This window comes from Ictidomys tridecemlineatus, chromosome 8 (genome assembly GCF_052094955.1).
Source record: "Ictidomys tridecemlineatus isolate mIctTri1 chromosome 8, mIctTri1.hap1, whole genome shotgun sequence".
Lineage (NCBI taxonomy): Eukaryota > Metazoa > Chordata > Mammalia > Rodentia > Sciuridae > Ictidomys > Ictidomys tridecemlineatus.
In genome coordinates, this window is record NC_135484.1 from 136,703,355 (window position 1) to 136,775,443 (window position 72,089).

At 44.8% G+C, this 72,089-nt stretch overlaps 1 protein-coding gene across 2 annotated transcripts; it reads right to left on the reverse strand.

Moving 5' to 3' along the window:
* Positions 1-24,696: 24,696 nt before the first annotated feature.
* On the reverse strand, positions 24,697-54,091 carry Pxdc1 (PX domain containing 1). Of its 2 annotated transcripts, XM_005327501.5 has the most exons (5): positions 53,121-54,082; positions 39,413-39,504; positions 37,808-37,925; positions 29,808-29,919; positions 24,697-25,889 (listed from the first exon to the last, which is right to left on the reverse strand). In XM_005327501.5, the coding sequence occupies exons 1-5, from the start codon at positions 53,374-53,376 to the stop codon at positions 25,772-25,774; spliced, it is 696 nt and encodes a 231-aa protein (XP_005327558.1). In that variant the 5' UTR covers positions 53,377-54,082; the 3' UTR covers positions 24,697-25,771. The 2 variants fall into 2 exon arrangements, with proteins under 2 accessions (XP_005327558.1, XP_077876616.1); XM_078020490.1 differs by lacking the exon at positions 29,808-29,919 and having other exon boundaries at positions 53,121-54,091.
* Positions 54,092-72,089: the final 17,998 nt, after the last annotated feature.

Consider the following 72,089-nt stretch of genomic DNA (forward strand, 5'->3'; position numbering starts at 1 on the left):
CTTAGTAACAGAAGAGATCAGAGAAAGAAACATTTAATTGGTAGGTTATTTTTCTCATCTGCTTCATCATTGTGTTATAAAATACATTTTTAGGGCAAGATATGCACCAAAGAGGTTGTAAGAAAAACACTTTGATACTCTATTTACATTTTATGCTTTCTAAAATGTGTCTTATACAAGCATGATAAACTTGAATTCTGTAATATTGCAACTCCAAGATCTTAAAAGAAAAAGTGCAGTGATCTGGCAGTGATAAAGGACATGACGAGGTGCATATTTAGTCAATACAACACCAAGCTAAACTGCTTAACAGGAAGGACAGACAACATGGATCTCTAATAGTAATAACAGTTTTAATAAAGGTTACGAATAAGGCAAGGAGAAAGGCTAGAATGAACCCCATTATGTTGAATTTACAGTATGAATTCATGGGGTTTTTAATAGATGACAGATACATAGATAGAAACGTGTGTATACATGGGTTAGTGTGTATATACATTTACTTTCTTTGTCTTTCAAAAGAACCTAGAAGCAATGGCACTTCCATAGCAATGAACACACCTAGTGACAGATATCGGTTTCTTAAAAAAAGACACCAGAGGAGTGGTTGGTTCTAGGGCAAGAAACATACAATAAAAAGTGCTGGAGTATCTTGAAGTGCAATAAAGTTAGGAAGTACTTGAAATAAGATGAGATTTAATTAAAAGAATACCGGAGCTCCTTCAGGGAGTAACCAATACCCAAACTGAAACAATTTGAGTAATGAAATAACTAATAATAGTACTGGATTATAACCCACAGAATAAAGTTGATATCTATGAATCTAATCAGGTAAATACATAATTGAATGACTAAATATTAGCAAAAGAAGAGGCAGGTCTTCCCTACAGAAGGATTCCAATTCAGTAGATGTAGAAAGAATGAGGGAAATGGGAAAATCACCATTTGAACATCACAATAATTGTTGCTGCCCAGATCCATTACTGGATGCTAATGTTATAAGAGGGATATTTGCATTACCTCAAAGTATCTCCCCCCAAATATTATTAATTACAAATGGAAAGAAAGAAACTTTAAAATTGAGAAATCCAGCAAACATCACCTTGACCCCGTGACCGAAATTAATACCAATAATAAGACACGGTGACATAAAGTCCCCTTGATATGAACCACAAGGGGACCATAGTACATCTGTGATATTTTTTTCCCCAAATATATCACATCAGACGAACCCAAACTGGGTAGGCAAAATACAAAAAATGGCTAACTAGTATTCTTCAAAACTGCCAAGGTCAGGAAAGACAAGCCAAGACTGAGGAATCCAGACCTTGGAGGAGACCCCAGAGACAAGAAGAGAGCAAGGTGGGATCTTGGATTGGATCCCAGGCATTCCTTGGAAAACCGGGGAAGTCGTAATATGGGGAATATAGTTTTATATTGTATTACCAATGCTCACTCCTCCATCAGAGTTCTCATTACTGAATTCTGGTTATGGAGATGTTAACAGGAAAGAATTTGGGTGAAGGAATGTACAGAGATGGTCTGAGCTATCTTTGAAACTTTTCTGAGTCTTAAATTACTTCAAACCAAAACGTGGCTTTAAGGGGAAGTAGTTTCTTGGTATAAAGAAATTTCTAGTAGACAAAAGCTACTCATTGGGGTTTAGACTGCTGCTGAGAGTGTGAAGTTTGGATTTTTTTCCCCTTCTTGCAGCTAGCCTGATAAGCTAAAAGACTGCTCCTTCTTGGAACTGGGGGACAGCAGTGAGAAGTTATTACCAAGAATACTCACAATATGGAATGAATGAGAAAGCTATGGAAAAAGGAAAAAGTCTCCTGTTGTGGGTGTTAAAAGTGAACATGAAAATCTCACTGTGTGATGAAGTTTCTGGAAATCTCACAACCCCAAACAGGTGTGGCAGTGAGTGGGAGAGAAGAATAAAGAAAATGGGGGGGGAGAGATAAAAGAGGAAAGGAAAGGAAAAGAGAGAGGAGTTCATTCAGGGGAAAGGAAGGCTAAACCATTTTGGAAAAAAAAACCCTCTTCAAGCTTGGAAATACAATAGATGGGTAAAAGGATATGTTGAGAAAATATAATTCAGTGAATCTGTAATTACTAAATTATGGGTGACAATGTAGGATACTTTTAGGTTGCTGTTTATGTTTCAATGTTTCAATCTTTTAAAGTCTGACTCTAAATTGAAAATCACATTTTTACTCAACAGCATAAAATATTTGTTTATTGTATTAATTTTTTTCAGTTGGTTTAAAAAAAAAGCATAATTGGGTCAAAAGTATTCTAAGCTTAGTTAACTACACTTTGCTTTTGTGATGAGGTACCCTAGCAAGTTCTTCTCATCATCCATCTAGTGATGACTTACCCTCAAAGCAAGTAAAATCGCAGAAGTTGGGCAATTTCATACACGTTGGTTTTGCAAACCTTCAGCTAGGACAAAAAGACAACAAACAATGTAGACCAGATGACTGAATGGAAAGAAGGAGTTTCTGCTTCACCAACTTATGTAATTTTGTTGGCTACTATTGAAGGTCACAGAATCATGAGAAATGGAAGCAATAGGAAGGGCAGTCTCCTTTCAAGAGCATCAGCAGCCTGGGAGGACAGAGCCTTTCACAGAATTTTCCTCTTTCATTGAGGACTTTTTGAACCAGGCTCTTTAACACCCTAAAATCCTACAGAGAGATGTTCCCTTCAATAAGACAGGTAAATTTATAGATCTCTGGCCCTTCTCTTAACTTCAGAAAAAGATGGACCCTCCTCGTCTAGTGGAAAGGGCATTCCAAGAGAGAATCATCAAAGAACTCTAACCAAGACCCCTGATTTGCAGAAATGGCTTGTCTTTGTCCTCTGGAATAAAATAAGTTATTCCATGAGTCCATGAGATACAGACAGGCTGCTGATGGCCTTGGAAGAAAGGAATTTGTATGAGTTAGCTTTTTGTCACTGTGATCAAAATACCTGTTATGGTTTAGATGTGATATCCCCCAAAAGCTCACACGTAAGACAAAGTAAGAAGGTTTGGAGGAGAAATGATTGGGTTGTAGCCTTAACCTAATCAGTGGATTGATCTCTGATGAGATTAACTGAGTGATAACTGGAGGCAGGTGGGGTATGGATGGAGGAAGTGATTAACTGGGGGCATTGCTATGGGGTAAATATTTGTACCTGGCAAGTGGAGTCTCTTTCGCTCTGCTTTCTGGTCACCATGATGTGAGCTGCTTCTCTCCTCCACACTCTCCCGCCATGATGCTCAGCCTCACCTCAAGCCCTGAGAAATGGGGCCGGCCTTCTATGCACTCAGACCTTCTATGAAACCATCAGCCCTCAAGTAAACCTTTCCTCCTAAAATTGTTCTGGTCAGATCTTTTAGTCACAGCAGTGAAAAAGCTGACTAAAACAATACCCAACAATTACAACTCTTAGAGGAAGAAAAGTTTATTTTGGTTTCAGAGGTTCAGTCCATGGTCAGCTGACTCCATGGTTTGGGGCCTGAGGCAAAACAACACGGTAAAAGAATATGGCAGAGGAAAGATGTTCAGCCTACAGCACTGGGAAGCAGAGGGTGAGTGAGTGAGAAGCGAGGGACAAAATGTAATCCCTAAGAGCATGCCCCTAGTGACTTTCTTCCTCCAGCAATGCCCTACATGCCTATAGTTATTACCCAGTAATAAACTCAGATGATTAACCCTTCAAATGGATTAAACCACTGATTAGGTTACTACTCTCCTAATCTAATCATTTCACTCTGAACATTCCTACCTTAACTAACATATGAGATTTGGGGTGGGGCGGGATGGGGGGGATGCTTCATAGCCAAACCATAATGGAACCTTACCCACAAAACCTTCTGTTGCCTGTATATAAGCAATCTCTACGGTATGTTCAGCACTAACACAGTAGCTGTCCAAGGGGATAACTAGATGGTCAGTTTTCCACCAGAAATATTGAGTAAGAATTTCTTGGAGGAAAGTTTTCATTGCCAAGGAAGGTCTACTCAGCTCAGGGAGCTTCCATGACACAGCCAGCAGCCAAATCCTAATGGTCCCCTCTCATAGGAGTGGGTCAGAAAGTGAGGTGGAAGGAAGTGGGGAGCAAATAAGAAGAAAAGCATGACAATGGAAAATCATGGGGTGTGGGAAGAGAGAGAGAGAGAGAGGAAGAGTGGCTGCCTCACTGTGGAACTTTGGAGGGGACTAACTTTCAAAGAATATTCTGAGAAACTTTCTCTACATACAGTGTGCAATATTTTGGGGGGAAGGAGTATGAAAGAAGGATCAAGGCTTGCCATCCGAGAAAACGCCCATTTATTGAGGCAGCTTTGCATATTTATGGAGCGGGTGATGGTCTGACAGCTGAAACAGTTTAACAGTTTTGGCAGCTGGCATGGGGTGCTTTCTGATTGGTGGGTAAGGATCATGTGAGATTAGCAGGACTCACCATTGGACAGTGATGGGGAAGTTCTGATTGGTGGGTAAGCATCATGTGAGTCAGCAGGACTCACCATTGGACGCCTCTTCTCTGGGGGATGGGGAGGTTAGTCTTTGGAGGTGGGGCAACTCCCAACAGAGTATGCATTAAAACAAAAACCTACAGCATAGTTCTCTATTCCTCTGGGCTAATGTTCCTTTGACTTCTACTTCATGCAGAGACTGGATCTGAGGGACCCTGGCATTTTACTAGGGTTACAATTGAAAGGTTGTGTAAGGTTTTTATAGTTTGGATCTGTAATGTCCCCCAAGGTTCCATGTGTTAAAGACTTGGTTCCCAGGCACATGGTGCTTTCAAAAGATGGTAGAACCCCTAAGAGGTGGGGCCAAGCTGTTGGAAGTTTTATGATTGACAGGGGTGACTTTGAAGGAGATATCGGGATATTGGCCCTTTTTTCTGTCTTTACTTCTTGGCAGCCTTGAGACAAACAGGCCTTTTCCACCATGTGCCCACACCATGTTGTACTATGTCACCACAGTCCCCTAAACCATGGGACCAATTGACTATGAACTGCAACCATGGGCTAAAATAAAATTTCCTCCTTTTAAGTTGATTATGTCAGATATTGTGTCAAAGTAATGGAAAGCTGACTAACACTGCAGACCTAATATTCTATGATATAGAATATTATTTCTCAACAGCAAAGCTAAGACCACATAATTAGATAAAATAAAAAAATGAAGACTTTTATCTGAATATTTATTTCCCACATTCTGTTCTGAAAAGGAGCATCAAAAGGCAAGTTGAGGCACATTGAATGTAAGAACCAAGAATTTATTTGGGCCAAGGTGAGGACGGTTACCTGAGAAAACATGTATCTTAGTTGTCAGAATAAGTTCTCCAAAATGGTATCCAAAGGTTCTGGTTTTACAGATCAAAAAAAAAAAAAAGCATGGTGACACAGCAAACTGGGTGTCACATTGCATTTATTGACATCCTCACAGAGCTAATCATTCCAGGTAAAAATTGTGATCAGCAGGAGCTGAGCATTCTCCAAGTTATTATTCTAATGACATCAGTATGTAGATAAAGAACTAAGAGTGGTTAAAGAATAGCATTAGCTATGTCATGAGATTCTGGAATCCAGCAAGATATTACTAGTGTTTTACAACCTATGTCCACAGGCATGATAGAAATTTGCAGACCCCTTTCTCTTATTTATGTCTTCAGGGGGGTGTATGGATGGTCTGAATTAGACCAGTTGCCCATCGCTGGACCATAACATCATCCATCTCCCACTTTATTGTTGTCTATTTTCATGAATGAACGTTAATTTTTCCTTTAACTTGGTCATTAGCGGGGGATGATGGAAATCTAAGAACTGAATCTTTAAGGGCTCCATCAATTTCTCCTAGAGAACCTAGATTTCTCCCCCTCAGACTTTCCTGACTACAACCGTATTCTGGGTCATCCAATCCTCTAGAACCTTACTTCCCAGCCTTCATAAGACTCATGTGGCAAAGGGGCTTCCATGAGGCCAGAGCAGACCTTGACTACTTTACAAACCTCCTCAGTAATGTTATCCTAGCAGTTCCTGAGATGAAATGAGAGAAATCCTGAAAACATTTAAGGCCATAGAGCAGTTAAGGTCTTCTACAGTCTAGCCTCACTATATGTTTCTTAGGCTTTGATTTCCCTCACTACTTGTTCTCTCTGTGAAGACATATTAAGCAAGTCGTATGTGTTAGGCATTGAGCTACATACTAAGGTTACAGTGGAATAAACCCCATGCCTTCAAAAAGCTTACAGTCTATTGGAGAAATAAAAATTAAATGTTAATTATCCAATCAATTTCAGTTGTGCAAAGTGCTATAAGAACTGTGAGATAATAAAAATACATACTGTCTTTGTCCCTAGTTCCTGGCATAGGGCTTCAAAATCTCTTGAAATTTCCTAAGTGATATGAGGGTCTTGGTTATGTTATTGAAGTGACTACTGAGACTCCCAGGTATCCGAGAGATGGAGGCTGGTTACCAGAAAGACCAAACCATGATTATGGGATTGGAACTTTTAGCTGTCCAAATCCCATGCATTGGAGGGGTCCTGGACATTGTGTTTAACCACATGGTCAATGTGTTATCATTGAGGTATCCATCGAGGATCCAGGTCCTTAGTGTCCCCAAGACACTAGAACTGAACAAGACATGCACAAGTAACAGGCAAAATACAGACCTATTGAAGGTGAAGCTGGCACTGCATAAGGTAGACCAGAGTGAGCCCCGCAAGAGAGGATCAAGGACCCCATGTCTGGAAATTAGTGTCTCATATGCTGAGCTGGGAAGTGTTCTCTTCCTTGTATGAACCTGATTAAAGACCTCACCCCATTGATTACCTTATGATACCTGATTAGAATGTTGTCCAATTTCCCCCCTATTGGTTACTTTAGAAAACCTAATTAGAATACCATCCAATTTACCAACATTGGACATTTTAGATACAAAACCTATGGCAAGAGTTGTCATAGTAATGAGTCCTCAGTGGTGGGAATTGTCATGGTAGTGAAACTTCTCATAAACCCAGAGACATGCCTCCTCTCCTGTCTTGTCCTCCAGCAGCCTCCTTATTTACCCAGCCTCCGCCATCTTGGGTCCTGAACTCCTACCTAACAGATGATTCAATCAATCATGCCTATGTGTGAAATCCCAGTGCAAACTCTGGATCCCAGTGGAACTTTCTAGTTGTGATCATATTTACATTCTGGGAGGGCAGAACACCCCAGTGTTTCAGAAAACCTTGTTCCCATGGTGTGGGAACTGGCTGCCAGCTTCCAAGTAACTAGAGAGAGAGAGAGAGGCAGACAGATCTAGGAATACAGAGTACAGTTTATTTGGAATTTACATGTAGAAGCATGTCTCAGATAAGAACAGTGAATTCCTGCATTTGAATTAGAGGAAGGGGGTTTACATATCAGTCAGGAAAAAGCGACTTCGTTCAAGTTGGAATGTACTTGGTTTATCTCAAACTAATATAAAAAAAAAAATGTCACGCACATGCCTGGCACCAACAGCACAAGAGTCCAGTGGTAGAGCTCCACATAGCTTTCTAACGGCTCTGTTTATTTACTGTACGCTGGGAAACTTTGTAGGGAGAGCTGGCCGGGGTTACTCAGGAGCAGTCATGATGGTTAGCCCTCAAGACGGCTGTGGTCAGATGGAGCTGAACCCCTACACCAGCAGGAGAGGGCCCGCAGGCTCTGTTCACTCACCCCACCCATGGCCTGTGCAGCTCTTCATTTGGATGTTCCTCAACTGTTCCTTTTATGATAAAACTGTCGTTCTAATTAAAGTACTTTTCTGAACTCTGTGAGTCATTCTAGAAAATCGTCAAGCTGGAAGGGTGGCAGGAACCCCTGAATGTGTAGCCAAGTCAGACAGAAATGCAGGTGGCCTGGGACCCCCAAAGTGCAGCTTGTATCTGTACTGGGAGCAGTTTTGTTGAGACTGTGCCCTTTAATTTGTGGGGTCAGCACTTACATCAAGTAGATAAAGTCAGAATTGAATTGTAGGACACCCACTTGCTGCCAGAGAATCAGTGTCAGCAAAAGAGCACATCATAAGGGAACTGGCTGGTTAAGGGGTCACGGGAGGATTGAGAAGTGTCGTTTAAGCTGAGACTCATAGTTGAGTTGGTGGGGTCGGGGGGACACACACACCTTGTATTCTCTCCATATCTCTTCATTATTGTCCTTGAAATTGCTCTTGCCCCCAAACTACTAACTCCTAGCTATCCCTCCAGACCTGGCTTAAACTCACACACACCTCTCCTGGCCTCCTTGAGCCCCAGACTCCCAACTTTACCTCTGCCACCGTGATGCCCCCCCATTTGCTCCCTGTGGGTTATTCTGCTGCTTCTATTTTTGTTTTCTTTAAAGGGTAATCAACTTGGATTCAAAGGCCATTCCCTCCACGTGGTAATAATAATTATACTTACGGTTAAACACATGGCTGGTGTGTACAGAGTGCTTGATTTGTACTAGGTCCTATCCTGACACTTTTCCATGGGCCACTTACCTTAATCCATACAACAATCGTGAGGTAGACATGATTATTCCCACCTCAGAGGCAAGGAAACTGAGGCCAGGAGATGCTAAATAACATGACCACATCTCCAAGACTAGTGAAGAGGATTGCTTCCCTAATAGGGCTCTGTTCGTATTTGCTAAGACATCTATCTGTTCCAGAGCTCTGTATCTGGAAGTAGCAATAACTTCTTTCCATCATCCTTATGGTACTTTTCTGGACCGTGAAGGTTGCATGAAAGCCATCTACAAAACTCTAACAACTTTTCCAAAGTTCCTGGCCCAGTACTGGAATCCTAATGGGCACACCCCTAGATGTGAGTCAGTGTTCATGAGCCCCAGAGTCAGGCTGAGGCACTTACAACCAGGTGCTAAAGCCTCCTCCCTCGACCACTCCTCATTCCACACAAAGGCAGAAGTGCCTTCTGGATGCTAGGGACTAGAAACCCAAGCTGAACAGAGGAGCAGGATCTCTGCCCTTCAGAGACCAATAGTCCATGGGAAGAAAGTGACATGTAAATAAAAGATTGAAACTTCAGTGACAATGTGGTAAAGACAGGGTGCCGATCCTGGAGACCTTTAGGCCATAGCAGCTCTTTGTGCCAAGCAAGAAAAGATGTTCCCTTTGAGAAGGCCCAGAACTTGACAAGCAGGACTCAAAGCATAAACAGACAGTGACTCAAGGCTACAGAGGCAGGGCTGACTCTGAGCCCTGTTGGGCTCTCCTCGGCTGCATGCCTTGGAGCATGGCATGGTCCAGCAGGAGATGACCAATCAAAATAGGGCCCCGGGAATCAGAGCTGTGCTTCAGCTCCAACACTGCAACTTGGTGACCTTGAGTGTGCTGATTCACGGCTGAGTTCATTTTCCTCATCTAAATAAAAAAAAAAAAAAAAAAGAAAGAAAAAGAAGAAGATGATGATGATGTTGAAGTTGTTGTTCAATTCATAGGGTTATTTTGAGAATTAGCTGAGAAAATGTTTGAAAAGCCCTTGGCCCAGATTCCTTTTTGGTTTTAATAAGCTGAGACCTGGAGGACTGACTACCCCGAAGGCTATCCAGGAAGTGCAGAGCCAGAGTGAAAGGGGAGTCTGATAGCTCAGCCAGGGGTCCTGCCCGTCCTGAGGAGTCAGCTGTGCACCACTGAGGGCAAGCCCACTGCCTCCAACCTTGGTCCTTGCTCTCCAACAGGCTCTTCCAGAAAGGGAGGGCCCCAGCCTGCCATCTTGTCTCTCAAGGGCTGCTGTGAGCTGGGTTCATCTCCCTCCCAAGTCTCAGCATTGGACATTCCATACATTCTTTTTATTTATTTATTTATTTATTTATTTTTTAATTTTAATTTGTTATATATGACAGCAGAATGCATTCAAATTCATACTACGCATATAGAGCACAATTTTTCATATCTCTGGTTGTACACAAAGTAGAGTCACACCATTTGTATCTTTATATATGTTCTTAGGGTAGTGATGTCTGTCTCATTCCACCATCATTTCTAACCCCATGCTCCCTCCTCTTTTCCCCTCTGCCCTATCTAGAGTTCATCTAATCCTCCCATTCCCCTGCCCCAACCCCATTATGAATCAGCCTCCTTATATCAGGGAAAACATTTGACATTTGTTTTTCTGGGATTGGCTGACTTCACTTAGCATTCATTATATTTTCCAGTTCCATCCATTTACCTGCAAGTGCCATGATTTTATTCTCTTGTAATGTTGAATAATATTCCATTGTGATTCTATATCATATTTTCTTTATCCATTTATCTCCTGAAGGGCATCTAGGTTGGTTCCACAGTTTAGCTACTGTGAATTATACTGCAATAAACATTGATGTGGCTGTGTCCCTGTAGTATGCTGTTTTTAAGTCCTTTGGGTATAGACTAAGGAGAAGGATAGCTGGGTCAAATGGTGGTTCCGTTCCCAGTTTTCCAAGGAATCTCCATACTGCTTTCCATATTGGCTGCACCAATTTGCAGTCCCACCAACAATATATGAGTGTACCTTTTTCCTCACATCCTCGCCAACACTTATTGTTGTTTGTATTCTTAATAGCGTCCATTCTGAATGGAGTGAGATGAAATATTAGAGTAGTTTTGATTTGCATTTCTCTAATTGCTAGAGATGTTGAACATTTTTTCATATATTTGTTTATTGATTGTATGTCATCTTCTGAGAAGTGTCTGTTGAGTTCCTTGGCCCATTTATTGATTGGGTTATTTGTTTTTTTGGTGTTAAGATATATGAATACACCACAGTGAACCTCACCACATGTATATCCACAAGACTGGGGTCCTAATCAGAATATGACATATTGTGTGCTTGTATAATTATTTCAAAATTGATTCTACTGTTATGTATAACTAAAAACAGCCAATAAAATAAAACTATATTTTAATATGCATGTATAATATATACATATTTATATATGTATCTCTACATTTTATATTTTTGTAAAAATATATATATATTTTTAAAATTTTTTTTAGTTGTAGATGGACACAATACCTTTATTTTGTTTATTTGTGTTTATGTGGTGCTGAGGATCCAACCCAGTGGCTCACATACGCAAGGCAAGTGCTCCACCACTGAGCCACAACCCCAGCCCCCATTGATATATTGTATATATTTTATAGGTATATATACATTTTATGCATATTTCATATTTAACATTATTTACATTTATGTGGATATATAATATGTATATGTGCATATATATCTATGTGTGTATATTTATATACATGTATATACGTATATATGGATCACATTTTTTATTGCAGTTAAAATCAGTTAGAAAGTCAGCTAGAAAGAACAGGAGGTTGCTATTCGAGGGTGGCATGTTTGCTTGAATTATTTTGGAGTTTGCTGAGTTTCCTATGGGAGTCCAAGTTGTGGCTTAGGAGTGGGTGTCAAGTGGGTGTCTGAGGGCAGAAGACAACATTAACAGGACAAGGAGCTAAGATGACACCATCCGCATGCCTGTGAATGAAGAGGGTCATGGGGGTGATGGGGATACGGAGGGCCCTGGTGGACCACCAGGATGCTCTGTGAAGGAGAGCAAGCCTCAGAAATACTGGCATTTACACAAGGCTCATGGTCTGCCACAGGAAACAAGCAACCTTCCTTGAAAGGGGTGCAAGGAAAGTGGGATCCTGGGCATGAACGAGGGCTCTCCTAAGGTGAGAAGGCAGCATTGAGCAAGGGAAGGGCACAGAGGTGCCAGAGAAGCTGCTCTGGCAGTCCTGGGGGGTTGATGCTGCTGAGTTCACATTTGTCTTGAGACTGGGCTCCCTCTCCCTGCCTCTGCCAATTTTCAGTTTCACGCACTCCACGGCGAGATGAGAATTTGTGCCAGTTGTTCTTCGTGACTACTAACAAGCACCTTTCACCACAATGATCAAGATGCAAACACAGAAGAGATCTTGGCAGAGCTATCCTCACTTTGAGGTCAACACAGTCTGGCCCCAGAAGCCATATCCTGGGAACAGGACCTGGCAAGTTTCCTCCTTCTGGTCCAGAAAATCTTATCAAAATCACTCTTGATACCTGCAAAGAGTGCAGCCCCGGAGGTCAAGTGCAAGCCGGGACTGCATGCACCCCTCTGCCCATGCACACAGTAGGTCACTGAGAAGACAACAGGTCCTGCCTCATGTGCCGCAGACTGTTCACATGGGCTCTTGTTTCACGGGGTAAACCTACCAGCTCCACATGGTAATCCATCTGCTTGAATAATTAATCCAGCCCATGTGAGTAATTAAGGCTCAGTTGGGACCTACAGTTTAGAAATCCTGCAGTTGTTTGGCTTTTTCCTGCTGTGTAAAGGAAGGCACCAATAATTCTTTGACAAGGATAGGAGAGGTGACAGAGGATAGAACATGCTCATCCAACCTCCTAGGTTTACCAGAAGCTCCCTGAGGTAATAGCTGCCTGCTACTACTGTGTGCTAATAGCAGGATTCCACCTGCTTGTCATTTCCCAGGCCAGTGCTGGATTCTTCCTGCTGTGAGGGGCTTCTGGCTGCAGAATCAACTAAATTCCAGAACATTCACAAACCTTGTGAAGGGAGCAAAAATGTGCTAAGGCTTTGGTGATAAGAAGGGATGTGTTTATAGTTCCTGGGAAGAGAAGGCCTACTATGCACCCACACTGGACAGGGAAATCCAGGCTGTTTGTTTCCTTGAACTCATTCTTCTTGAACCAGTTTAGGAAGGTGGTAGTAAACCAATGTGCGCCCACCTTTAGGGTCAAGTTTTGTCTTGCCTTTTCTGATGCTATTCTTGCTCGAGGGCTTCTCTTCCCTGCCACCTGCCCCCTACCTTATCCTCTCTCCATATTTCAGTTTAACACTCACTCAGGGGAGCCCAGCCAGGCCCCCCAACTGCATGGGCTTCCTCTGTGTCACATGCTCCTACATGGACACATATCTCCACGGCCATTAGACACTGCATGACATGTCACTCCAGCTAGAACATAAGAGATGGTTCTTTATACTAAAAGTAGGTTTGAGCACCTTATGTTAAAGAAAATAAAACCAGTGTGATTGCAGATTTCACAGAGGCAAACAGAAGCTGGGAGGCCTTGATGGAAGAGTGGTTCTGTGTGCAAGGACAAAGGTGTGGGAGGACATGGGGACCAGACCACTGCTCAGGACTAAAGTCCTGAGAAAACCCAAGTGGGGGATAGAGGGATGGTGCTACCAACATAAGCCAATTGGGGCTGCAATTGGCCAAAGAGCTTTCTTGCAGCAGTCTGAACAGAAATTAACAAAAATTGGTTAAACCCAAACCAACTATCCTTCACCCACTGTCTTCACCTATTCTCTCTGTCCTGATCCTTGAGCATATCCCTCTGATACCTGCTGTTTTGTGTTCTTATCTGAATCATCCATGCAAATGTAAGAATAGCCTCACTCAGTCTGACCAGCCATCCACCCGGCTCATGGTCACCAATATCAGGCACAGGGTACCCAGGGGAGGAAAAGGTTTGTTCCGATCTCTGAAATAATTGGCCCTAAATCTACTCAGCTTCTCTCTGAAGTCAGTTGTAGATACGCACACTGTGAGTTGTTCTCGCCCTCCTCATGCTCATTTAGAAATATAAGTTTATATTTTAAGTATGAACCACTTTTCTTTATCCATTCATCTGTTGAAGGGTATCTGGGTTGGCTCCATAGCTTGGCTATTTTGAATTGCTCTGCTATAAACCTTGATGTGGCTGTGTCCCTGTAGTCTGCTGATTTTAAGTCCTTTCGGTATAAACCAAGGAGTGGGATAGCTGGGTCAAATGGTCGTTCCATTCCAAGTTTTCTGAGGAATCTCCATACTGCTTTCCATATCAGCTGCACCAATTTGCAGTCCCACCAGCAGTGTATGAGTGTACCTTTTTCCTCACATTCTCACCAACACTTATTATTACTTATATTCTTGATAATTTCCATTCTGACTGCAGTGAGATGAAATCTCAGTATAGTTTTAATTTGCACTTCTCTAATTGCTAGTGATGTTGAATATTTTTTCATATATTTTTTGACCATTCATATTTATTCTTCTGTGAAGTGACTCTTCAGTTCCTTTGCCAATTTATTGATTGGGTCATTTGGTTTTTTTGGTGTTAAGTTTTTTGAGCTCTTTGACAATGCAATATTGCTCAGCCACAAAGAAGAATGAAATTATGGCATTTACCGGTAAATGGATGAAATTGAAGAATATTATGCTAACTAAAATAAGTCAGTCCCCCAAAAAACAAAGGCCAAATGATGTCTCTGATATGTGGATGCTAACCTACAACAAGGGAGGGTGGAGAGGGAAAGAATAGAGACAAAGGGGAATGAAGGAAAGGGAGGGGAGAGAGGTAGAGGAAAGATAGTAGAATTCATCAGACGTAACTTTCCTGCCTGTACATGAATACACGACCAGTATAACTCCATATCATGTAAAACCACAAGAACAGGATCCTAATTAGAATAAGTTATACTCCATGTATGTGTAATATTCCAAAATACACTCTACTATCATGTGCATCTAAAAAGAACAAATAATAAAAAAAAATGAAATGCTTCATTTTTAAGAAAACCAAAATAAGTTGTTCCAGACCAAACTGTGACACAAATGGCTGAAAATGGAAACCTAGGAACAGAATCTATTATTGAGCAACCACACTTTTTAGACATCACGCTTTCCATCCCTTATTTTATTTCAAGTCTCACAACAACACTGATTAGTGGTTATGATTATCCGAGCTTTCAGTGGTTATGATTATCCAAGCTTTTCAGGTCATGTAACTGGTTCAGAGAGGTCATGTGAATGACTCAGAGAAATCATATGATTGGCTCATCAATAAAGAGGATGAGAGTTTTTTAGTGAGTGTAGTCAGGATTTGAACCCAGGTCAGTGTGATTCCAAAGACTCTTCAACCTCTGTGCTCTACTGCTCCTTGGAGATTCACAACAGCAACTGTGATATTTGTTTATTATTATAAGAGAGAAGTTATAGCAATAACGATTTCACTACTAAAGCATAATAATAATTATTAGTAGTAACAATTAAATGGCACTTGAACTTATGTTGGTTAAGATAACCAGGAATGAATGTAAAAGTAAGTCATCACTTCCAAGGGTGGGCTTGGCAACTTCAGGTAAGAGAAGGGGAAAAGTGAGACTCAAGAAATAATGGCACTCATCCCTCTAACCCCGCTAGACCAATGTCACCCAGACCCTGCTCAATGTCAGTGTTTCCAATTGATTATTAAGCGTATGATGAAGTAATCAAGCCTGTTAGATGTTCGTTAAAGATCTGTGAAACAGAACTTCTAAGTGATGCTCCAGTCGATTCATCTCCAGTACCAGCGTCTACTTCACTGTGAGAGAGTTGGCCACACAGAGTGGATTACGTGGGCTCTGAGCTGTAGGGGTCAGTGCAGCAGGACAGACACCTGTGGGGGAGGTGCAGTTTTGTAAACAAAACACATAAAGTACTAAGTCCACTGCAGATGGGGAGTCCCCTCGCAGCCATGCCATGTGCTGAGTTGGTGGATGACAGAGACTTAGCTGTGCAGGCTCTGGGGTCCCACAGGGCCAAGAGCTTCAGCAGGGGGGATGGGGGCAGGGTGCCTGGCAGGTGAAAGGCAGGTGCGGGAGAAGGTATATTCAGGAAAGGCCCTACCCATGAGGTGTCTGGACCTTCCAGCAAACCCCAGCTGAAGTCTACCTCCACATTGAGCCCATGTGACAGGAGTTAGAGAAAAGTGAGCCAGTCTCTGGGTCCTTGTGACTCCTGCCACCCAGGTCACAGCCGACCTGCCAAGGGCTGGGGAGAAGCTCCAACCTCTGCCAACCTCTGGCCAAGCTGGGACTTTCTGAACCTCAAGGGCTCCCGTACCCTAAGGTGGGGCGTCCCTAATGCTGTTCCTTGAAGCAGCTAAGTGAGACCTGATAACATGCCACAGACACTTTCTCATTTTTCCATCTGATTATCCATCTGGTGAGCCAGAGAGAAACTCTTTCTGGCAAGGGAAAGGTGCAAATCTCCCCCAGGGACTATTAAAGAGCAAGTTGAACCGGATTCCCAGAAAAAAAAAAAAAAAAAAAGAACACTCCCTGGGGGAAGCTCTGGCACTTGGGAGAGGTATTAACCTGTTGGGGCGCAGGATATGCTGGCTCCGTGGTTGTCTGGCGCCTCCCACAGGAGAGGCCTCTTTCCAGGGACAGCAACGAGACTGGCAAGCGAGACTCGCTAGGTCTCTGATTTCACTTAATCCAACCTAAGGGACCCTGGAGGGGTTCTGGGACTGTCACAGTGCTCAGTTCTTGTGTGGGTGCCCATCACACACCAGAGTTGTTCAGGTCTATGGAAAGAGCTGCTTGTGCATCCCGTGACACCCGGTCTGAGCTAGGGGTGCAGACTAGGTGCAAGGAGAAGTCACGCAGCTGGAGAATATTGCCCCTACCACCAGGACGGCTGGAGCTCCCAGAGGCTTGGGGCTGAACAGAGACTGAAACAGTCAGGGACTTTTTCCTACAATGGTTAAAGACCTTCAAACGTCCTGCCAGGTAGCTGTCCCTCGCACACCTTCTCACTTCTCATTATCCTTATTTTACTCTGATTAATTTTATTTCTTCTCTTTTTCCCTCTTCCCTTTCTCCTCTGCTCTTTCCTCTCCTTCCTCCATACTATGTCTGAGTGGGGTTTTTCATGGTGATTCATGTCCGCTCAGGACTGAAACAGCATCTCCTACATCTCTGCACCTTCAGTATCTTGCACATGCTTGGGATATACAGTAGGTGCTAAATAAAAGTCCCTTCTCTTCTCTTTCTTCCCCTCTTCCTGCTCCTTGTCAAGGGCCTTCCTTGGTTTCCGGATTGGATGTGAAGGACAATTGTCATGTCACAGCAATAGTCATGCCTCAGGGGCTATGAGGTCCTTGTCACTATCTACCTAAACTCTCAGAAGACTAATTTCATGGGCTTTATTATAGACCTTTCTCCCCAAAACAGCAGGTTCCAGGGCTGACTCTGTCAAGTACACTATACTTAAGAAATAAAAAGAATAAGTTGGAGGGGGGAAAAGTTAAAGAAGACCGTTTTTGATGAGTTAAAATTTCAAGTCACTAGGGAATTTTCAATCCAATCATCCAATTGTTCCAGGGCATTTCTGAAAGCCCTCGTTCTCTGTTCTCTGTTTCTACCACGACACATTAGCAGCTGAAATCAGCAAAGATCAGCTGCTTTGAAGATTATGGCCAATCCTAGCACCATGCCTGCCTTTATCAATAAAGCGGGTGAGAGTAATAACCCAAAATATGTGAAACAGTGGGTTAAGAAGTGGACCTTTATGGACCATCATGGATTGACTGATTACAACAATGACTCCACTTTGTCCATGCCTGCCCGAATTCATGCCCTTAGGTAGTGTCTCACTATACTGACCCTGAACTTGGCCATGTGACTTGCTTAAACCGATGAAATGGTAACAAGTGAGTTGAAAATAGAAATTTGGAAAGCACTTGTACATTGGAGTTTTCCTTCTAACTGCTCTTAGAACCATGAGTTCCCATGTGGGGGAAAAAAAAAAACTATCTGACCCAGATGGAGAATGAGAGGTTACATGGAGTGGAAAGAATGAGTTATTCTAGTGGAGCTCTCCTATGCTAGCTATCCCTCCATGGACCCCGCCAAGACCATTCAACCCTGACCCTGAATAACAGAATGACCAGTTAAGCTAAATCCACATATGGGCTCACAAAGCTGAGAGCTAAATAAGCAGCCATTCAACTATCATGTTTGGAGCTTGTTATGCAGCAAAAGCTGACCAATACAAGGTATCATTTTCTTCATATACAAAGAACTCCTATTTATCTCTCTCATACAGAGAATCTCTAAAAGTCAATAAGAGACTTCATTCTACAACGCATCCTTGTTCATGAGAAATTCTGTATATCTAGGTGTTTTGCTTAATACTTTGCTATAGAAAAGTATTTAAAATGATCCCTCTTTCCATCAGTGATGACCTAACAATATCCACATGCATTGCACACATTCAAATGCAAACTAGAATGACACTTATGGATGAAAATTTGGCAAAATCTACCAAATTATAAGTTAATCTACCCTTTGACACAGAAGCCCACTGTTGGGGAAATTGTCCTATAGCTATACCTGCACATGTGCTGTGAAAAGGCTGTTCAATGAAGTATTGTTTGAACAAATAATAATTACAAAACACTGGAGTGTTGCACACATGTCCATCAATAGGGGACCACTCAGAAGATAATGACAATGAAGCATTGTACAGAAAACCAAGAGTGAGGAAGCTTTTAATATTCTCAGGCTATTGGAAGGAATAACTTTAAGGTATAGAGAAATGAGTATAGTATGCTTGTATGTTAAAAAGTGAAGAATAAGAATGCATATTTTCATGTAGAAATATCTGCATAAAAATTCATGATCTATGGATAAGAAATTAATAAAATGGGTTACTTAGCAGAGGTAGAGTGTTCTCAGAAATGGGAAGATGGTTTATAGGAATGGGAAGAATTTTTATTGTATGCTTTCTATTCCAGTCATGTCTTTGTCCTCATCATTCCACTAGAACCGTTCTTGTTGAGGTTGACAGTCATTTTTGCTGTGCTCAGACCCAGGGTTCTTTTCTCAATCTGCACTATACACGATTATCAGCAGCAACTGACCTACCGACTTCTCGGCTCTTTTAAACTCCTTCTTTGTAGGCTTCCAGGATGCTGTTTTCCCTCAGCTTTGCTCTTATTCCCTGGCCCATCTCAATCTACATAGTGAGAATCAGCAAAGGAACCAATAAAGTTCCTTGTGGATTCATAGTGGTTCTTTGTGCACGAGTCAGCTCCTGCTGTGTAACACAAGTTTACAAGCTCCTCACTCTCCTATGTGGTTGGAGAGTCCCAGGGCTCAGTCCTCAACTTTTTTCTACCTCGATCCTGATCAAGTCCAGTCTCATGGCTCTACATATTTTCTATTTCTTATGACACCTCCCAAAACCTCCACCTCCATATTTATTCTCCTGTCTGAACTCCGAACTCCAATAGTAATTACTAGTCACCTCAAATTTAACATACCTAAAACAGAATTTCTGATCTTCCTTTTCAAAACTTCTCTGCCATTGCAGTTGAGGTAAACTGAATGATCTTGGGCTCATACCCTCCATCTTGTTGCCAACCCTGAGTCCACTCCTCTCTTGCCCAGGGCCATACAGTCACGACTTACCATTCACAACGGTTCCACCATGGTCTACTTTCTTCTCCTGCCTGCATTACTGCAACAGTCTCCTAACTAGCTGTGTGGGCTAAGTGTTGGTGTTTCCCCCCCTCAAATTCACACGTTGAAACCTAACCCCAGTGTAATGAAGAGGGAGGTGATTAGGTCACAAGGGTGGAGCCCCCATGAATAGGATTAGCTCCCTTATGAAACAGGTCAGAGGGAGCCTATGTGTGCCTTCTGCCTTGTGGAGGCACATAAAAGATGCTCTTTATCAGACAAGGGACCCACACCAGACACCAAATCTATCAGTGCCCTGATCTTGGGTTTCCTAGCCTCTAGAACTCAGAGAAAAGCTTCTGTGGTTTATAACGTGTTCAGTGTAAGTCATTCTGTGATAGTAGCCCCACACTAATTAAGACACTAGTTTCCCTGCTTCCATTCTTGCCCCTCCAATCTGTTCTCCACTCAGCAGCCAAAATGATCCTCACCCATGTCCTATACCTCACTCCTCTGCCCATACCCTCCAGCGGTTGCCCTCTCACTCAGAGTAAAGCCAAAGCCTTGCAATGGCTTCGAAGTCCTCAAGGCTACCCCCAGATAGCCACATGACTTGTCCCTCACTCCCTTCCAGATCTTATTCAAACATCACCTTCTCAGACAAAAATGGCCTCATCACCTTATCTAAAATTGCAGTCTCCACCCTCAAACTCTTCTTTGCTGCTCATTTTTCTCCAAGGCCTCCAGTTTACCTTCTAGATAATTTCCTTGTTATTATTATTATTACTCCCCCTTTGCTAGAAATAAGTCAATGCTCATTGCTACATCCCTAGTGCATGGATCATCAACTGGTATTCTGTGAGGACTCAACAGTATTTCATAATTGAATAGTTTGAAATATATGAGTGGTTTACCTATTTTCAAAATTAAATTAAAGTAGAAAAAACAGAGAGAATCTATGGAGAAATAAAAGAAAAGGGAAAATGTAGCTTAGCTTAAAAAAAAAGGTACATAGGTAAAAAGAATGAGCCCGCTCTATGAATAATCCCCAATCCAACCATTAAGTGAGAAATCCAGGTGTATGAAAGGGTATGCTATCTTTTAAAAAGATTGTATGCTTCTGAAGTGTTACCCAGGAAACTGGTAATAATAACTGTCCCTACACATGGGAATTGAGTGTTGAGGGACAGGGATGAGCAGAAACAAGGTTTTCAATGAGCAACTGTTTTTACTCTTAAATTTTGTATCATGTGCAAACAATATCTGATCAAAAATAAAATAAAATCCTAATAAAAGATGACTATTTGTGGGTTATACTCTAAAATTAACACTTGGTTGGAGAAGAGATATGCAAATTTTCTTCAGATTGGAAGAATGAACCCCAATGCGTTAGTGTAAGACTTGTATGAATATATGAAGTATCTAGGAAGCAATGTGTCTGGGAAAGCACAGTCTACCACAGCAGCTTTGCAGAAGCAAGTCTGTTCAGTGTCGTCAAGCATCAGCTAGTGGAGAAGAGATCTTGACCAAGCCAACCACCTTTGAGTGTCTGATCCTGCAGGTGGCCCTAATGGCTCCCTCCCAGATGATGTGGGTAAAGCAGGAAAATAAAAGTGCTTATCCCCTACCAATATGCTCCTCCTGGAGAAGCATTTCTCTGGAGATCAAGGATGCTTCAGGACCAAGAAGAGCATCCTCCTTCCCCACCCTCATCTGGACATTTCAGTCACAGCTGCCGATGGGCAAGGCTACCCTGACTCAGGAGATATTAAGGTTTAGATTTCCATTAGTGAAGTCATCCCGATTGTCTCCCTGTTCAACTCAGGATTTCCAATAAATTCATTGCCTGTCTTTCTCAAGTTTTCACTTGCCCACAGAAAAATGAGAAAAGCATAGTAGAGTCTCTTTTTATACTGCTAATTTATTCAGTTAATGAGATGTGAAAATGCCTTCCATGAAGACTCTAAAACCTTGGTCCCAGTGATATTTCCCGAGGTGTTGATCTAATTATTCCCCTCTATTCCAATTTCTATATTGATGGAGCCAGCTGCAGATCATGATTTGACTTCCCAGTTGCAGGGAAAGAGAAGGCACTGGCCAGCCATAATTTCTACATATTCTGATTTCTGGGTGAGTTGTTCCTGTTGTAAATTAACACAGGGGCAGCCATTATGGCATTTGAACATCTACCTCAAGATCATTTAAGGTGAGTGTGATCACTGGAGAGGGATTTGCCCTCAAGCTTGCTACAAATTACTGTTAGACCCTACCCTGTAGCAAACTCCCAGCCTCTACTACATTCCACCCCCCAATTCTCACCTCCACCAGCAACAGATGGGAGCAAATAACAAAAAAAAAAATCTAGCTTTACCTAGAAGCCTAGCCAAATTAAGCATATCTCAGATATATTATGCTCCACATCAGCCAAGCCCTTAAGCCATTCACATTTTTATTAGAAGGAAAATGTATCAAACCTGAACAGATTATCTATTTCTGAAGTGCATATATAGAGAACTTCAAGACATATTATTATTGACCACAAATGCTGAATTTTATGTAGGCTCCAGAGGAATTCGTCTTGCTTTTGTTTGAAAAGCATATGGTCATGTTTATTTGGTGTTTGCATGTAAACATATTAGAAACTAATCAATGTGGGTGTTGGTGGGAATTAGGATGGGGCAGCAATGGGAGTGTTACTTTCTGCTGAAAATCTTTGACATCATTCTATTTATTTGGACCATGGGAATATATCACTCATTTAAATAAGAAAAAGAGTTTGTATATCCATAAGGAATCTTGTTTCCTGTTGGATAATTTTATTGCTTGGAGAACACAGATATGCCACATTTGGGATTTTTCTCTGTGCTCCCAGCAGGGGATAAAATCAGATCCCTCCCATAGCCCCAGGGTTCATAGGGTAAATAACTGTAATAATAACAATGATTTCTAGTTTCTGTATCTGATGCTTTGCCATCTTGGGCTCATGCTGAAACTGGTCTGCCCCTTCAAGAGTTATCTAATTCTTAAGAAGCAATAATTACCTGCTTGCAACACTTTCACCTGTAAACCAACCAATACAGAGCCCACACCCCCAGTGACCTTCCTTACTAAGCTCCAGGACTTTAGGACACTATTTACCTGATCAAAACCTAATCAGTCCAGGGCTTAGGCCCCAGAGACCACTGTTCAAACTCACTAATCCTAAATCAGCTTGCCTCACCCCATTACTTCCCACAGAAACCACTGTAAAGGTTCTTGCTATATTTTCCCTCTGCCCTCTAACCTACTCTGGTCCGTGCCTGCATGATTTCCTGGGGCATGGCATGCCCTCTCCTCCTGGATTCTGCAAGCATAACAACAAACCATTTTTCAATGGCAGTCACTTCCTGATCTGTTGACCTGGCCATGATCAAATAATAATAAAATCTACATGTTAAAACAGAATGAACCTAGAATAGAATCCTGGTCTGCAAGAGTACATTAGTACCATGGAATGTGGGTCAGAAATTGCATTTGCAATAAAAAAAAAAAATACTTGTGCTTTGACAAAATGCCTCTTAAATGAAAGCCAAGAATGTGTTCTATCCCCAGGAGGAGATGGTGCTGGTTAGGACACATCACTCAGGATGATTTGGCTGCCAACACTCCTGCATATATTTCTATTAATAAGTGTCATATCCACGAGAACTGTATGTTTATTAATGAGCCCACGGTCTGCTCAATTACCAGGTGACTCGTGCTTATCTGGTATCCCACGATGAGGGAATATATTACAGTATGTCCATTCTGCAGAAATCATTAGAGGGTGTGCCTACTTCATGTTCACAGTGTACATTTTTCACTCTAAGCAAGCCTGTGTGAAAACCAGCCTGGATTTGCAAAACAAAGAGGAGACCATTCCTCAGCCTATAAATAGCATTTGCCAAACATTCTTTTCAAACAGGAAAATGAGGTGACTTAAATAATTTGATTTGCCAAAAAGAATTTAATTGCACATTACTTTGCAGGAGGCTGTCTGATGTAGTAAGTATGACTCAGGATAATAGCTGTCACACAATTGTCAGTAATAAAGAAAATGTCCTGGACACTGTGGCCAAGACTCCTTTGGTTGCCAGAGTAGCATGAAGATGTGGCGACAGAACCAACAAAGGAGAGGAGCATGTCTCTGGAAGAAGATATGAGCAAGAGTGCACAAGTCACATGCCAACCCAAGCTCCTCTGGTATTAATCTCTCAACTGATGGTTTAGGGTAGACGCTGTAAATTGATGATTCTTTTACTTGGCTAAGTTTCTTGTTATTATTTTCTTGTTATTTTTCTTTCTAACACATCAAAGTTGGATTTTGCACATAAAAGTTCTGACTTTAGCTTCTATTGAAAAACTTGGATTTCTGGCCACACTGGGTCCACGCTTCGGATCAGCTAAACTGAGGAGCACCAGCTGCTCCCCTCCTGTGGTGCATGGGCTCTCCATTTGCTGCAGATGGTCCTCACACAGTGATGCTGAGTGCTACTAACCATGTTTCATTGCACTAACGTATTTATCTCCACTCTGGCTCTTTCCAAGATGGGAACATAAAGAATATGTTTTATTTCAAGCCAAAGTTTTCCAAGAAAAAAAAAAAATGGATGCTATAGGATGCTCTGGCAGAGCTTTGACAGGCTAATAAATTTCCAAACATCTGAGCCCTGTTTAGAGGCTTCATTGTGCACTGATTGTAACAGTGATACTTTTTCAATAAAGCTGAGAGGAAGAGCTTGGGGAGCCCAAACTCAGCTCTTAACATACACATATAGAAATAGTCGGTGCAAGTGGGTGAGCTGAGGAAGTCACCATCTCAATAGGTAAGTGGCTGGAGAGAAGCACCCTGTGGAACATGGGTGATTAGCCTAATCCATGGATCACACTTTGAAAGTTACATTGGAATTAACTGAACGTGTTGATTGATTCTAACTTTAAGTGGTAGGCAAAAAATTCTATCCATGTATGGAACTGAGAACTCTGTTAAAAGAGAGAAAAGAAACAGGCAACTGGTCAACCTCAGTCAGCCACCTAATGGCATATTTGAAGATCAGGTTGCATGAAACTGAACAAGGCCAGAAAGCAGAAGGGAAATGCAAAATCCATGGAAATATCAGATGTATTACAGCTGGGTCACCAGAGAGGTTTCCTGTGGCTGCCACAGAGGAAAAAGGAGAAGGAGAAAAATCCTAAATGGAAAAAAATAAAAATGAAAAAAAATCACCAAAAAAACCCCCCCAAAACTACCAAGCTTGTTTGTTCACTTTTCAGTTTGGACAGATCATTCCCCACGGGAAGAACATACCACATTTCCTAAATGACAACGTGACAGGGAGAGAGCTCAGAGCCAGGCACCAGGGGTCTGTGTTTGGTTTCCGTCCTGTTCCCGTAAAGGGGACAAATGAACCACACCTTTCTAGACAAACATATCAAAGTTAGAGTAATAGATTTTATTTAATTAAAATAGATTAAAAACAGACTGTGTAAAAGAATTAGAATTCTCAATAATTTACTATTATTTACATTAGCAAATGCTGGTCGTTAGTAGACACCGGGGAGATAAATCTCAGAGAACCCAGACCCACCCCTGTAGGCCCGGGGCCCTGAACTTTCCTTCCAATTCCATCCTTTCAGGTTCATTATGACAACGATGGCACCGAGGGCAGGAGAGAGGAACCCCCGCCGCCTGCAGGCGGTAGTAACAGCATCACACCCAAGTGGAAGGGCTGACTGAGAGGAGCTGGCGGCCCAGGAAAGGGCTTCCTTTGCTCTTGAGGGGCATCATTAACTCTCAGGCCAAGTTCAGACATGCACGCACCTGGTCATCAATGATTCCACTGCTCTGAGGCCAACACTCCCCATGTGTGCTTGACCTTCTGTAAACACTCCTCTGGGCTGACCCCGAACTTGGTTTCCAGAGAGATGAAACACAAAAACAAAAGCCACACATCCTGGTTCCAGGGAAATCGGGATTACTAAACGTCCCCTGCTCCAGTCATCCAGAACTTGGCAACTTGTCAAAATCTCCCCTTGAAATGCCTCCTGCCTTTCACGTATGAAGGAATGGTGGGCAGTCAAGGTGGCCAGGCAGTCTGAGGCCATTGGTATAAGGGAATGTCCCTCGCAGAGAAGGAGTAACAGGGAGAGGGAGGCCAGACACAGCCTGGCACCCCTGGCCTGGCAGAGAGTACGCCCGCCCTGCAGGCACTGAGCGTAGGCAGCGAGTCCCAGGAGTGAAGAGGCACCCTGGTGAGTCAAGCAGAGAGAGAAGAGAAGACCCCGCAGAACCGCAGGCTGCAGAGACTCAGGGACATGAGCCCTGGTTGTTGGAGACCTGCCATCAGCCCACAGCCACCAAGAAGCCCTGCAGCTCCAATTGTCGGACACCAGCCCTCACCAGGGATGGGGTCTGGGACCCTGGGAAATCCAGGCCTGAGTGGCAGCTGTGGACAGCGTCAGGACATGCAGTCAAGGGCTGAGGTGGGGGAGTCCCAATGGAGGGGCTCAGTCCAAAATGTCCGTCTCGAAGGGGACCAGGTGATAATAGGACAGGTTGGTGACATAAGCTGCTGGGTCGTCGCCGTTCTCCAGCTCTGAGGTGAACTCCCCACCATTCTCAAACCTGAAACAGGAAAAAAGAGGTGAGACTAGTTCATGGAGTCCCAGATGGAGCGGAGAGAAAGGAAGGGGCCAACCCTCTGTGCAGGGGGTGAAGGGACCAACAGGGTGGCCTTCCCAGGGACGCTGAGGACGCATGAAAAGAACCATGGTTACAAATGATTTGGGTGAAATGGATCTCTCCTAAAATCCATCTCGGCTTCTGGTTTTCCTGCCTGTGTGGCCGCTATCCATGTTGGTTTAACCAATAGTTAGTGAGGCCCTCGTTCATTCCCACATTTTTGGGACCATCATTTTTCTCTCTCCTTTGGTGCCAGGTGCATTATCAGTTCTGGGGTCTAACAGTGAACAAGACAGGTGGGGCCTCTCCTCAGGGAGCAGGAGCCTGCTAAGGAGACCAGGGAGGGGCAGGAGGCCCGTGGAGGTATGGAGAGAGTCCTTCTAGTGAGGAAGCCTCCTTTGGGCTGTTATCAACTCAGGCTGGGAAGTATAAGACGCATTTGAATGTGGGAGGCTGACGTGGGGTGGGAGGGAACTGAGTACCCAAATGTAAAGAAAAGCAAAGTCAAGTAAGTGCCCTCCTGCTGGGTTTCCCCCTGAACTAGAAATGTTTCTGCTGCCTGTCCAACCCAGATGGACCTCCTGAGCCAGAAAAAGATTCCAAATCTTTCAAAAAAGGCATAACAAAGAAAAAAGTGTGATTGCTATGATTCGTGTGTGTTCCCCCAAGTTTATCTGCTGGGAACTTAATCCTCAGTGCAACAGTGTCAAGAAGAGTCTAGGCTCTGCCCATGGGCATGGATTAATGTACTCATGGGAGTGGGTTTGTTCTAAAAGCCTGTTCAGCACCCACCCTTCGTCTCTCTCTTGCTCACTCTTTCTGTCTCTGTTTCTCTCTCTCTCACTAGAAGGCCCTAGTCAGGCATCAGCACCTTGAACCTGGACTTCCCATCTCCAGAACTGTGAGAAACAGATTCCCTGTCTTCAGCCACACATATTGGGGTTTCACCAAGGAGGGAGACGGGTCCTGCTTGTGCTGCCTCCATCTTCCTCACCTGAAACCAGTGCCCAGGAGGCAGGAGGAGGAGCGGGAGGAGGTGGGTGGGAGGAGGAGGCAGGAGGGCAGGAAGGAAGCTCTGGAGTCCACTTCACATGCTGAGTCCCTGGGCTGGTTCCCAGCACTTGAAGATGCCTCTGACCACAGGACAGTGATAGGAACTTGATGCTACTTGCTCAGTGACCAGGAAGTCCATGAATTGTCCAGACCACAGGTCACCACCATTGATGTGGACATGCTGGCACATGATGCAATGGGCCCTAAGAGGGGGGCCTCCCTGCAAGCTGAGTACACAGGACTGTGCAGAACCCAGCGGACCTCAGACAATGGGGCTTCCGGCAGGCTTCCTCTAAGTTGCAAATTAAGTAATTTGTGGTTAAAAAAAAACAACACAAAAAAACCCCAAAAATGTAGAGGAGGGGATGGTAGCTTTAAAATGTCCGAATAGAAAGGGCTGCAGAGGGGGGCTTTCCTTTAACTCCAGTGAGAAGTGAGAGAGGCAAGTGGAGCCCCCGTGTCTGCGCCCAGCTCAGGAAGGATGCAGGGCCCAGATCCCGCCTCAGGCTCCTCCTGGAGGCCCCCTACTCCCCTGGCAGCTCAAGGTGCCCGTGAAGAGCTTCCACTGGGTCAGAGTACCTCATGGGACCAGACCAACTCTGCAGCTTCACCTTAAGGCATTAAATCTCCCCCCAAACCAGCCAGGACAGGGTCTTGGCAACTGTCCTCGCAGCTCCCCATCACCTGCCCTCATCACCCCAGAACAGAGGGTGACCCAAGACCAGGAGAAGGAATTCCAGGGAGGCTGGGAGGCTAGAGCAAGATGAATCATGGGGCTGAGGTCCAGCCCTTGGCAGAACTGCCCAAGGCCTCAGGCCTGGGTGTCTGCCCAGGAGACTGGCAATCCCTTCAGCCTGCTGCGACCAGGGGTCCGACGCTCTCTGACTGCAGCTCATCTCCAGTTCCCAGCCCTGGGGTCCACCCTACCCTGGGCCAGAGTGTGGGGGCTGCCTGTACAGACTCTACCACGGCCCTAGGGGCAGGTCACACAGCGGCCTCGAGTGCCACCTGCCTGACAGTCACTGGAGTTCAAACACTCCCACAGTCAGCTCCCAGGAAGCCAACTGCAGCCAGACCACCAGCTGGGCCTCACTGTCCTAGGTCAGAGCCATGCCGGCCGGCCCTCAGAAATTCCCTCTAAGTGCTCCCCTGATCCTCCACCAGGCTTCCCTGGGAGCACTGGGTTTTCTTCCTTGCTCCTACTCTCCTGCCAGATGGGTGACCTGAAGCAGGTGGCCACGATTTCAAGATTTGCCATTCCTGTCCATGCAGAGTGCTGGCCAGCCGGGGGAGTCATGCTTCCGGCCAGATTTTCTTTCCTCTCTGTTTCTTCTAAGCTCAAAACTGCTCACAGTGGAAACTACTTTGTAAATCTGGCATCGTGGGCTGGGGGAGTGTGGCTTAGTGGTAGAGCGAGTGCTTGGCACACGTGAGGCTCAGGGCTCCATCATCCCAGCACTTGGGGAAAACCCTGACCCTGTTCCAGAGTGCTTCTGGAGACAGAGGTGCCCCCCAGGGATACGGTAGAGTCGGAACCCAGACCCTACAGCAGCTAGTGGTGAGGAAGGGTCTCCATCTATCTTCTCCACCAAGACAATCCCTGACCACAAAGCTACAGGACTCTTGCCCTTCCCCCACTGATCCACATCAGTGGTGCCCAGAGGCCTCAGTGAAGTGGTGAATTATACAGAGGGTCTGCAGTGCCACAGGGCCACGGAGCCGACCGGCCAGCAGCACTGCTTCTCGTGCCAGCATCTCCTGGCACGTCCACTGTGAAGGACCCTCGCATCAAATCCCCAAGAGACACCTGAAAAACTGGGAAGGGGTGGCTACAGGCTGGTGCCAGTCCCACAAGGCATCAAGCTCTGTGACGGAGCAGGAGTGTAGCACAAGAGGCTCAGGCCACATCCAAGAACCCAGGCTCATTGCAGGTCAGCGTCTCCTGCAGCCGACTCGCCCAGGTGTGTCACATGGGAGCTTAGCTCTATCTTAGGTGTTTTGTTTATTTTTCCTTCTGCCTTTGAGGGCTACCAAGTGGTTGGGGCTGGACATGAGCATTCCAGATATGAGCTGTCCCCATTCTGTGTCACTCATGGGGCCCCCAGGGAGATTCTGCAGCCTGCTTCCTGAGCCAGACCGTTTATGCTTGTCATCTGCAGTCTTCAGAGAGGCACCCATGAGAGAGCAGAATGGTCCCCCTTGAAGATAAGGGAAGCAGAGAAGGCTAGATAATTTCCTGAACTCTCACAACCAAGAAGCCTGGACCTGGCCTAGACGGTAAACAGAATCAAGGTGTAACTCCCCCTCTCCGTGTCAGGATTTCACCAAGGAGCTGCCAGACAGAGATCCGAGCAGAAGGAAGGCTTGTGCCTCGGTGCCCAGGTGTTTGTGCTTTCCAGAGCACATACTATGGTCAAGAATTGTATTATCAGAGGTAGAAGGAATGGAGGGGACAATGGTGTGTTTGTCCATCCAGCCTACAGTGACGGGACATGCCCTCGGTCTCAAAACAGGGCCAATGGCCAGGCTCCACCCTGAGCCTGACGTGAGACCAACATGGATGTTACATCCCCAGTCTCAAGAGATCCTCAAGATGTAACGTCCATGAATCAAGGTCTCACCAAACTCTAGAAAAGGGCACATCTTTAAAAATAAGTATCCAAACGTGGGCAGAGTCAGCTGCGGGTGCCTCTGGCCACTTTGGTTCCTTCCAATGCAGCCAGAGTGGGCCGCAAACCCCAGTCTCCAGCAGGGGCCGGCAGCTTGGGGACCCTTTCTATAAAACCACAGTCAAACCAAGATACTTACAGATGCTCTGCGGGATCCACGCCCAGGTGCTGGTCTTTTCCATTTGGTATACTGTGGTCAATGACTATCGTTTCTGTGTTTGCTAAACAGAATCCATTGGACCTCATGATTTCTGAAAACCAAAGCCATCAAGTGAGTATTGGGGAGGGGCGGAGTTGAGGTTTTGAAGTTCAGGGATTACACCATTTCCCCCACTGTCCCCGACACCTACTGTCCCCCTTTCTGTCCCACTCTGCACAGTGGAGGTTCATTCTAGTGCTCGGCCAGACACCAGCCCCTGAGGGAGCCATGCGGGCTGACCCTGTGTCAGTCAGCCAGTGTGGCTCTGCCTGGGGAGAGGCTCTGGATCTGTGAGCACCCCCCCATGGCCCTCCCACTGAGTTTAAAGTGACATGCACCATCTCACAGGTCACCCAACCTTTTCTGAGCTCTCGCCTGTGGGCTGAGGCAGAGCTGACAACATCCACCACCTGGGCTTCCTGTGAGCATCAAATGAAATCAATGTGCATTTTGAACCAAGCAGGACACTTTCACTTTTTGTCTATATATAGTTCTTTATAGGCATTGATGCCCCCACCCCACCCCGACACACACAATAAGCACTGATGTTGGTAACAGAGAAAAATGACTTCCTGTGTCTATATTGGCTGAATGGCGTTAGTTTGCAAAGGTGGAGGTCTGGGGCTCGGGACCATGGCTAGGAGAGCTGGAATGAAAGATGTGGGACCAGCACTGGGCTGGGGGCCCCGACACTGCAGGCAGCCTGACTGTGAGCTTTACTGCAGTTTCAAAATTGTATGAGATAACCCCTGAGGATCCTTCTAACTCTAAAACCTCATTATGGGATATGATTCATCATGTTGTCTTGTCCATTTAAGTAAAGTGGTCCCTTGGGGTCCATGCACGATTGGTTCCAGGACCTCCAAGAATACCCAAATCCAGGGCTGCTCGAGGCCCACACGTGACATGGCCTAGTACCGGCATGAGATCTGCACATATCCTCCTGTATGCTTTGTATCACCTCCAGAAGATTTAAAACACCGAATACAATGCTTAAGTAGTTATTATTCTGCCTTATTTAGGGAATAATGACAAGGGAAAAAAAAAAAGAGTTTGTACGTGTCCAGGACAGCAGGGTTTCTTTTCCAATTCTCTTGACCTGTGTTTGACTGCATCCATGCATACTGGCCGAATGCATAAGAGCCAGGTGTGGTTTGCCTCTCTCCTGCTCTAGTCTTTATTTATATTTCCCAAGGGTCTGCTTTCATCCCTTCCCTCAGTACAGGAACAGATCTGGTGTCCATTAATGCTCCTTGGCCTTGAAGTCCTCCCCTCCCTGTGAGGTTGGCTCCCTTCCCTTCCTCAGCACCACCTCAGCTGTCCTCTCAAATCAGGCTAACTGCACTGTAAAAGACATGCTGACAATACACCTCAAAGTCCTGGTGCATTCTCAAATGCAAGAAATCACCATCCCACCATGCGGAGCCAAGTTCACGCTCACAGGCCGCTCGGGGATCAGCCTCCCCATCCTCTGAGCCCGCCATACCCCAAAAAAGAGCATCACTCCCGGCCCACAGTGTCCATGGAAATATCTTCCCTTTGTTGTCTGCAGAATTGTTTTCTTTCTGTTATTTATTTATTTATGTTTTTTTCTTATACCTTAGCATAGTTTATTCTAAATTCTTCCAAAGGATGAAGTTGCTTTTTTTCTAACTGAAATTGTCACTTCCTGAATACCTTTGATCTTTCTAGGCATTCCGCTCTCAGCTCTTTGAACTTTGCTCCATGTGAAGAGAATTAGGGAAACAACACAAAAAAAACAAGAAAGAAAAATAGAAGATTTTTTCTCCCGATGGGATCAAAATGACGAGTCATCAATCAGACGAGCCAAGCTCTTGCTGGGATTTATGCCTAACTTTCTGGAGAGGGGGCCGCTCATGTTCCACGGGTCTCTGGTGACACTTAGCCACACCCCATGGGGCATCCACTGGTGGCTTGTTTGGGTCTTCCTCCCTGCTCCACTCTGGTGGGGACTTTGGGTCTAGAAGAGGCTCTGCAAACCTATGACGCGTCGGTCTGGGAACTCTGGGGTCAACTACATTTCTAGGTGTGAAAAGAACAAAAAGAAGACTCTTAGCCAGGCCTGGCTGAGCAGGCAGACTCTGAAAATTAGAAACCTTAATAAGGTAGGTTCAGATCCCCTTCTCTCTCAATTTAAAAGGTTTGTGGCAGCAAAGAACCACTTTCTTTATGGTTTTTATTAACTCTGACCCAAATCTGTCTGTCTGAGGAAGCACACAAAACTCGGGAGCAGCCTCCATACAGTTAAACTGACAGCCCTCGTCCCCCCTTTCTCCCCACCCCTCTGCCAAGGGAATTTGGGGCGGGGGGACCCTACAAGTTCAAACAGATGTCACTGCTGCAAATCATTTCTGAACAAAACTCTGAAGTTATCTGACATTCCTAATGGTTCTTAAAAGTGAACTCTGGAGTTCTAGAAAATGGAATTTTACCAATCCCCTCCAAAAATATCTGAAACGAATCATTTCTTAATTATCTGACCAAAAAAAAAAAAAAAAAAGCCTTTGTGCACATAAATGCTGCTTAATTGTCTGCAAAGCCATCTGGGCCCCTTAGGACACTAAGGTTTGTCAGTGCTTGAAGCCTCAGGCCCAGTCCCTGGGAGGGACCTGGCTCAAACTGCACGTTTTCCTCAGGGCAACTGAGGGCCCCTGAGAAACTCTGGTTCTGCTCTCTCTGCAACAACGGGGAGGCAAACCAGGTTACGGCGCTGGTGGGTTTGCAACCGCTTTCGCAACATATATTCCCAACTCTGGTTTGGAAAGGGATGGCTGGCTGAAAAGCAAATGATCTTTTAATATGTAAACAAGTATCAGATCATGGCAGCCTGAAAGTCTAGGAAACATACGCGGTTTTTATATCCTGCGCTAGTTGAAAAAGCAGCACAGATTCTGTGACAGTTTGTATTTTTATTCATGCCATCACTTGGGGAAAAAAAAAAAGTCTTATCTTGAGTTATACAAATTAGTGGTTGAGGGAGAGAGAAAGCATTTAGCTATAACAGATTTCTAGCCGGGACCACCAGTTTAAGCAGATCCTCTTTGCTAATAACCATCTAGCTCTGTCTTTTCCTATCTGTGGACAAACAGGACAGCAAATGCTCGATTGGGAATCACCCTGGCAGGTCAATTTTCACAGAAGGGTAGGTAGCATGGACAGGGGACTCAGACCTTCAAGCAAAAGGTTTCCTTGAGATTCATGGTTATCGGCTAGGAGAATCTGACTTGTAACAAGACCCTCCTGTTAACCTGCCTGGAACGCAGCATCAGCAAGCGTTGAAGGCCTGCAGTTTGAAAGATTGGGTCCTCCAGGGTACACGGCATGTGGACTTAGAACTCAAATCGGGCTGGTTCAAGGCTCAGGTCTCCTCCGGATGCTTAGGAAGCAAGTTACTTCTTGCCCAGTTTCTTTATCCATAAAATGGGAATAACTGTATCCATTCAACAGGGCACACGCTCGAATTAGGGATGATAGATGTAAAGCATCTAACACGTGCTGGGAGCTCAAATAAACTCCATGATTACCCTCACGGTTGGTAACGTCTTCCTGTCTGTCGTGACCCATGGAAAAAAAGTAAAGAGAGAGACCTGAAGGAAATGGTATGATTAAAGAAAACTTACAGCCCCTGAAGCCTGTCTTCAAACACACTGAAAATGTGAATTTCTTAGATGTCAATTTAGCACCACCAGCAAAAATCATTGGCCAGTCTGATTACTTTGATCATATACGTGACTGACTCCATAAAACACTTCATTTTTGAGCTTTTTTTTTTTTTTGCATTCCTATCTTCACATGGAGAAGAGCCCTACTTTTAGTATGTCTCCCCCCCCCCCCCCGCAACTTTTAATCTTGAGCTAATTTTAGAATTGCAGAAAAGCTGCAAACACAGTCGAGAGGGTTCTCACATTTCCCTCAGCGGCTTCTCTAACGTCCGCATTGTACACAAGGATGGCAGACGGATGAAATCCAGGCAATTCATGTGCGGACAATAGTGTTAACTGAGACCTCCTTTACTCAAGTTTCACCAGCTTTTCCACTAAGGACCCTTTTCTCTGTTTGGCCTCCAATCCAGAATGCTGGTGCTTCCAGCTGGTGAGTCTTGGTCTCCTAGGACCGACACTTTCTCCTCTTTTCTTGTCTCTAATGACTGCAACACTTGTAAGGAGGGTGGGCCATCTATTTTACACAATGATCCTCAGTTGGGTTTCTGAGCCATGAGATAGAGGTGACGCACCTTTGGCAGGGATCCTACAGGAAGTAATGCTGTGTTCTCCACAGTGTAGCAGTATTGTGTGTGTGTGTGTGTGTGTGTGTGTGTGCGCGCGCACTTGTGTTTCACAGGCCCTATTACTATTGATGCTGATATGATCATTTGAGGAAGGAGGGTTTTGCAACAACTACCATGGTACATATTGTCCCAATGGTGTACTTTTTTTTATTTTTTACTGCATCTAAGTTTTCATTTGTCCCCTTAAGCCACCACCCTGTCACTCCACTAACTTTTCTATACCTTGTATTCAGCAGACATTTTGTCTCAGAAGTATTCATGATGTAGCTTTCCTTGCTTGCAAATCCTCTCTCCCATTATATTTTCAACATACTCCAGCAACAAGACAAAAACCAAATTGATGCCTTTCTATTAATAGGCTAACTAGGCTGTCTCTGGATAGTAAAAATTAAGGCTGAGATTGCACAGATGCCAGAATAATGAAAATTAAAATGATCATTTTCAGGCCCCTCAGACCTGCATGATCAGGTTCTGTGGCTGAGATTCACCCATCCATCCAACTAGCCATAGCAGATGAAGGCTGAAAACTATGTTTTCTTTCACTCTGCACAGACACAGTTGGCACAGAATACTTTAGATTTTGGCTTCTTTAGATCTGACGAGCATTTAGATTAACATGGGGCCAAGAATGCTTAAGGGCTGCAGGGCTAGCCTTGCTGGGGAGCCAGGAAATGGACAGGGTTCTCACCACGACTAGTGCCTGGCGCCATCTAGTGGAGCCCTGACCACTAAGCAGTCTCACCATTTGGAAAGAAAGGAGCCTTCAGAGTCTGGGTGCTGTCTCAATTATGATGGTAAAGAGAGGGTCAGTGCCCCACCTGTGGCACCTCCTCGCTGAACGGCACATTGGCACAAGAAGGCATCAAGAAATCAGGGTAGGGGGAGAAGCACAGATATAGGTCTCAGCCATGAAGAGTGTTTTCCCAAATGAATGGAATTTACCAGAATAGCAATGGATGGGCAGGTTTCACCTGAAGGACCCTCAAGGTCACCAGGCCAGCAGCAGCCAGAGTTCAGACTCTTTCACACTCAGGACAACCAAGGGACCAGAGTTTATTCTGAGGGTGAGGTTTTAAGAAATTAATGAGCCCTGGGAGTCAGTTTGGGAGGCCTGGCATCAGTACTTGGGGTACACTTCTGGAGAAAGAGGAAGAATGTCAGCCACGTAGACGTTTCCTGTGAGGCCGGCACTCTCTGGACCCTGAGTCTCCACCTGGGAACCCAAGAGTCTACCCCCGATATGGCACTGAGACCGATGACCTGATGTGCCCACATGGGAGCTCTTTTCTCAAGAGATGTTGTTGCTACTGGGACCAGTAGTTTCATTAGGAAGCATTCCGGAAGCTGCCGTGGGTCATTATCAGTGTATTTCCTCGCCCACTGAGTAATGAAGCACTTCCTGCACTGAGTGGGTGGGGGTGCCGAGGGGCATGCACTGATCTGTCAGGAAGCCCTTGCTCAGACAGTGAGGGGACAGACAATTGAGGGTAGGCTGCTCGGGAAGCCAAGCCAGAGGACTGGGAGAGTTCATGGGGAGAACCCGCAGGAAGGGGAGGAAATATCCAAAGGGGTTGAGGACGCTTCTCTCTGGAGGGAGGCTCCCCCAGCCTTAGCACCGAGACTTTCAGCTACAGACCATTTACACTCTTTGGCTGTCAGAAAGTATTCTGTGCGGAGCCAAAGTCAGCAGCACTTCTTCCCAAGTGCTGGTGCCACACCACTGGGGGCCTGCCAACACCAGAGCCACATCCTCTTCCTCTCAATCTCTCTTCTCCATTTCTTCCCACTCTTCTGACCCCTCCCCTCCCCAGAATCTCTTCTCCAGATGCAGTGGCTGTTTTGCGATGGTTCCCGGGCTGGATAGGACATCCCACATGGCCTAGGGTCCTGACTTGCACTAGAAGGTCAAAACCCCTACCTTCCTAGACCTAGATGCCGAGCCCTGGGCATGTAGAAAGGCCCCAAGGAGGCTCCAGGAGGCTCACAGATGGCCATGGGCTGAAACCTGTCCTTAATCCTTGCAAAAAGACACAAAGAACATAAAGATAAGTGTGGGACTCCACATTTATCCCTTTTAATTCATCTCATGACTTTCAGCCCTTTAGGAAAGACACGGCCCATGTATCAGTCAGTCACGTTGCTAATAAAAGCAGGACAGAAGGATAGGGACTTCCAGGTTGTTGCTCCCAAGGAGTCATTCCCCAAGAGGCAGCTCCACACAGCTCCAGCCTGTCCCCTCAACTCTGGAGTCCCTGGGTCATTCCAAAGCAACAGCCCAGTTCCTCCCATGACACAAGGTTCTATGATAATTCTGCTATTCTTTGCTTTCTCTTTTGCCTAAAACAGAACAAAATAGAGCAAAGCACAGATACTAAGATTCAGTGCAAGGACCTTACCCATCCAGACTAAAGAGAAGCTTCTCCATGCCCCCAGGCTATGCAATACAGAATCCCATGTGATAGCCAATGGGGGATTCCAGAGCTCTCTGTTTTCCCTGCAAGATGAGGGTCTGTAGACACCCAAACAGGATAACAACATAGCCATCTTCACTTTGCTGTAAAGAAAGTTCTGGAGACCAGGTGCCAGCTAAGGAGGGGCCCTTGCACTGCCCACTCTTCTAAGAACACTCAAGAAGCTGTTGTGGGAGGTATCAAACCTGGATGTACCACCCACCCTGCGCTCCCAGGGGTACCTACCAATACCTCGTCCACTCCAGGCTCCAGAACCTGCCCACCCATGCAGTTCACCCCCACACACAGTCGGGAACCTCATCCCTGGGTGGCATGTATCTTCATAAGGACACTACACCTAGGCATCATCGCTCTGTCCCTAGAAGTCCTCTCTCCCTGATTCCTTTCCAGTAGACAGCTCTGGGCTCAGCTTCCCACTGAGTCCCCTTCTCTTCACCCCACCTTCTCCTCCATTCAGAAATGCAAAGATGGTGTCTTATGCCCTCTCCCCTCCTTCCTACAGATCATGATGTTACATAGAATCCCACCCTTAGCCAAGCATGTCTCCTCTCGTAACCACTTGCCCTTCTTCCACTGGCAGGCCCCAGCAAGATGACACTCTTATGTCACCTCTTAGGTTACAAGGTGACTACCCCTTACTTGGTGAAACCCAGTCTTGGGAACTCCTAGGACAGAACTCTTTTTTTTTTTTTCTACAAAATTCTTCTCAGAAGTTTTCAAAGAAACAGCACTGAAAAAATACAAGTCTACTATTCTTATGACACATGCCACCTGGTCCCAGGAGGTCACCATCCATTCTCTTGTGGGTGATCCCCCCTTACCCTGCCTGCTTTTTACTGATCTTCACAGCCAGAAGCTAAGGTCCAATGTCCACACTAACTATACCCACTCTTTATACTTCCCCTGGGCTGGCTGCCCTAAAACCAAGAACCAAGTTCAAGACTACACAATAACTATCTTCCTAGTTCCGAAATAAGTTCCAATTTAAATGCAAAATAAATCCCTTTGGAAGAGTGTGAACTGCAGAGCAATAGGTAGAAAACACATAGCTTAATAAAAATCAGAAACAGTTTCTCAACCACTATTTTCACAAAATTCCAAGCCCTAGGGTGGATATTGTATCCAAAGACACACCTCCACACCTTCACTGTGGCTCTTACCTGATATTTTGACCGGACTTTGAAAGCTGGGTTGAATTTTATGTACATTATCATTTTTTAACACCTGGTCCAGCGGAGATCTTTCGAAGAAGGTGAGCACAACTTCAGACCTAGAATACTGGAAAGAAACACAGTAATTACTCAAACTGAAAAGTTCCCCTAAGTTGGCCCCATACTTTTGCCTGGGACAGGGCCCTGCTCCCTGGTGGAAGTGGGTCCTGCCTGATGCTGATGCCCAGGGAGCAACCTCCAACACTGCAGAGGCTCCAGTGAGACCTGGACGGCTACAGCCAAGGCCCACTTCTCGTCCTGTGTGGTCCCCTGTGGCTGAGATGCAAGGCCTCAAGGATAGCGTGGGGATAACAGAAATAACCGCCATGGCCATTGCTTCTCACAGGGATTCACAGGTCTGTATTTTCCCCACATCTCCCTGTTTCTGGATGAGAAACTCAGAGCTGCACTTATTTCCATATATGCCAGCTGAGCAAACAGAGGCTTAAAGGAGTCCAGTCGTCCTACTAGCAGCCTGTTGGTGGAACTATAAATTAATACAACCACTATGGATGTCAGAATGGAGAATCCTCGAAAGACGAGAAATGGAACCATCCTATGTCCCAGCTAGACCACTCCTCCATGTTTGGCCTAAAGAATTAAAGTCATCATACTACAGTGACACATGCATACCCATGTTTATAGCAGCACAATTCACAACAAACTATAGGACCAGCTTAGGTGTTCATCAACTGATGAATGGATAAAGAAAACATGGTGTATATATATACACAATGGAGTTTTATTCAGCCATAAAGAAAAAATGAAATTATGTCATTTGCAGGAACATGGATGAAACATGAGAACATTGTGTTAAGCAAAATAAGCCAAACTCAGAAGTCAAAGGTCATTTTTTTTTTCATATGTGGAGGAGAATCTCAGGAAAATCAAGAGGAAATTAGCAGAGCAGAGGAAAGGGACCAGGAGGAAGAAGAAGAGGGGAAATACTGGGCAATATGGGCCAAATTATATTGTTGTGCTGTGTGCATGTACAAATATGTACCAACAGAGTCCCTTACGTATGACTATAGTGCACCAATAAAAAAATATGGAAAGAAAAAAGAAGTTCATGGTTCTGCCTGACTCTCAAGTCCAGGTACTTAATTGGTACTCCACCCAAAGCTCACAAACCACCTAAAGAGAGCAAAGTCCCAGCAATGTCACCGGCCAATGTGGAAATGCTAACACTCCCCTGGGCCTCTGTGGGCCTGTTCTAAAATCCCCTGAGCAAGAGCAGGTTCTGAGCTGAGGTAAGGAAGCAAAGACCCCTCATCTGAAGAGGGTCCTGTGCCCCTTCCTGCTCCACCCCTCCTGGGGCCCTTTGCTTCCCCTTTGTGCCAGGGGACAGAAAAACAAAGTAGTAGGGAGCCCACAAAAGTCTTCCGCTCCCTGATGACATCTTCCTGCCTCCCTCTCTCCGGGTGCTCCCAGGGAGGGAACAAAATGCCAAGCAGCATACAGCACACAGGCAAGCTACCTGGGAGGGTGCACATCTTTTAAACATGGAAGACGACAGGCCCTCTCCCTCCCTCCTGCAGACCCGGCCGTCCTTACTTTACACGGCATGCTGATGATCGTCTTGAGCAACTTCTCCACCTCGTTGAGCCTGGTCTCTATGTCGTGTGCATCCTTTATGGCAACCAGACCTGGAATAGAGAGAGAAATGCCCCAAGTCAGAAAAATCACACCAGGGCACACATCCCCCTAGCGAAATACACAACAGGAGCCCCAAGACAGGAGCATCACCCCCAAGTGTCATCATCTGTAATGAGCTGTCTGGAAATATGGAGTCCCCCATTATCTGAGGGAGATAGGTTCCAAGAACCCCAGTGGGTGCCTGAAAACATGGATAGTCCCAAACCCTGTAATTTAATGTCTTTTCCATCTTAACTAAGCATGTATCTCACACTGTGCCTCTAATTTTTGCAGTTTGAGGGAAGAGAGCAAAATTCACACAAGTTTCAGAGATTCCCTCTTACTGTAATTTTTAGCAATCTCAGCACATGATTTTTCCCCCCTTTTCTTATTGAGAACTTTCACCTTTTCATGGATAGTAAACACTTTACCATGTCTCTGCAACATGTCTAAATTGCCAGCATCACTCTTGTGTTTTGAAGCCATTATAAAGTAAAATCATGGTTACTTAAATACAAGCACTTCGGTACCACAAGTAGGTCTAACCAAAAATGCTACTAAGTGGCTAAACAGAGGGTAGCATATACAGCATGGAAACACCTGGTGGGATGAAATAGGATGGCTCGAGGTTTTATCATGTCACTCAAAAGGGCACACTGTTTAGAACTTACAAATTGTTGACTTCTGGAATTTTCCATTTAATATTTTGACACTGTGGTTGACCACAGGTAAAACAACAGAAAGTAAAACCTCAAAGGAGGAAGGCCTACCATACTCACTCAGCCACATGTATGGGAAGCCCTATTCTCAAAGTCCTGCTCTGAATTTCATTTCAGGTTTTATCAACCCAGTGAATAGTTTATGTCTCTGTTGGGGTTGATACAGTAAACCCAAATACAGGGTGGTGAAATGAAAAGTAGGGATGTGAAAGATAACCCAGTGTGGGATGTCCTGGGACCACTCTGAAAACACCATGGACATAGTCAGACTTGACCCAGGACCACTCTGTCTCCACCAGCATGGTGACTGCAGCAAGGGATAAGCCTAGCTGGCCTAGGATCTACCACCCCCAGCAACATAGGAAAGGGCTCGCTCTGCTGGTCGCGGATGCCCAGACCACAAGGCCCATGTAAACAGAGCTCATATTTAGACAAGTCATGTAAATGCTGTATTTGGGAGGGGAAAAGTCAGATTTTTGCCCAGAGAAAAACAAAGTGGTCATGAGTCATGGCACTTTCCAGGAATCTGAGCATTTATGCTTATTACAGTCACCAGAGGCTGTGATTGGCTCTTGGGTGCACAGTATTTTATTTTTAAAATGCCATGACTCCAGGACATTCTTAGGCGACATGGGATGCTTTTCTGCCTCCCCATGAGCAATGCAAATGTAAGACTTCCCATTACAACTTCTATCCATCAGATTCCCAAGGGTGAGAATTAGATTCCCAAGGACACTGGCTTTTCCCCATGTTTTGAAGGATTTAGGGTATTCCTGTCCTGTCCCTGTGAACTACAATCAAGCCACAGAAGCCTGAATCCCGGAACTGTGATCACTGAGAAGTTCCAAGAAGTCACTGGGAAGTTCTTCAGAAGTGACTTGTTTGTTTTACGAATGAGGAAAGGATTATTCAGTTTTCAGGCCACTCATTGCCTGGGTCTACAAGAGAGATAGAAAAAATTTTTTTCTAAATGATCTGATTGAAATTAAGAGACCCCAATAGGCTAGGTGTGGTGGCACATGCCTATAATCCCAGTGACACGGGAGGCTAAGGCATGAGGATTGCAAGTTCAAAGCCAGCCTCAACATTAGCAAGGCCCTAAGCAACTTAGAGACTCTGACTCAAAAAAAAAAAAAAAAAAGGTAGGGGGGCTAAGTTCAATCTCTGGTACAAAAAAAGAAAAAGAGGCTCCAGCACCTTAGCTCTTGAGAACTCCCACCAGATACTCCCCAGACATAGCAGGGTGCATTTCTGAAAGCCTAGGCCCTAGGAGGAGGATCCCTCACAACTGGAGTCAAGGTCAGAAATTGGGCCCAAAGCACAATCCAGGAGACCCCTTTACCTGGCCCATCAGAGATGACGGGTCTGAGAAACAGCAGGGCAGGCTGTGACTCGCCCACTGGAAAAGTCTGGGGCTTTGTCCACATGGCCCCTGAATACACCAGAGCATGATGCCCTGGCCACCACCAGAGAAAGGGACCAGTTCACCCTGTGTCCCTTTCTACCACTCTGCTCACTGGAAGGAGCAGAAAGAAGAATGAAAAAAGAAAACACCAGAATGCCATATTCTATGGATATCTCTGCCCAAGCTCAGGTGCCTTGCATAGAATTTCAAATAGTTACGAATCTCAGTTTTCACATCATGTGCCACATGCCATCATGGTGTTGCATCCATGAGAGTGGTCCTGCACAGCATATCACCCAGTGATCCCACAGCTGGCTTAGTCTATGTCACCAGACTCTAGGATGTCTGCACAATGACAAAATCACCTTATGACACATTTCTCAAAACATCCCTGTCCTTACGCAAAGCATGGCTGCATGTGCGTGCAGGCTTGTGTGTGTGTGTGTGTGTGTGTGTGTGTGTGTGTGTAAATGCTGCTCTTTGCACCAAAATGCTTGGATCCCCTCCTTGATAGGGAGAAGTCTACAGAGAAAACGAGAGCTAATTTGAAATTCTCTGAAAAAAAAAATGTTTTTAAAGAAAAGACAATTATATAACTCCTTCCCACAAAGAGCTTCTTTATTCTGAGACAAGCTACTGTTATCCTTCGGCTCTTAGAGTACTAGCTTTGAACCCAGCAAATTGATGACACAGTACTCGTACTTTTATGTTCTGAAGATTATCCTCTTGTATAGTCAATGCATCTGGCGTGTTCACACCCACTTTACAGGATGTAAAGCATTGTGCAACAATTCTGCAACATTACAGGGTTTTACAGTCTTTGCATGCTTGCTTTGATGACATATTTCCGGCTACCTCTTTGATTTTCCTGGGTGGGTTTACAGTCTCTGAGGGCAACTCCCCAGTGAGATTAATACATCCTACTTCAGATTTATCTTTTAGGGTGGCCAGATTTAAAATATATATATATATCTCACCTAGTTAAAATTGCATTTCAGATAAACAACACATAATACAATAGTAAGGCCTGGCACACTAAAAGCATATTTGTTGTTTGATATTCCAAGTGAGTTGTGTGCCCTGTACTCTGTCATCTCTGTGACCCATTTTCTAGATGGAGGCAGAGAAAGGCAAGAGTGTCCCATCAGGCCTCTGGAAACAGCATCAGTATTTTGGCTGGGCCACCAGACCCTCCTGGACTTGACCCCAGGCCACCTTACCAGCTCTGCACCCTGTAATTCCCCACACCCTCATAGCAACACCAAGGAACAGGTCCCCCCCCCCCCAGCCAACCTGACCCCTGCAGTGCTCCTCAGGGAGATCCATCCCCAGGGACATTAAGACTTGGCCATTCTGCTTGGGTTTTATTTGTGGAAATGTAGAGAAGCAGGTTGCTTGCTTTCTCCAGTTTCTATGTTTCTGAATGGAATCCAAGTGTCACTCCTTAGAAAAGCAAACCTGCTTGAAAACTAAACGAGGCTGAGCACAAGGGGAAGAAGCTGGACCCTGACCAGCAAGCACAGAAATGGCAGGTGATTCTTTCTGAAGCTCTGGGCTTTTAAGGGCACTTTAATCATTTAGTTCCCCATCCTTGCTCCAGGGTGTCAATCAGGCTAGCCATGTGGATCCGCTCTCTCGGTACCCTCCCTCCTGATTCTGTAGATTCTGTTGAACTTACTGAAACCCACCTACTGAACAGCACGGCTTCAGCTGTCACCAGCAGGGCTGCAGCGCAGGGATCAGAAAGTACACACTGGCCCTCAGCCCAGGCAGGCTGCCCAGACCAGCCCAGGCCCCACCCCAGGGCATGGAGGAGTCACCGCTGGCCACGTGGCTTCTGACAGCCCCAAACACTGAAGTTCACAGTGCCCTTCTCCCACTCCCCTTCAATTGTTTTAACGGTATTTTCCACGAAAAGATTGGATGTGGTTAATGTGGAAGGAAAACACTTAGGAACCAGAATCTGTACCCTGGGGCCCCACTGCAGAAATGAATTAAATCTTTTGAAATTTCTATTTTTTTTTTAAAAGAAAGATTGACATTTATTTTTTAGTTTTCAAGGGACACAACATCTTTGTTTGTATGTGGTGCTGAGGATCGAACCAGGGGCCACACGCATGCCAGGTGAGCACGCTACCTCTTGAGTCACATTCCCAGCCCCCCTTTGAAATTTCTAATTGCTTCACACTCCCTGGGGTTCTGGATTCACAGCTGGTGAACCCTGCTGCCCAGGCCTCAGATTACCATAAGCTCTCAGAGTGACATACTGAAAGATGCAGTTCTGAGGAGTCCACACGTGAGACACTGCTTTCTTGTTTTTCAAGGACAGAGGACAAGAGCTATGAGTCCAGTAAGGACTGCTACCACCAAAACACACTACTTGTGGCCTTTGTGCCTTGGTATCCTCCCTGTTGTTCTGTCCCTTTGTGTCTCAGGTCCTTTGACTCTTAAGGGCAAGTGCAGCTATTCCCAATGTTGCTTGTTTGTCATAAGAAACACTTTTAAACATGACTTTCAAAACTGTGCTTAAATACAGTAACTTAGGATAACATAAAACTTTTATTTTTTTGTATTGCAAACATTACTGAGAGCATAAAAATTTTGTCTAACGCAGTTTTACTATGTGGGCTCACAAACGCTGCATGTGGGTGGGATGGTTGTGAATTTATTTGCACAGTTGAAAATTAAAGGAAATCAACCCCCTCTTGATGAGGAGGATGTTGTTCCAGGACTGCCCAACAGGGGGCGCAAGCACTCTGTGGAAGCTGCTGGGTTTGATTCAGGGATTCCTCAGCATAGGAAGGGACAACTGTCCACTACCTATATTTAAAGACGTTGACCCAGAAAGTGTCACAGCTTCTAGAAATGTTTCTAATTTCTGAGGAAAGTAAAAATCTCACTTCACACAATTTATGACAGAATAATTTTATCCAGGTTTATCCAAGCAGTTAAGAATTTGAAACTGAAAAATTATTAATACTATTGTATATAAACTTCAGTGAGTCAACTGCATATACATTTAGGGGGTCAATATCAGTCTGAAGTAGCACCAGGTGCCCTTTCTTCCTAAATGACTTGGGCCTTGGAAATTGAGAACACAAGGTGTGCTTCGGTCAGTCTTGGGATTAGCCATCCTATGCAAATGCAAATAACTGGTTTATTCCTGAAACCAAAACCGACCCCAGATCTGTCAGCAAAAGCAAACATAAATAAATGCAGCTTCCTAATCTCAAACCAGGGTCCAAGACTCCCATTCCCTGCCTTCTTTGAGACTTTGGGGGCTCCACACTTCTGACACCCGCCCCAGGCTTCCTCTGTGGAGGACCTGGGCAGTCGGAATCTAACCTGAGTGCTTGTGTGGCTGAAGTTTGGACATAAAGGCACGACGCTGCGTGGGTGAACTGAGAAGAGCACACATTAAGGAACGTCCATGACCCAAAGCAGGGCCTCTCTTATAAGAAGACAGCAAGCTTATGACTGAGACACAATGGACAGCCTGGGGGGGAAGCTTTCTACCCAGGGAATTTTCAAACACAGTCAAATAGCAAATTGCATTCAAATCATTTCTTTTCCATTTAACAAATGCACATCGATGTACTGTGCACAGAAGCACACTGCTCCGTAAAGTGCTAAATGATGTCATCAAGAACACATATACATGTGTTTGTATGTCTATGTATATGTATTCTTAAGGCTGAGGGTGTGGCTCAGTAATAGAACACATGGTTAATCAATCCCCCCCAAAAGAATATCTCTCTCTCTCTCTTTTTTTTTTCAATTCTAGAGATCAAACTCAGGGTCTCACACAGGATAGGCAAGCACTCTCCCACTAAGCTACACCCCCAGCCCTGGATATACACTATTGAAAGTGTAATACAAAGTTTGGAAACACAATATTTTATTTTTTTTAGGAAAACTTTTAATATTCCTCCATATTTTTCTTTTTTCCCTTTTTTGCAGGGGAGGGTGGTACTGGTACTAGCAATCAAACTGAGGGACTCAAGCATGCAGGCAAGTGCTCGCTCAAATACTGAGCTATAGCCAACCCCCACCTTTCTACCCAGGTAGTTAATACTCCAGACGGCAGGGAGTAAGGAATGAGGAGCTCCTAGTTTGCATGACTGAAGCATCCCAGAGGAAGTTCCATTATCCCAGAAAATGGCCACACCCTTCAGTATGGGGCCCCACCTGCTTCCCCCAGCTGTGTCCCAGTGTGTAACTGCAGAGCAAGAGCAGTGCACCTGGCAGTGTTGACCAGGGCAGGACACTGCTCCCCCTCACTCACAAGGGGACACTGGCGGGCTGGTTCACCCCTCCACTGTGGCTCCCCTTGCACAGTACTGGGGAACCATCAATAGGGGTCGAGGGTCGATTCTGCTCTACATTCTCCCCAAGAATGAAGAGCTGGGCAGAGAATGCAGAGGGAAGAGACAGAAGAGGTGGAGATGAAGTAAAACTTCCGGAGAACCCTGAAAGAGGAAGTTGTACTTCCTTCCCCTCCAGGACAGCTTCCTGCTCTGGGGAGTGGCCTCTTTGAGGAAGTCAATTCATGAACTGGAAAAAAAAAAACATGTCTGACTTGAATTTTCTGATTTTTACTATGCTCTCCCCTTAATTCTTCCTCACTGGGCCTCTTCATTATTCTCCCCACCAAAAGCAAAACTACCACTTAAAGTGTTTTAGACTTAAAGTGTTTTAAAAAGCCATTCAGTTGGCCAGTGTGTCTTAAGACATGAAAAGCATCGGAGGACACTGGCCCGTCCTCAGTTCTCTAAATAGGAAGGAAGCACTGGTTCATTCACACACCAATCTGTGGGGCTCACCCATCAGGCCATCAGGAGCTTCTACAACACAGCCACCAAGACAGGCAGGATCCCTGCCTCCCCCGTGTGTTCCTGCTCACCAGGGAGGTGGACAGGAGGCCAACACTGACCATACAGTGTCACCTAGGAGGTGGACTCCAGGTGCCAAGCAACACAGCAGGGCATGCCCCGCTCCTGGAAGGGGAGGATGGCAGGTGAGCAGATGGCAGAGGTGGTGAGATCAGGGAGTGAGGAGGCCCTGATAGCTGGTGACAGTGGAGGGGTGGGGAGAGCGGAGGCAGAACCCATAAGGGTTTTCCCAGAGGGCTAAGGGGACCACAGCTTCCCATGTAAGTTTTGGCCACAAGAGCTCTATGTATCTGGCAATTCTATCTCTTGGGGTTAACTACACATTGGCTCCAGGATACCACAGTAACTCAAGCCCAGCTCACATGCAAGCACCAAATTCTAGTTTCTGAACCAACAAAGCCATGAGTCAATCCATGAGGGTCCCAACAAGGTAGGGTGGTGACCTTCCTTTGTGAGTGCTCCCCTTAGTCCAGGCAGGGATATCCTTGAAGGATAGGGGTGGCCACAGCTGCAGAAGGTTTTGTAGGGAACAGCGGGCTGGCACACACGGGTGGGTCAGTCCTGCAGGACACCACACTCCCTCACTCTCCCTCTAAGAGGCTGTCATCAGGGACACTGCCTGTGCCCAGGACAAAGGGTGGACAGCCCGAGTTCAAGGCCAGCAACTCACATGGTTCCAGTAGGTGCTAGGCACTTTGTGGCTATTACAGATTAGCAGGACTCTCAACAAACATGCCACGCAGAGACCATTATTACTCTTGTATCCACAGGGCCTGGAGCCCTGAAGTCACTCAGCAAGGAGCAGGTGGCAGAGCCGGTATCCAAATACCCGCCTATGTGTGTCCAAAGCCAGTGCTTTCAACCAGAACCTGACCATCACTTGGCTGAGTCCCCATGCAGGGGACCCCCAAGCCTGACTTCTTCCACCATCACCTGGCTATAACCCTGGTTTGCCACTCAATCTCACAGAGCCTGGATATGCTTACACAGGAGGCAGGAAAGGTGACTGCAGGGACTAGGAGACACTGTGTGTAAAAGTGCCTTCCCCCTCCTCCCTTTCCCCCTCTGTCCAGGTGCTGTTTTTCCAACTTGACTCTAAATTACACGTCAGCAAAGGATAATTAAGACTTTTGTTCTTAAAATGAATGGGGAGAAAAACCTGCAAGTGTGAGTTAGCAAAAGAGTAACCATGTTTTGTCCACCACCATCACTCAGCTTGGCGGGTGGGATAAGAAGAGGGCAGGGGCTGGAGGGGTCTGTGTGGAGGAGGGTCACTGTGGGTATGTGCTTCAGTGACATGGTATCACACAAGGAAAGAAGGGAGTACAGAGCCCTGGGCCTCACACTCCCTCCCTGCCCTTCACATCATCAGGGAGAGAGTTCACATCAAGGGCACTAGGGGCTTCTCAGGCCTGTTACGTGAGAAAGGAATAATATTCTTAGGGGTAACAACCAAAACCAGCTACTGGACACCTTCTGTGAACAAAAAGGCCAATAAAAGGGGCTGGGGTATAGCTCAGTGGTAAAGCACGAGCTTAGCCTGCACAAGACCCTGTGTTCACTCCTCAGCCCCGCTAAATAAATAAATGAGAATAAAAGTCTTTCTGTGCCAACAACTGATAGCAACGTACCCTCCTATCTACCGTCTCCAGGCTGCGACTGCCCAGGGGAGGAGGTCATGGCGTGGACCATCTGTTACTGATGCCCCTCACAGAAAATGAGCCCTGGGCTCAGGTTCTCCCAAGTCTGTGCAGCCTCCCAAGGCTCACCCCTGAGTGCCACTTGCCTGCATGCGAAACTCCAGTAGAGGTGCCAAACTCAACAGGCACTGGATAAACTGCCTGGTACAATCCGGGCTCACCAGAACTTCAACTCTGCTCCTATTTTAACTATTCACAATGCAGGAATATCTTTGGACCCTGGGAAAATATCCATCAAAACAGCACAACCGAGCGCAGGGCTGCACGTCTATAATCCCCGTTATTTGGGAGGCTGAGGCAGGAGGAGCGCAGGTTTGATGCCAGTCCGGGCAGCTTAGTGAAACTGTGTCTTAAAATTTTTTTTAAAAGGGTTGGGGGTGTAGCTCAGTGGTAGAGCACACCTGGGTTCAATCCCCAGCACCACAATGAAAAGAAGAAAAAGCAAAAAACAAAAAGCCGAGAAGTATCTGGCCCAGACATTTTTAAAGGGTAGGGTGCCCATGTTGCTGGGGGAAGTGCAAGGGCAGCCGGATGCTGCCAGCGGGTTCACAGTGACTTCTGACGGGGAAGCAGAAGTGAGTTTCTCCTTTAAGATCTGGTGAGAAGTGAGCACAACCTGGCAGCAAGCTCAGATCCATCCACATAAGTCCCTGGCTGGCTCTTCTACAACTGGCAAGGTAACTCATGTGTCACCTGGGGCAGCGTGAGATCTGTCAGCATGAAATGAGGGGAACGGAGAGGAGTACGTGAGCACCACACACTGGCTAACATTACAGAACTTACTTGGAAAACATGCTAAATGCTAATTCCAAGCCAAGCTCCTGAGGCACCTCCTGCCCATACCAGCTCATGACAGTTCCACGTCCCAGAACCAACACTCTGGGCTCATCCTGAGGCTGCTCACACCGGACCTGTGGTCCCTCAATGGCTCCTGTGCCTCCCTCTTCCAGACCAACCAGTTTAACACCTTCTAGACTGGCTCTGCTGCGCCTGACCCCAGGCTCGGTACCTCTCTGCCTGTCTCAGTGTCTCCCTCTTGTCCAGCTCAGTGTCCTTCTCAGCACAGTCATCTGAGTTCACCCGAGATCCAATCAGTCATCTGCTCAGAGCCCTCCAGGGAGGGTGGCTACCTCTGAATAGGAGCCTGAGTCTGACTGCAATCTTCCTCACTCCCAGCCCATGCTCTCTACTGCAGATGCAGATGCAGTAGAGACTCACTACTCAAACCCAACAGGCACACATGGGACTCAGGGCCTCTGCACTGGCTCTCACTCTACCTGGGTGCCCTACCTAGATATCCACTGGCTTGCTCCCTTCTTTCCTTCAAGTGTCTACTCAAAGGTCACTCAAAGGTCATTAGTCCCAGACCATCCTGAAAGCTGAGCCCCTCCCCTTCCCCTAAAGTCCTAGCCCTTTCTTGGCTTATTTATTTTCTTTCTGAACATTTATCACTATTTAACATATTTTATCCACTTGTTGATCTTGTTTATTATTGGATTTCTTCCAATCAGAATATAAAAATCATGGGGGGGGGTGGGGGGGTGGGGAGGGGTGTGGGGATGGGGGTGGGGGTGGGGAGGGTGGTCTTTTCATTTCATTGTCCAAAGCACCTGAGCCTGGCACGCAGTAGGCACTCAGCAGATATTTGATTGAATGAATGAATGTAAAATCAAAATGTTGATGGTATAATCCCCAAGTACTGAAGATCACCCAACTACTTAGAAATAGAATCTGCTGCAGCAAATGTGACCAGGCCGGCTCAAAGGTGATAGGCCTGAAACAGGTGTGATTTTAAAAGAACCAAAATAGTTAAAAAAAAAAAAAAAAAAAAAAAACTCATTCAATGAATAAATATTGCATGGTGATGTTCTAAATCCCAAATTTTCCTAAATGTGAGAGATGGAAATAAGGTAAGAGAACTTGATCATGCTCCAGGGAGGGAACCCTGAACCCTGTTAGGTACTGCATAGAGGAGATTTAAGTTCAAGGCCTGGCCCTTACTGGTGCTAGAGTGCAGGGAATTATCTTGTGAACCCAGAGATAAGTAGCTACCTCCCTCCACTAGGGCTGGGGGACTAGAAAGGAAGAGATATTAGACTCAAGTCAAGAAGAGGGTTAGGATCCGGTGAGAGGCCCAGATTCCAAGGAAGAGGCCTTGCCCTACTTTACCCAAATAAAAGGCCAGGAAGGGAGGCTGGTGAGCATTGAATCTCCATCCCATACTGGGGTTAATATCCCTGCAGATGTGTCATCAAGGGCCCACGGATTGCTACCAAGCATGACTCCAGAGTATGCAAAGGACAAAAAGTATAATTGTCTCCAAATGCACACTCTCCCCCCACTGCAATATTTGAGGGACCAAGAAAAAGGGCTCCACATCATTTTAATTGCACACAGATTCAAAAATGCAAAGCAGGGGACCAAAGCTTCCATACTGTCTGAGAATGTGCAGCCCAACACTGATGAGAGCTACCAGCTTGTTGCCAGCAAAGCTCAGAACTCAGATTTCCTCTCCAAGCTTTTTCATGAAACCAGAGAGTGCAAATTTAACACAGCCCAGGAATTTCAACAAATATAGACCAGAGAATCTTAACAGAGAAATTATAGGGAGAGAAGCTGGCATTGCCAATACAACACACGCATCTGGTTGCCTTTTGGTGTTTATAGTTTGCAAATTCTGATAATCTTTCTATGCAAATAATAAATCTCCATGAGAAAAAGGAAGAATCTACTTTTCTATTTCTATGATATACCTTGCTTAGCAAACAATTTAGGGACTTCCCTGGTGTGGCACAACAAAACTCTGGTGGAACTGGGGCAGACCCAGCTTGCCTCCAAGCAGAGACCAAGGACTGGAAGGGAGACAGGGTTGAAGGTTACTCCTCATCTGGGCCTCTCTTCAACCCCTCTAGAGAGCTGTGGGCTGGTCCTTACAAGAGGCCCCCACCAAACAGGTCACCATCAGCCTCAGCAACAGTTCCAACAGTTACATGGCAGGTTGTCAGGAAGTCCTTTACATCCGGTAACTGGTCCTCAACCTAACCGCCCTCTGCCAGTCCTATCACCTTGGCCTCCAATCCCCATTTCTGACTTTTGTTCCCTTTTTAAAAGGTAAAGGCAGCTATCACAAACCTTCTTACTTTTCTTCATGATAATCAACCACTTCCTAAATATTTCTTTAGTCACTCTGCAGAGACACTCCATTCCAGGAACTGACCCCAGCACAAATCGACCCCATGCAATGCTGGGACATGTGTAATGACAAGGCAAATTGCCCCCACTCACCTACTTTCTGCTCCTGGGAAGGTGTTTTCATCTGGGCCTCCACAATGAAGCCACACCCCTTTCCCCACCACCTGGAGCAGCCACCCTAGCCAGAAATAGCTAATGCTGACAGTAATGAAAAAGACTGGTATTTACCAAGGGTTTACTATTGTCAGGCACTTTATCATGCATTTTAATCTTTGCAAAAGACACCGTCAGTCAGTACTATGTCACAGGGAAGAGCTGGATTCCCACCAGTCTGCCTGGGGTCACAGCTGAGCTCAGACACCTGGCCAGAGTGAGTGAGACTCAGGAAGTCCCATTTGTTTATGGCCTGCCTTGTTCCAGAAAAAGTCACTGAATAAACTGCTGTTCCTTCATCATCCTTTTTTCAATTGGCATTCATTTGTTGAATTACAAATGAATATAATAAATAGCAAATTCAAAGAAATCTGTTTCCATACTTGAAATAATACTCCAATTCAAAAACAGTTACACATGTAAGAATCTGGGAAGCAAAGAGAAGTGGAGAGGCAGGTTTTCTCACCCAGGGCTGACTTTGGGAGCCTTTCCAAGTGATGTGTCTGCCAGAGGACTTGTCATGAGAACTGAGCTAATTATCCACATAATTCACATTTGGGGTGGGGCCTATTGCCAGGGGAAAATAGAGGTTATCTCAAGACCTCAGCCAGACAGGCAGCCAAAGGGACCTGTGCTGGCTGCCCAGCTCAGGTAACTTCACCTCAGCTGCCAGGGGTCTTTGCTTGGAAGACGACTCAAGTGAACACACAACTCACGTCTTCTCTGCCCTCGTGTCTCCAACCTACTCACCCCACATTCTTCCCTTTTCAACTTCAGCCCCTCTCTGTCTTGCTTCTTCCCTTTTTCCAGCCCCCTTTCTGGCAGTAGGAAAAGGGAAGCCACCAGTTTCTGAAAACAAGAGTCCTGGCCAAGCCGGACTAGTCACAAGGCCAGGGAGGAGGCGGCCGCAGCTAATCAAACCCGAATGTGGACTCAGGCCTGGGGTGGGGACCCTGTGCTGTCCATGCAGCCGCAGGCGGGGCGGGCCCCCTCTTGGGGAGGGGTGAAAGGGCTGCTGCGTGGCATCTTGCACTCAAGCTCAGCTGACTCCCAGGGAAAAGGAGGCGCGGTCTCCCCGGGAAAGGACTCAGAGGCAGCTGTCCCAGCCGTCTCCATCCCCAATTCGGACACGCTTTAATTGTTTCCAAACACTTCCCCAACCCTCCTTCTGCCACCGACTGGCTCTTCTGAGGGTGGAGGTATGGGGTCATCGCTCCAGCCTAGGGGGCTAGGGCTGAGTAGTGATCAGACCGTGACTTCCTCAGAAGGGACTTGTCCTTGGAGACAGGGGACCCGTCTGCCGGCCTCGGCCTCTTTCCCATCTCATCTCATTTCTCCCTCAGGAGTGAGTGCCTCCTGGCTCCAGGGCTGGCGCTAGGTCTGCCCTGGCGTCCTTCTTTTAGAAGCTCCAAGTCTAAGTGTCCCCTGTCCCGCCGGCAACAGAGCGGAAAGACGCATAATCGGTTTAAGTTATTCTTCCCTGCTGACTTCACTGCATTGCCTCGCCACGACGTGCCCCCTCCCCATCTCCCGGTCCCCCCTGCCCGGTGCTCTGCAGCCCCACACCTTGCCGCAGCGGCCCGCGCGCCAGCTCGGGCCGGTCCTCGGGGAAGGCGTCGCGGAGGCGCTGCCACAGGCGGCCTAGGTCGGCAAAGCTGCGGTGCAAGTAGAGCACGCTGCGGTCCGACCACTCCGTGCGGATCTCGAAGAACTCCTCCTCGTCGCCGCGCCGGCTGACGATGAGCCTGCGAATGCCGTTCACCCAGCAGCCGCGCACGAACATGTTCACAAGCGACGTGCCCTCAAACACCGCCGAGGCCATACCGCGGGCCTGGCATGCCCTGGCCGCCGGGGGCGCCCTCGGCCCCTGCCTGCCCGCCCGCCGGCAGGAGGCGCGCCCGCGCCGGGGGTCTGTTTGGAGCTGGGGTCCGGCCGGGTGCGTCTGGTCTCGAGTGTCAAGGGCCGGGATCCGCAGGGACCCGCGTCTGTGCGAGACTGGAGTCGACCTGGGTCGGTCCCCAGCCGGGGTCTGTCCCCAGCCGGGGTCGTACTGGGGTCTGAGGTCCGTCCTGGGGCTGCCGGAGCTGCAGGAGTCTTCCCGCGTCTGCCGGGTCTCTGCGCGCACTCCCGGTGCTGCCCGCGATCCGGGCGCCGCCGCGACAAAAGTCGGTCTGTCCGGCCCGGAGGCGGCTTTATAAGACACTTCCCATCGCGGGCGGTGCGGTTGTCGACGTCGAGTCCTGGTCGCGTCCGCCTCCCTCCCCCCCTCCCTCTGAAAGGCCGCCACGGGCCGCGCGCGGAGGGGGTGGCCTGACCCACCGCGCCCCACGCCCCGCACTGCCTCCGCGGAACCCGCGCCACTGCGGCCGCGGGGACCCGAGCGCTCGTCCCCGCCTCCGGGCCGCGCCGCCGCTTCCTCCCTCCGCGGCCCCCCGCCGCCGGTCGGTGACTGGACGAGAAGCTGGAAGGGGAGGGCGGGGCCGGCCCTGCGCTCACGGGGGCGCTTGGTGGAGACTTTTTTCTTTTTCCGTTTCTCGATCTTCAGGATTTCTTCGTTCTAGGAGCTGCGGGCCCCGCCCGCTCAGCGAGGGGATGGAAACAGCACGTCGCCGGGCTCGCGGGCCGGCGTCCCGAGGCAGGCCAGCGCATGTCCCCGTGGGGGGCGAGGGCCGGGCGGAACGCCAGGAGTCCGCACGGTTGGCTTTGCCTTGATCTCTTCGCCGCCCCCATCCCATCCACCCAGGCCCGGTGGCCTTGACCCGGGCTGGACGCCCCGTGTCCCCTCGGGTGCCTGACGTCTCCGCCCCGCTTCCTCCCGCGCATTCCGGTCGTGCCTAAGCCTGGCCATTGCCCGGACGCGGCGGGACAGTCAGACCAGAAGCGTGGGTGGAGGGCCCCTAGGAGCTCAGCCAGCTAGCTGAGGGGCAACTCTCCAAAAAGGGACGTGGGACAAAACAGTAATGAAAAGGGGTCCCCTCGGAAAGGGCATCTGGGAGTGATCCCAACCCTTTTGAGAGCTGAGGGATTTCGGAGATGGAACTAGGAAATTTGCCCACACTAAGTAGGCATTTGCGTATTTCTTAGGCTGTTCTAATTGGAAGATAATGTCTAACAATAGTTTAAGAACTGGAAGTTGGGTTCGTCAGTGACTCGGTGACGACACACTGCTAAGGTCTGGGTGGGAGACCAAGAGAAGCCCTACAGCCTTTTACGCAGTTCTAGAAAATCTTCAGCTCCCAAATGACCCCAAACGCAGCGTTAGAAACGTCAGAGGCTAAAGACAGGTGGCTTTTCTCTGTGTCCAGTCCGGACCCAGATGTCTGTCTTCCACCACCCTACCACCCCCCCCCCAGTCTTTTTCAGACTGCCCCCAGGGACTTGTGAATATATATCTTCAAAGTTCTTTATCAGGGTTTGTCCTTACCCCTCTCCCTGTTGGTCAGCCTCCCCCTTTGCCCTGCAAACTGGAGAAGATGTTTTCCACACTCTGGAACCACTCCCCAAACTACCCCCCACCCCCAACCAGGGTAATCAGTGTTTATTGACGGATAACTGGCCAGAGGGAGAGGCCTGAAGACAGAAGCACTCAGGGAGCTGGCAGCTTCAAAGCCCGGTGGAGGCACTTCTGTCTCTCCATCCTCCCTGGACACACACCTGATTTCCCTCGCTGCTCTCCCCTCCCCCATCAGCATCTCTGGGACCTCCAGGTTTATGGTGCTTTTATGAACCCTTGCTGTGTGAACAGTCTTTGCTAGAGACAATCAGGTCTTCGTTCCCCTGTTGCCTTAAGAGGCCTAATCCCTTCAGTTTGTGCCAGGCATTCCTGTTCACTTAAAAAAAAAAAAAAAGTGTTTTCATATTAGTGACACGTGTTTGTTTAAAGAAACCTGGAACTTGAAAAAACTAGATGGCTTAGTAAAAATAGCAAATGCTGAAAAGTTGCTCAGATTGAAACACAATGAGATGCCATCTAATTGGTGCATTTTACTTAAATAAGAGAAATTATCCAAATTCTGGAAATAAGATGAAAAGGATAGTCATGCATTCAATGTCATGTTGAATTATTGTTTAAAAGCCCAAAGATTACTTAATTTCTTTGGACCATATACCTTTCTTTTATTTTGCTATTTATTATTAACAAAATGCTAGGACTGTGAAGTCATGTAAATTTGTAGATTTATGCCCAGGACGGATACAAATAATTTTTGTCCAGAAAAAAATAAAGTTTACCCTAAAGGTTATCTTTTATTGCCCTTTAGAACATTAACTGTTTTTTGTTTTTTTTAAAATCTAGCCTAGTAAGCTTATTTTAACTTTTATTTTTAAAAGATCATATAAACCTAGGCCCTCAAATGATCTTTGAATCAGCCTTATCATGTTACAAATTCTCATTAATTAACACGTAGAATATTTTTTGACACATATTTGCAGAACCATTTGAGAGTCATACTTCTAACCTGTAAAAAAAAATTGCTTGTTCAAGTTTAACAAGAACAAGAGCTTTTGCAATGGTGTGAAGAGACAAGGACCTTTATAGACTAATACTGGTGCATCAGTTGGAAGAGGTTCTTTGGAAAACAGGTTTGCAGTATTTGTTAAAACAACAACAAAAAATGTGTATAACTTGTGTCCCAACAATTCCCTTTTCTAGGATTCAATCCTGGAAAAACATTTCCACATATGTACTAAGAGAAACACACAGGGACATTCATTGTTGCACAGTTTACTAAAGTGAGAAATTGTAAGTGATTTAAATGTTCTTTGAAAGGGAGAAGAATAAATTACTGCCACATGAATAAATTACAGCATGATGGTCTACTACGTATCCACAAAAATGAATCAGTTAAAAAAGCGTGGACCAATCTCAGTTACAGAATGTCAGTGGAAATAGGTGATGGGTATAATATGGTAATATAGCTACACATAACAAAACAACAATAAATTTAGAAAGGAACCTACCAAATCAGTAAAGTTCCGTTAGAGGTGGTGAACAAGTCCAGATGGGAGGGTGTCAAGAGAATTTTTGCTTTTTCTATAATGCTCTTATGTACATTTTTAATTAAATAAATGCATCTATTACTTGTGTAATTTTTAATAGGGGAATGGGGCCTATGGGAGGCCAGTCAGTAGTGCTTGACTCTAGATGGTGGGAATAAGTGCTATTAATATTTTCTTCTTAATATTTTTCTGTGTTTTAAATATTTTCTAAGGGTGATGAAGAAAATGAGGAAAGAATCCCTGAAATAAATACAAGTTGACTATCCCTTATTTCAAATGCTTGGAACTAGAAATGTCTCAGATCTCGAGAGTTTTTTGTTTTGTTTTTTAATTTTAGAATATTTTCATAAGCTTCACCAGGTTGATCATCCCTAATTAAAATATGAATACTCTGAAATCTGGAAATTTTTGAGTGCTATCTCCAATTGAGTTGGGAATTTAAAACCAAAATATAAAAAAGTCCTCAAGTGTTGTTAAGGATAATAAAAAAGCATGTGGCAGAAAGCGTGCTGTAAACACCTTTGAGGACCTGTGTTATATAAATGTCAGAAAGCCATCCAGAGGAGCAGGAGTGGTTTCGGGTTATAAATCAAGCTGATTAGCTAGTCCAGTGCCTGGGGCTACAGAATAGAAGGTGAAATGGAAAACAAATAGGAGCTCTCTGGGTCACCTGTCCCAGATCCAAGCCCGGTTTAAAATTACAAAGGTGTATCCAAGGAAGGGCCCTAGTTGTAGGTAAGAGCCTTGGAAACAAGACACTCAGCCCAATTAATAAGAGTAAATAATGAGAATAAAAGTCTTCATGAAATTCAAGGCCTTCACTTTGGAAGGGATGTATGAATGTTTTGTTGATTTTTCCTTTGTTTTTTCTTGGTTTAGGTGTTTGGGGTTTTTGTTCGTTTGTTTCACTCTAGCCTTGTGCCCCAGCTTTCAATGTTAAGACAAAGATGACACAAAATTGACAGTCATTTCCCCAGTTCACCCTCTGTGACCCATTCCTTTGGCATCTAGCCCAATAGCAGCTCAGTCTGAAATAAGGTTGAGTACTCTGCCCAAAGTATAGAGCTAGGAGGTAAGAATAGGAGAGGAGAGGAGATGCTGGCCCCAGGGTGACCCACACTTAACAATTTCCAGCATTTGTTACCACTCCCATTCCCACTTCATTCTGGCTCCCTCAATATAAAAGCTAGAGCTAAAGACAGGCTACCTGTGCTTGGATGAGTTGGAAGCTCTCGGGTTGATAAAATACTCATAGGAGCACCATGATTTCCATTTTGACTTTTGCCTCTCTGGTTGTTCTAGAAGCAGTGAAATAATTCAGTAAGCATCCCTCAAAGTGCAGCTGATGTGTATGTTGTGTGTGTGTGTGTGTGTGTGTGTGTGTGTGTGTGTGTGTGTGTGTGTGTCTTCAAAACAATAGGGACAGGATCTCACAGTTGTAAACAGTTTTTCGAACACACTGACTGATGTGATCCTTACAGCAGCCCAAAGGGACAGGAAGGAGAAGATCATTCTTCCTTGGCAGAAGTAGAAACTAAAGGTTCCTAAGGGGTCCAGAGTGGCTCTGGACAGAGAGCTGGCCCCATACCAAGGACTTCCAAGGCTCTGCTTGATACTTACTCTACCACTGTCTCTTGGCCTTGATCCCAGTCTTCCTTCACTTTCCCAAAGCACCAAGTGCCTTCCCACCCAGAGCCACGAACAGACCCAGCAGGCCCTCCGTGTAGAATGGCCTTCCTCACCCATGTCTGGACTGTTGATTCCCACTCATCTTTCTGACCAGTGCTTCTCAAACTAAAGTACCTGGGAATTCTCTGAGACCTTAAAAAGCAGATTGTGATGCAGAAGTTCTCGGTGGAGGCCTGAACTTCTTCATTTCTAATACAATGCAAGAGCTTGCCCTTCTGTAATCTGCTCTAAGCAGCAAGGCTAATCCTAGCATAAACCTCATTTTGTCTAGAAAGTGGTGCAATTGTGTAGTACCCTGCATAGGTTCATAATGATCGTGAAGTATTCCTCATGTTTTCCTGGCTAGACTGTAATCTCTAGGAGGCCAAGAATGATCACCATCTCATTCATATTCGTATTCACAAGGTACAGTGGCTGGCATCCAGTAAGTGCTCACTAAATATCTCTTCAATAACTGACTGAATGACATACCGAATTGAATGAGCCAGCAAACCAAAACTGTCCTCATAGAAACAAAGCCATCCCTTGATTTCCAATGATGAAACATTTTAGCAAGTTTCACAAACCATCATCAACTCCAGATTTTCCCAGAGACACAAACCCCAGGCAATAAACCATCTTAAAAGGGACAAACCCAAATGTTCATGGTAATTTTCTCTCAAGAATGTGATTACAGACTTCTATTTTTCTTTGTGCGCTCTCAGTGTTTTCCAGATGCAACCCAATGATTGAGCACTACTGAGGTAATTGAAAAGGATTTGAAAGTTCATCCAGGCAAATTCTCTCATTTGCACGGTCACTTCTCTTGCATCATTGCTGATGATGAGCTACTCGATGGCCACGGTCCATCAATTGAGCTTAATCTGTCTCAGTTTCCTCAACTACTGTGTGAGCTTTCTGTTACTGTGACAAAATACCTGAGATAAAGCAGTGAAGTTTTATTTGAGCTCACAGTTTCAGAGGTTGCAGTCCCTGCTCACTTAATCCTGTTGTTTTGGGTCTGTGGCCAGGCAGCACATCCTGGTGGAAATGCCATGTCAGAGAGTTCTGTTTGTCTCATGGCAAAGGAGGAAAGGAAGGGGCTAGGGTATCAATAGCCCCTTAAAGGGCATGCCCCCAGTGACCTAACTTTCTCTCTGGAGGCCCATTTCCTAAGGATTCTACCACCTCTCGATAGTGCCACAGGCTGCAAGCCAAGACTTTAGCACATAGGACTTCAAGGGACAGTTAAGATCCAAACCACAACCACCATGAAGTCAACTTGGGCTACAGATGACCATCAAGGTTCTCCCCATGTGAATTCTCTATGAATCTATCTTTTTATGTCTTCTGTACCTTCTCAGCCTTGCTACTCCAAGTGAAGGCAATCCCGCCCCATCCTGACTGCCTCCTTTCTGCACACTCCTCCTGCCAAACACTTGTGATTCATGCTACCCCTTTTCTGAGGATGGAATCTCTGATCTAAGACCTAAGTAAAAGACTTTACCCTTGGCTGCCTCGGAGGTGTATGGATGTAAGTTCTCTCTCTCTCTCTCTCTCTCTCTCTCTCTCTCTCTCTCTCTCTCTCTCTCTCTCTCTCTCTCTTCTTATTTGAAAACTTTTATTTATACCTGGTAGGAGAAGGTAATTGAGAAATCATATCCATAAGAATCAAGACTTTAGGTGAAAGATACATATAAAATCAAAGAAGAAAAACTCCTGTAATCACAAGTTTGAATTAGTGATATTAATATGAAATAATCATTTACATTTCTGTTTGTAAAATAATCACTACAGTTACCCCTCCATATTTCTTAGGGGGATGGATTTTAGGAGCCCCTAAATCCAAAAATGTTTGAGTCCCTTCTTTAAAAGGGTCTAGTATTTGCAAATAATCTATATACACCCTTCTGGATATTTCAAATCATCTCTAGGGTTTTTATAACACCTGATATAAAGTAAATTCTATATGGATAGTTGTTGTATTGTTTAGGGGATGATCACAAGAAAAAAGCCTGTTCATGTTCAATATAAATGCAATTTTTAAAAATATCTTAATTCAGCAGTTAGCTGAATTCATGAACATGGAAGGCCAACTGCATCATCTAGCTTTGTTCATTGCAAAGGCTTAGACACAACATGAGTCACCATTCTTGAAACAACCAAGACTTGTGAAAACCTAAGAACGTTTAAGACTATCAGTATTAGTCACAGGGTTAACTAATCCCATTGGGAAGGGCTGCTAGACTTTTACAGTCTTCCTACTGGCACTCAGTAAACAATCTTCAAGTAAACAAATAATCCACGAGGTCCAAACAGCTTTGGGACAGCAGAGCTTTTGTACTAACCCCAGCCCCTATAGATCCCAAATGTAGGAATGCATGAATATATGACATGATTGGCATTATATCTGGTTTGAAGCTGAGCTTTTCTCCGCCCACCTTTTAGCTCACATCTGCTCAACCTACTGCCGTTAAGTTGCCACAAGCATAGTTAGTGAGCTTATCTCTGGAAACTATGTAGGAAGAAGAAAGTCTAAAGTTTAATTTTGAAATATTTATGGATCAACCTTGTGACTTAAGACAGACATAGTGCTAACCCAGAATATTTGTACTAGGGTTGTCTTTTACATTAGGACAAACATTATGTCTCTCTGCATCGTTAAACAAGACATCATTATTACTGCTAGGATTCTGCATTTCCTTATATTCTGAATAGAAGTAAAACTTTCATGCCTGAATTTCATTCTTACCTGTTTTGAGATAACATAGTGCCTCATACCAAACACTAATATTAAAACAAGGATATAAACTTTTGCCACATAGTTAAATTGATACAGAATAGTGACATGCATATAAATATAGAGATAGATATAGGTCTTATTTGATTACACAAAGAATTGAGATAACTTCCCAAAACATATGTACAATAAAAAGTACATAAATCAGAATTTAAGGCCTAGGGAAATGTTGAAAAATAAGGGGCTGCCCAGTGTGGTGGCACATTCCTGTAATCCCAGTGGCTCTGGAGGCTGAGGCAGGAGGATTGCAAGTTCAAGGCCAGCTTCAGCAACTTAGTGAGCCTCTATCTTGAAATAAAAAGGGCTGGAGATGTGGTTCAGTGGTTAAGCACCTCTGGGTTCATTCTCCAGGACCAAAAAAAAAAAAAAGAAGAAGAAGAAGAAGAAGAAGAAGAAAAAAAAAAAGAAGAAGAAAGGAAGAAGAAAGAAGGAGGTGAGGAATGGCTGGATAACGAGCCATTCAATTACCAAACATAAATTTCAAATGGCTTCCCTCCAGTGACTTTCTGTATTAGAATTAAACTCCAAAATGTTAGCCTAGCCTACAAGACTTCCCCGTGGCTGCCTCTGTCACCCTGCCATCCCAATATTCCCTGACACACTCACATTCTTAGTCTGCTCCTTAAATATGCCAGGAAGGCCTCACCTCAGTGTCCTGCAGTAACTGTTGCATCCACCTAACACTCTGCCCTGTGTCCTCCTGGATTCTCCCTCTGTGATCTCTGCTCAAATCCACCATTTTTAAGACCCTTGACCTCCTGCCTGAAGGGGCACACTCCTGTTCAACCCTCTTTCTCTTTGCTATGTGTCTTTGTCTGTTTTCTGTTGCTATCAGAGAATAGCTGAGACAAGGTATTTTATAAAGAATAGAGACTTACTTCTTATGGTTCTGGAGGCTGGGAAGTCCAACAGAATGGCACCTGCATGTGATGAGGGACTTGTTGTTGTTGTTGTGTCATAACATTGTGGAAGGAAACATGTGGTGAGGAAGCAAAAGCAGGCAAGATCAGGTCTCTCTTCCTCTTCTTACAAAGCTGCTAGCTAATGCCACTGTGATGGCCCACCCTCATGACCTCACCTAGTTCTAATTTCCCTACCTGAGGCTCCACCTCCAGAAATTCAACATGAATTTGGGGGTTAAGTTTCCAACACATGAACTTTCAGGAGACACATTCAAACTGTGCTTTATGTTTCTTCAGAGGATGTGTGTGTGTGTGTGTGTAATATCTGTGAACTGTCCCCTAATTACGAGGTAAACCTGTGGAAGGCTTTTTGCTTTGTAGACTACTCTATCCCGAGAACAGCAAATGACTGAGGTCATGTTTGCTGGCCTGGGGCAAAGTGCAGGTATTCTGTTTTGCTGATTGGAGGCATTTCCCTGTGCTTTTTAAAACCAACTGAATACACAGATTGGACAGGCTTCCTTTCACATGAAAAGCTTGTCTGAATCTGATAACTCCTCACAATGACATCTGAGGAGCTTCTCACTGCTGCACGGTGGTAGGGCAAGGAGCGGCCACTGAAAGATCCTGCAGGCCAGCAGCTGCTCCGAAGCACGGACAACGGAACAATCAGGATCCCAGTGTCATCTGCCCTAAAGTGGGTCCATGGTGATTTGGACCTGGGAAAATTTCAGTTATATTATTTCATTGTTTTTCACAGGTTTCCAAATATAGATTTCTGGTGGCTTCACCAGGTTAACTTCATTGTCAAATAGCACGTGCCTCCAGGTAACTCAGTTTAGGAGTATAAATGACAACTTGAGCATTAGAACAGCCCCTTAAGCCCTGCTTTCGGACAATAGTTAGAAAGGCCCATGTGTCAATATAGTCACTCCTAGTGTTATGGTTTGGAGGTGAGGTATCCCCCAAAAGCTCACATGTGGGACGATGCAAGAGGATTCAGAGGGGAAATGATCGGGTTGTGAGAGCCTTAACCCAATCAGTGAATTAATTATCTGATGTGATTAGTCCAGGGGTAACTGAAGGCAGGTGGGGTGTGGCTGGAGAAGGTGGGGCACTGGGGGCATGGCTCTGGGGTATATATTTGCATCTGGTAAGTGGAGCTCTTTCCCTCTGTTTACTGATCATCATGTGAGCTGCTTCCCTCCACTACACTCTTCTGCCGTGATGTTCAGCCTGACCTTAAGCCCTGAGGAATGGAGCCTGTTATCTGTGATTGAGACCTCTGAAACCATGAGCCCCCCAAAACACTTTTCCTCCTCCCACAATTGTGCAGTCAGGTCTTTTAAGTCATAGCAGTGAAAAAGCAGGCCAAAACACCTAGTACATAAAAATAAAACCATAGAATAAGCATAAAGAATAATTCTTAGATCACTAGGAAAACTTAAATATAAACAGGATTAGTATGCTATTTTAGAATTTCTGTTTATTTTTCTACGTGTATGTTAGAGTTTGGGCCTAGAATCTCCCCATGTGCTGAAGGCTTCATCACCAGCCTGTGGTGTTATTGAGGGGTGGCGTAACCTTAAGAGGTGGGGCCTAGTGGGAGGAAGTTAGGTCATTGGGGGTGTGCCTTAAAGGGGATATTGGGACTCTAGTTGTGCTGGTCAACTTTCTATCACCATGACAAAAAAAAAAAAACAAAACTGAAACAAACGGCTTGTAAGGGTAAAAGGTTTGTTTGGCTCATGTTTTCTGAGGTTTCAGTCCATGGTTAACCCAGTCCCTTTGGGGCAGGAACATATGGCAGAGGAGGCTGCTCATCTCATGGCAGCCAAGAGGCTCCAACATCCCCTTTAAGGGCACTCCCCCAATGACCTACCTTCCTTCCACCAGCCCCGCGTCCTAAAGTCCCACCACCTCCCTATAGTGTTAAGGGTTGGGGCCCAAACCTACAACAGATTGGCGTTTGGGGGACTAAAGCACTGACCCCTTTGCATCACTCTCTTTGCTTCCTGACCACCACAAGGTGAGTGGCTTCTGCTGCCATGATGTGCTGCTTTGCCACAGGCCCCAAACAGGTCATGAACTGAATGACCAATGGCATAAACTGAAACCACCCAAACTGTGAACCAAAATAAACCTTTTCTCCTCAAAAGTTGATTTAACTCAAAGCTGGGCATGGTGGCCCATCATGCTTGTAATCACAGTGACTCCGAAGGCTGAAGCAGGAGGACTACAAGTTTACTTCTTGTCAAAAATAAATAAATATATAAATAAAAGGGGCTAGAATTGTGGTATAGCACCTCTAGGTTCAATTCCCAATACCCACCCCCCGAAAAAAAAAAGTTTTCTACCTCCAGAATTTGTTATAGTAATGGAACACTGACTAAGGCAGTATATTAATGGTACTTTGTAATAGAAATGTCCTTTTTTTTTTAAGGGTTTGTAGGCTGAAGTACTTAGTATGAAAGCATTATGATGTATCACCTTTCAACTGACCCTGCAATACATAAATACAGATAGGTAAATATATAGATATATGAAGAACTATAGCAAAATGTTAATAATTGTGGTATCAAAGAGAAGGGATTCAGGCCCTATCATATTATTTTTTCACCTTTTGTGAATACGTGAAAAATTTTACACAAAAAAAAGTTGGGGAGGAAAAATAATGTCTTTCTACTCTTTATAGAATTCAGATAATATATGCATAATTTCAAACATCAAGCTGTACATTTTTTTTAAAAAAAGAGAAGGGTAAGGCCCTACTTTCTGCATTGAGAACACATTTATTTCTTCTGCTATTCTCACCATGATATTAAGGCTGAGATTAACTATCAGCATGAGTAGCCACAGGATTTTATCCATCATATTAACATTAGTCTCAAACCAATGACTCAAACTCAAATTCATTGAGCCAAAGGTCAAGGAAAAAGTAAAACAAAGTCAGTCAATATCTTCTATGTTAGAAGACACATATTACGTAGAATTTATAAGGTAACTTCATAGAGTATTCACAGAGCACGTAAGATAACTTCATAGAGTGTTTACAGAATCTGAAAAATAACTTCATAAAAGTGAAGGTAGACCCCTATCTCTCACTAGTTATGAAGATCAACATTAAAGACTTACATATAAGGCCTAAAACTATGAAACTACTAGAAGAAAACCTAGGGAGAAATGCTTCAGGACATTGGAATGGGAAGAAATTTTTGATTGAGACATCTAAAGCATAAGAAATAAAAGCAAAAATAGACAGATTACATAAAACAAAAACTTCTGTAAAACAGAGGTAACACTCAATGAATGCAGAGATAACCTACAGAATGAAAGAAAATGTTTGCAATGTATAAATCTGACAAGAGACTGATATCTAGACTATATCAAGAATTCCAAAACCTCAATACAAAAAAAAATCCAATTTAAACATGGGCAATAGATCTCAATAAGCATTTCTCAAAATAAAAATGACCAATCCGTACATGAAAAAAATGCTCAACAACACAAATTATAGGGAAAATACAAATAAAAAACACACAAAGGTATCATCTCAGCCCAGTAAAAATAACTAATATAAAAAAGTCTAAAGAAAACAATTTCTGGTGAGGATGTGGAGGAAAGAAACGGATTTTTTGCACACTGTTGGTGGGAATGTAAATTAGAACAGCCGTTATGGGTATATGCCTGGAGGAAATGAAGTCAACATGTCAAAGAGACATCTGCACACTATACACAATAGCCAAAAAAATGAAAATGATCTAAGAGCACATCAGCTGAGAAGTGAATAAAGAAAATTTGTTTCTTGTGCACAATGGAGTAGTACTCAGCCATAAAAAAGAATGAAATTCTCGCAACCAAATGGAGGAAACTAGAGATCATCATGTGCAAGAAAGTAAGTCAGGCATTGAAAGACAAGTACTGCATGGTCTCACTCATAGGTGGAATCTAAAAATGTTCATCTCATAAAAGTTGAGAGTAGAGCGCGGTTACCAGAGACCAACCACAATGGGGCAGGAGGTGGAGGGATAGGGGAAAGTTAGATAGGAACAGAAGCTCTGGGGTACTAGTACACAGTATGGCAATTATAGATAACAATTATACACTGTATGTTACAAAAAGCCAGAAAAAAGGAGTTTGAAAGTTTCTACCTCCAAGAACTGATAAATATCTGAGAAAAAAATATGCTTAACTTAATTTAAACATAATACAATGCATATACACATGTATCAAACAGTACATGGGTACCCCATTACTGTGTACAGCTTTTAAAATTTGGGGATATCAGTTAACAATTTTTAAAAATACACAGAAAAATTTAAAAAGTAAAATAAAATGAACCTTCCTTAAAACGATTTCATGGGGTACTCAAAAGCATGTAAGACAACTTCATAGAATATTTACAGAGTGGGTATCACAACTTCCTAAAGTATTCATGGAGCATATAAGACAGTTTCACAGTTAGCCACACGGTGACAGATGTGGCAGCAGCTGTATTTCAAGCCTCTTTATTCCTGATAAGTCCAAGATTACTGCACACCCCCCTCAAAACAGTCCCACATAAATTAGGTCCAGAATATTGCATTTTATATCCAAATCCCCCAAGTTAGATAGTCAACTCAACTTCAAGAGGATCACTTAAACTTCCAGCTGAAAGGGACTTTAATCATCACTTAACTGCAGTGAACGTCGGTTGTGAAATTATTCAAGCTCTGCAGGGCAGAGGTATTGCCCTGAATGCATTAGTTGTATCACACAACATGAAGACTTTTGAGGCTGGTACTCAGTAAGCTTTTTATTCTATGAGTCAGTGAAAGGGGATGTAGTTCCTTCAGTTTTGTCCAAGGAGCTGTGGCTGAAGATTTGGGTTGATGCTCACTCCGTCAGACATCTGCTCGCGTCTACATGCCAAGCATCTTGCCCATTCGGTGCAGTCTCAGTCTGATCACATGATTAGACTCTTAGGACTCAGTGAGCAAAAGCTCGTGGTGTGGAAGACCAAGGATGCATCCCAGTGCCTCTCACCTTATAAAGTTAGTGTATTGCAGAAAAGATGCGGATAGAATACATCCTTTTACATATATCAGAATGGACACGGATTTGCAATAGTTAGTATATCCTACCATTTAACATCTCCCACCTAAAGAGGCTTGCACTTATTCCCAGCCCCATTACTGAGTAGCAAAACCCTGCTGTGTTGGAGGAATTATGTTGTTTGGGCCATTCAAGGGAAGTCATGTACAGCCAGGTCTTGGCCCAACAAGGACAGGAAAGCAGATCCTGGCCATCTGCAGTGCACGAGGTGTGGCTGGCATCCATGGGGCAGCATGTGCCGCCTACCAATTGGTCCTCTTCATTCTCAGTTCCCTTCCCGTCCAGCGCCAAGGCACCCCGGCCACTACGTTCCCTGCCCCATATCCCACCTGACTCTAGACATTTCCTTTCCTTTCTTTCTAAGGCAGAACCATTATTTCTTGATCTTCTGTGGTCTTCCTACGGGAATCTCAAAAGCCTTCCTTTTGGAATCTCACATCCTGAGGAGAGAAACTTTGGTTTATTTCTCTTTGTATTCCTGACATAATAATTATGATTATTTTTTTGAAGTCTGGTCTAAGGAAGTGGGGAAATATTATATGAATGCTTGAAGATTCCTTATTACCAGTCGAGAGGACTTCCGAGTTCCAGGTAACCCTCTTACGTGAAAAAAATAACCACATTCCGATTTCCATTTTGGCTTTCATGTATACAGTCATCCCCCTGTTACCAGGTGGCCCCAGTACCAACCCAGGGAGGGAGAGGCTAGGCTTGCTGCTCCAGCAACGTTCAGTCCAATCGGTAGAAAAACAGGTTTTATTCAAAGCCATCTTTGAAGGAAGAGAGAAGAAAATTAATTGTTCCAGAAATTCCATCATCAGAATCCCTGAAGGTGAGCAGAACTTTTAAAGAAGAGTCAGAGGAGTGAGAAAAATGGCAAAGAATGTACTCGTGCAGATCTCATCAACTTGTGCTATACAGGCAGGGGCTGGAGACAATTTCCATTTTCAGCTTCTTTGGTCCCAATCTGGCCCCCGTCCCCAGCCTCTACTCTCAGCACCAGGAAGCCATTCCCAGTTTCAGAGAGGAATCACCAAATTCATTCTGTTTACACTCTCCTTACTGCCAAGACTACATTCTAAGCCCCCAATGGATGCTAGAAACCACGGAGAGTACTGAACCTGATATACACTCTATTTTTTTTTCCTATACCAGCATACCTATAGCAAAGTCTAATTTATAAGTTAGACCTAGCAAGAGGTTAACAATAGCAAGTAATAATAAAATGGAACAACTATAACACTAGACTATAATACATTTGCTGACATCACTAGTCTTGTGCTTTGGGGCCATTATTAAGTAAAATAAGTCACTTGGACACAAGCACTGTGATATCTTGACAGTCGATCTAATGATCCAGATGGGTACCCTGTGACCAATGAGGAGGTAGCATATAGAGAATGGATACACTGAAAAAAAGGATAATTAACATCCCATCTGGGATGTTGCGAGATTTCATTATGCTGCTCAAAATGAAGTATGATTTAAAAGTTTTTATTTTTTTATTTCTGGAGTTTTCTATTTAACATTTTGGATGCATGGTTGACTATGGGTAAGTAAAACTGCAAAATGCAGACTTACAGGTGGGGAGGAAACTGCTGTATTAGTATATCTGTACCTGGGTTTGCTCAATGCAGATGGCTATATCAGTAAAATCTATAATTTTACCTTTCTCCCCTCACCCCTAGTTGGCCAGAATATTTATTTTGAAGTATGGCCCAAATTACTTACCTTATTACTTACCAAATTACTTAGTGGTCTGTATTGTCCCAAATATCTCGGCTGGTTGTCAACTTTCTGCTCTACATTGTCTTGTGGTTGTGTACACCTTCTCAGTGGAGAATTACATTCTGCTCAGGTGAAGTGTTTGGTGAACTGAAACCAGGAAAAAGCCCAGGGCAATGAAACAAAATCTACCGTCTTATTCAAGGAGTGACTTTTCTAGACTCCAGTTCATTTGTACTAGTTGTCAGCATGAATTGTTCTGACAATTACCCAGGCAGGACAATACTTGAAACCTCTTTTCCCAGGGGCTCTGTAATTCAGACATTCAAAACAACCTGGGCTCGGTCCAGAACAGATGTCATAGGCCAAGATGGAAAACATAAATGTATAAACGTTTAAAGATTTAGAAAAAGAACTGTCTTCTCTCCAAAATCCAATTTGGATCAATGATTGAAGGAGAACTAAGAAAAACTGGAACATCTACTTCCTATTTATCTAATAAAAAATTAATTGCTTATACTGCTTATATTGGACCTCTGGGTGGAGAGAGAAAGAGAAAGAGAGAGAGAGAGAATAAATGCACGCACACAATTCTGTTTCCGGATCTTTATTGCCACCACTCTCTTGCCAATCCCAAATACATATATATATATACTTTTTTTTCCCTAGAAAACCAATGCTGGTTTTTATGCCCACTCTTGGACTAAACTACAGCTATCGTTTAGAAGCTAAGCAATTGCAGACTGCTCCACAGATTTTGGTTTTTGTTAATAACCCATTTCGAAGTTCAGCAGACTGGCATCTCTTTTGATTCTGATTATACTCCGTCTGAAACTCCACTCCAAATTCAGCATCAGCAAATCCCTGTCTGATAGTACATTTTCTTGGTTTGCAAGTGCACTGCATTTGAAAGACAGACAACACAAGAGTAGCTGCCTTGACAGAGCCTAAATGGCCCTTTCAACCACATGGAAAAATGGTCAAGCCTCTGGTGTAGCTGTCTAGCCTGGGCAGCTGTGTGGGCATGCCTGGCAAACAGCCAGAACTCACACGCTCTCCACATCTCACACCCACCACCACACCCGGGTGTAGTTTAAGCCCTGTCTAGTCTTCAGAGGCCTTTAGGTAATTCAGTACTCAAAGATAACAGTTCTTGGTGATTAATTTTGCTGTTTGGGGCTCCCTTCAGGGAAACAGGTTTTGACATGTTGTCAGTATTTTTCATTAGAGAGAAAATGGCATTGAGGAGAGTATTTTCTAATGAATTAATTCCAGTAATTTTGAGTCCCACATTAGAAGAAATGTCATTCTTCCTAGAACATAACTGCACGCATACTGTTCAATGGCAGTTGTCCCTTGGTGTCCCCTGTGGGTGGATTCCAGGACACCTCAGGGACGTGAAAACCTGCAGAAACTCAAGCTCCTTCTATAAGAATGATGTGGTATTTGCATAGAACCTGGGCCCATCCTCCTACATATTTAAAATCATCTCTAGGTGACTTCTAATACCATGCAAGTAGTTGTTATACTGTATTGGTTAGGGAATAATGACAAGAAAAAAAAGTTTAAGTGTTCAGTCCAGTGCCATTTCTTTTTGAATATTTTTGATCCTTGGTTGGTCAAATCCTTGGATGCAGAACCCACAGATACGGATCCCATGCCTATGGAGGGATCCCTGAACTTATAACTATCTCATTCCAAAAAGGGATTGAAGTAGCTTCCCCCCCCCAAAAAAAATGAATACATTTGATAACTCAGGATATTGGGCAGAAACTGGGTGCATCTGATTCATTTCATTTCCCTATTGTTGGGTTTCTCATTTTATTTCACAGTGTCTAGAAATGAGGAAGGGTGATGGGAGAGGGGAAAGCAACTCGAAGTCTGGAAATACCCTTGTTCAAATCAGAGACTCAGAGGAAAACAAATAGACCTAAGGATATTCTTTTTTTTTTTTAAAGGATATTTTTTAATCAATTTTATTTTTTAGTTGTTGATGCAACTTTATTTTCATTTATTTATATGTGGTGCTGAGAATCGAACCCAGTGCCTCACACATGCTAGGCAAGCGCGCTACCATTGAGTTACACCCCCAGCCCCCTAAAGGATATTCTTTAGGCTAATTTTTCATGCCATTTAACTAATTCACGTAAATATTGAATGTCAAGCAATTTAATAATAAGGTGGCTGGAGATATTTCCACCTACTCCAAATTATCCCCAATTAGATACTTGACTGTACGTGTGTTCCTGAAGCCTGTGGCTGGCTTCTGCCTCCTGAGGTTGACTCTGTGATAGCTCCGTGTTCCCCTGTCGTGCACTGGTTCTGAGCCATAAGGGGTGTTTTCAAACAAATGGCCTTTCCAGGATCTCTTCTGCCAGAGGAGGGACATGGTCTCCTGGCTGGTGGCGGGTGGCAGTGAGGAGTGTGAGGGATGCTGGGGGCCTACCAGGTTCCTCAGTGCAACAACATGGCTGGAGACCCACATTTTTAAAAAGATTCTATGACAACGCATGTGAGCGGCACACTTCCTAAGGAAATGAGATTCCTAAAGGCCCTGAAGATTTATTGCTCATCTTGAGAGAAGTCTTTTTTTTTCCTGATATAAATGCAGACACAAAACCTATGTCTATTTTCCCAAAATAAGCTTGTGTATCTTTCATGTATATTTTCCCATTGAATCTAAATTTATTTATCCAGCACTCTTTCCCTCCCTACAAAAGTCCCCTTTTGTCCACACCTTTCCCAAACTTTCGACACTCCTTCATGCATTGATTCAACCAATTTTTACAAGGAGGTGGCTAATCCAGTGAGAGTCGTGCCTGTGTTACTGGAGAATTCTTTTCTATGGTTGGTTGCCTCTTAATAAAAGATAAATGATCACTCCATGCCTTGAGAAGAAGCTGTGGAGGTCTCAGGATTATTGTTTATCTTTTAAAAATTCAGATTTGTCAGCAGTGGTAGTTGGGCACTGGAATACCCCCCTCACCCACCCCCCCCAACACTTATTTTATTATTTCAGGTGTTTGTGTTAGTGACACCAAATTGACTAACACATCAGCCTAAGAGATCATGAATTAACCCGGCTGTTGGACACTGCAGGGAGAGAAAGATGATATTCTAGAACCTGATCATCTAGTGTCTCTGATAAGTTCATTATCAATTTTTAATTCCACCGTGGTTTTGCTTTCAGAGTAGAAGGAACTTGTTGTGTAATGTGAGCAACAGCGACTGTGTCCCTGACGGTAATCAAAGTGAACTCTTTTAAAATGTTGCTTTACATTTCCTTAGTGTCGATGCTAGCTTCACTTTGTATAGAATGCTACTACCTGGATAATAAGATTTGTGTGT

Bases quoted from the DNA above. Each gene is read 5' to 3' on its own strand.
- Pxdc1 (XM_005327501.5), bottom strand. From the start codon at position 53,376: ATGGCCTCGGCGGTGTTTGAGGGCACGTCGCTTGTGAACATGTTCGTG. The intron at 39,505-53,120 runs GTGTGGGGCTGC...TCTCTATTCCAG, and splicing joins GCGCGGGCCGCTGCGGCAAG to GTCTGGTTGCCATAAAGGAT. The intron at 29,920-37,807 runs GTAAGAGCCACA...TTTGGTTTTCAG, and splicing joins AAGTCCGGTCAAAATATCAG to AAATCATGAGGTCCAATGGA.